The sequence below is a fragment of the Panulirus ornatus genome, chromosome 26 (genome assembly GCF_036320965.1).
Source record: "Panulirus ornatus isolate Po-2019 chromosome 26, ASM3632096v1, whole genome shotgun sequence".
In the NCBI taxonomy this organism is placed as follows: domain Eukaryota; kingdom Metazoa; phylum Arthropoda; class Malacostraca; order Decapoda; family Palinuridae; genus Panulirus; species Panulirus ornatus.
In genome coordinates this window covers 15,183,914-15,256,002 of record NC_092249.1, presented here as the reverse complement: position 1 = coordinate 15,256,002, position 72,089 = coordinate 15,183,914, and positions in this window count along the sequence as shown.

Here is a 72,089-nt window from a genome sequence, read left to right as displayed (position 1 = left end):
TGTGCTCCCCACCAAGCTTCACCAGGCTAGAGAGATGTGCTCCCCACCAAGCTTCACCAGGCTAGAGGGATGTGCTCTCCACCAAGCTTCACCAGGCTAGAGGGATGTGCTCTCCACCAAGATTCATCAGGCTAGAGGGATGTGCTCCCACCAAGCTTCACCAGGCAAGAGGGATGTGCTCTCCACCAAGCTTCACCAGGCGAGAGGGATGTGCTCTCCACCAAGCTTCACCAGGCTAGAGGGATGTGCTCCCCACCATGTCTCACCCACCTTGAGGATGTGCTCTCCACCAAGCTTCACCAGGCTAGAGGGATGTGCTCTCCACCAAGTTTCACCAGGCTAGAGGGATGTGCTCCTCACCAAACTTCACCAGGCTAGAGGGATGTGCTCCCCACCAAGCTTCACCAGGCTAGAGGGATGTGCTCTCCACCAAGCTTCACCAGGCTAGAAGAATGTGCTCTCCACCAAGCTTCACCAGGCTAGAGGGATGTGCTCTCCACAAAGCTTCACCCACCTTGAGGGATGTGTTTCCACCAAGCTTCACCAGGCTAGAGGGATGTGCTCTCCATCAAGCTTCACCAAGCTAGAGGGATGTGCTCTCCACCAAGCTTCACCAGGCTAGAGGGATGTGCTCTCCACCAAACTTCACCAGGCTAGAGGGATGTGCTCTCCACCAAGCTTCACCAGGCTAGAGGTATGTGCTCCCCACCAAGTTTCACCAGGCTAGAGGGATGTGCTCTCCACCAAGCTTCACCAGGCTAGAGGGATGTGCTCCCCACCAAGCTTCACCAGGCTAGAGGGATGTGCTCATCACCAAGCTTCACCAGGCTAGAATGATGTGCTCATCACCAAGCTTCACCAGGCTAGAGGGATGTGCTCCCCACCAAGCTTCACCAGGCTAGAGGGATGTGCTCTCCACCAAGCTTCACCAGGCTAGAGGGATGTGCTCTCCACCAAGCTTCACCAGGCTAGAGGGATATGCTCCCCACCAAGCTTCACCAGCTAGAGGGATGTGCTCCCCACCAAGCTTCACCAGGCTAGAGGAATGTGCTCTTCACCAAGCTTCACCAGGCTAGAGGTATGTGCTCTCCACCAAGCTTCACCAGGCTAGGGGGATGTGCTCCCCACCAAGCCTCACTCCTATGGGAGGATGTGCTCCCCACCAAGCCTCACTCCTATGGGAGGATGTGCTCCCCACCAAGCTTCACCCCTGATGGAGGGATATGCACCCCACCAGGTCTCAGTCTGATGGAGGGAAGTGCTCCCCACCAAGTTTCACCCCAAGGGAAGGTTGTCCTCCCCACTACAAGGATGTGCTCACCACCAATCCTCAACCCACTAGACCCAAGAGGGATGTGCTCCCCAACAAGCTTCACTATACTAGTGATGTGCTCCTCACAAAACTTCACTTCGCTAGAGGGATGTGCTTCCAACCAAGCTTTACCCTCTAAAGGGATGTGCTCCCCCAAAAGCTCCACCATACTAGAGGGATGCACTCCCCAAAGCTTCACCCCACTAAAGGGACATGCTTCCCACTAAACTTCTCCCCACCATATGGATATGCTCCACGCTAATCCTCAACCCACTACAGTGATGTTCTCACAGCAGAGGTTTACACCTCTAGAATGATGTGCCCCCCCACCAAGATTTTACTCACTACGAGGATGTGTTCTCTACCAGGGTTCACACCACAACACCACATCTTGCTGACTGACCGAGCCAAGTGCCCATATCATTCTAAATGCTGACCCTGTCCATTGGCCACATAACCTTACATGCTAACCGCTCCAGGTGGCCACATCATTCTACATGCTGATCGCATCGTGTCCACATCACCCTACATGCTGACTACTCCAGAGGCCACATCACTCAACATGCTGACCGTGTCAGGCGGTGACATCACTATATGCTGACCGCGCCAGGTGGCCACATCATTCTAGATGCTGATTGCGCCAGGTGGCTACATCACTCTACATGCTAACCCGAATCAGGTTGCCACATCACTCTACATGTTGACACCTTCAGGTGGCCACATCACTACATTCTGACCGCGCCAGGTAGCCAACCACTCTACATGCTGACCTTGTCAGATGACCACATCACTCTATATGTTGACCGTGTCAGGTGGCCACATCACTCTTCACGATGACCGTGCCAGTTGGTTACATCACTCTGCATGCTGATGCGCCATGTAGTCACATCACAACATGCTGACCGCATCAGGTGGCCACATCACTCTACATGCTGATCGCACCAGATGGCCACATCACTCTACATGCTGACCTTGTCAAGTGGCTGCATCACTCGACATGCTCTACCGTGTCAGGTGGCCACATCATTCTGCATGCTGACCTTATCAGGTGGCCACATCACTACATGCTCTACCGTGTCAGGTGGCCACATCACTCTACATGCTGACCACGCCAGGTGGCCACATAACTCTACATGCTGACTTTGTCAGGTGGCCACATCACTCTACATGCTGACCACGCCAGGTGGCCACATCACTCTACATGCTGACCACGCCAGGTGGCCACATAACTCTACATGCTGACTTTGTCAGGTGGCCACATCACTCTACATGCTGAGCGTGTCAAGTAGCCACATCACTACATGCTGGCCGCTCCATGTGGCCACATCACTCTATATGCTGACCGTGTCAGGTGGCCACATCACTCTATATGCTGACCGTGTCAGGTGGCCACACCACTCTACATGTTGACCGTATCAGGTGACCACATCACTCCAGATGCTGACCGCTTCAGGTGGCCACGTCACTATATTCTGACCGCTCCAGGTGGCCTCATCACTCTACATGCTGACCACACTAGGTGGATTATCACTCTGTAATGGAGCCACCACTTGTAAGGTGGCCACCACTTGTAGGTGGCCACCAACTGTAATACTCAGTTGGTAAGAAGGAGATCGGGTCTTTCTTTGTTCCGTGTACTCAATGAAGATCAGGTGACCTTTATAGTTCTATTAGAAAAATAGGTAAGTACATCTGTATTACTCTGGACCTTATGGTCTTATGACACACAACGAGAGACATTGTGGTGGACGAGGCTGGCCAGTGTGTCCCATCACGTAACACTGGCAGGGGTTGTATTGGACTCCATCAACAACCATTCAACAACGTGTTCAAACAACAGGTCAGCTCTTACCTATTCAAACAACAGATCAGCTCTTATGTGTTCAAACAACAGATCAGCTCTTACGTGTTCAAACAACAGGTCAGCTCTTACCTATTCAAACAACAGATCAGCTCTTATGTGTTCAAACAACAGATCAGCTCTTACGTGTTCAAACAACAGATCACCTCTTACGTGTTCAAACAACAGATCAGCTCTTATGTGTTCAAACAACAGATCAGCTCTTACGTGTTCAAACAACAGATCACCTCTTATGTGTTCAAACAACAGATCACCTCTTATGTGTTCAAACAACAGATCAGCTCTTATGTGTTCAAACAACAGATCAGCTCTTATGTGTTCAAACAACAGATCAGCTCTTACGTGTTCAAACAACAGATCAGCTCTTATGTGTTCAAACAACAGATCAGCTCTTATGCGTTCAAACAACAGATCAGCTCTTGCGTGTTCAAACAACCGATCAGCTCTTACGTGTTCAAACAACAGATCAGCTCTTATGTGTTCAAACAACAGATCAGCTCTTACCTGTTCAAACAACAGATCAGCTCTTTATGTGTTCAAACAACAGATCAGCTCTTATGTGTTCAAACAACAGATCAGCTCTTATGTGTTCAAACAACAGATCAGCTCTTATGTGTTCAAACAACAGATCAGCTCTTATGTGTTCAAACAACAGATCAGCTCTTATGTGTTCAAACAACAGATCAGCTCTTATGTGTTCAAACAACAGATCAATTCTTATGTGTTCAAACAACAGATCAGCTCTTATGTGTTCAAACAACAGATCAGCTCTTATGTGTTCAAACAACAGATCAGCTCTTACGTGTTCAAACAACAGATCAGCTCTTATGTGTTCAAACAACAGATCAGATCTTATGTGTTCAAACAACAGATCAGCTCTTACGTGTTCAAACAACAGATCAGCTCTTACGTGTTCAAACAACAGATCAGCTCTTACCTGTTCAAACAACAGATCAGCTCTTATGTGTTCAAACAACAGATCAGCTCTTATGTGTTCAAACAACAGATCAGCTCTTATGTGTTCAAACAACAGATCAGCTCTTATGTGTTCAAACAACAGATCAGCTCTTACGTGTTCAAACAACAGATCAGCTCTTACGTGTTCAAACAACAGATCAGCTCTTATGTGTTCAAACAACAGATCAGCTCTTATGTGTTCAAACAACAGATCAGCTCTTATGTGTTCAAACAACAGATCAGCTCTTACGTGTTCAAACAACAGATCAGCTCTTATGTGTTCAAACAACAGATCAGCTCTTATGTGTTCAAACAACAGATCAGCTCTTATGTGTTCAAACAACAGATCAGCTCTTATGTGTTCAAACAACAGATCAGCTCTTACGTGTTCAAACAACAGATCAGCTCTTATGTGTTCAAACAACAGATCAGCTCTTATGTGTTCAAACAAACAGATCAGCTCTTATGTTCAAACATCATGATTCAGCTAATGTGCTTCAGTAAAAGATGAAGCTCGTATGTGTAAACACAGATGATGATCAACTATGTATTTGTAATTCACAAGGTAAAATGATGATAAATAGTGGATATGTAAGTCACAGTAAAGTGATGAAAACTATGTATATGTAATTCACAGTAAAATGATGGATAACTATGTATATGTAATTCACAGTAAAATGATGATAAACTATGTATATGTAATTCACAGTAAAATGATGATAACTATGTATATGTAGATTCACAGTAAAATGATGATAACTATGTATTGTAATTCACAGTAAAATGATGATAACTATTATAATGTAATTCACAGTAAAATGATGATAACTATGTATATGTAATTCACAGTAAAATGATGATAACTATGTATATGTAATTCACAGTAAAATGATGATAACTATGTATATGTAATTCACAGTAAAATGATGATAACTATGTATATGTAATTCACAGTAAAATGATGATAACTATGTATATGTAATTCACAGTAAAATGATGATAACTATGTATATGTAATTCACAGTAAAATGATGATAACTATGTATATGTAATTCACAGTAAAATGATGATAACTATGTATATGTAATTCACAGTAAAATGATGATAACTATGTATATGTAATTCACAGTAAAATGATGATAACTATGTATATGTAATTCACAGTAAAATGATGATAACTATGTATATGTAATTCACAGTAAAATGATGATAACTATGTATATGTAATTCACAGTAAAATGATGATAACTATGTATATGTAATTCACAGTAAAATGATGATAACTATGTATATGTAATTCACAGTAAAATGATGATAACTATGTATATGTAATTCACAGTAAAATGATGATAACTATGTATATGTAATTCACAGTAAAATGATGATAACTATGTATATGTAATTCACAGTAAAATGATGATAACTATGTATATGTAATTCACAGTAAAATGATGATAACTATGTATATGTAATTCACAGTAAAATGATGATAACTATGTATATGTAATTCACAGTAAAATGATGATAACTATGTATATGTAATTCACAGTAAAATGATGATAACTATGTATATGTAATTCACAGTAAAATGATGATAACTATGTATATGTAATTCACAGTAAAATGATGATAACTATGTATATGTAATTCACAGTAAAATGATGATAACTATGTATATGTAATTCACAGTAAAATGATGATAACTATGTATATGTAATTCACAGTAAAATGATGATAACTATGTATATGTAATTCACAGTAAAATGATGATAACTATGTATATGTAATTCACAGTAAAATGATGATAACTATGTATATGTAATTCACAGTAAAATGATGATAACTATGTATATGTAATTCACAGTAAAATGATGATAACTATGTATATGTAATTCACAGTAAAATGATGATAACTATGTATATGTAATTCACAGTAAAATGATGATAACTATGTATATGTAATTCACAGTAAAATGATGATAACTATGTATATGTAATTCACAGTAAAATGATGATAACTATGTATATGTAATTCACAGTAAAATGATGATAACTATGTATATGTAATTCACAGTAAAATGATGATAACTATGTATATGTAATTCACAGTAAAATGATGATAACTATGTATATGTAATTCACAGTAAAATGATAACTATGTATATGTAATTCACAGTAAAATGATGATAACTATGTATATGTAATTCACAGTAAAATGATGATAACAAAGATGATAACAATAATTAATGTCATGTTTGCGTGAGATTAACCTAGCGCTGACGGTGTCAGATGTCATGTGTACTCCAGGCAGCAGCAGCAGCAGCTGTGTGGGTGTCAGCCAACATACCCACCTTACAGGTTCATCTCACCAGTACTGGACGTCATCCCTGTAACACTTCTACAACTGACGTTACGCAAGTTACAGTTGGTGCGCACGATGTAGACACCAGCTGGTGACGGCCCACTGTCTGTGTGTGTGTATGTGTGTGTGTGTACTGCCTGACCAGATGAGTTACAGCGTTACATGTGACAACTCAAGTAATTGATACACAGAGAGATTAATGAAAGGGAGGAAGAAGAAACAAGGGAAAGTACCTACGAATTTTGGAGGAAGTGAAAAAACCTGTCTTTTAGAATGTGCCAGGTCATATTTATTGGGAAAGACGTGAGGGGATAGTGAGTTCCAAAGCTTCAACGTGTAAGAAAAGAAACAGTTATCAAAACAGCCTACCCTTGAGTTGCCAAAGGTCACACAATAATCATGTAACGCAGCAGCTTGCCCAGTATTGCGTGGCCGAACTAGTGGTGGGGCACACAAGCAGCCAGCTCGCAGCAACAAAAACCAAAGTGATATTCACAGAAGAGGAAAAGTGAACCAAAAATACGGCCTACGACCAGATGGTCAGATTTGTAGTTAGTCTGAGAAAGTTTACAAAGGGGATCGCTTTCGACGCGACTCTGTCAACTAAGGATGCAGAGCTAGAGCCACATTATGTTAGTACAACACTTACGCTGTGCATATGTATAATATATCTCCAGTATACATAGATATATGTATAAACATACTGATAAAAGTCAACGAAATGTAGCTTCATTCAGACTACAAGACTGATACAAGACTCAGTATATCGTCAGTATATCGTCAAAGCGTCCCATTGGCTGAAAATTATTTGACACTGTTACAAAAGAGACCAGTATAACTCCTGTTATCACAACACAACCATCAGACCAACAACCATTACAACAACCGCCAGACCAACAACCACCAGACCAACAACCACCAGACCAACAACCATCAGACCAACAAGCATATCAACAACTACAAGACCAACAACCATACCAACAACCATTAGAACAACCACCAGACCAACAACCATTGCAACAACAACCAGACCAACAACCATTACAACAACCACCAGATCAACAACAACCAGACCAACAACCATCACAACAAACACCAGATCAACAACCACCAGAACAACAACCATACCAACAAGCATTACAAAACCACCAGACCAACAACCATTACAACAACCACCAGACCAACAACCACCAAACCAACAACCATTACAACAACCACCAGGACAACAGCCATTAGAACAACCACCAGAACAACAACCATTACAACAACAACCAGACCAACAACCATTACAAAAACCACCAGACCAACAACCATTACAACAACAACCAGACCAACAACCATTACAACAACGACCAGACCAACATCCATTACAACAACCACAAGACCAACAAACATTACAACAACCACCAGACCAACAACCATTACAAATACCACCAGGCCAACAACCATTACAACAACAACCAGACCAACAACCATTACAACAAACACCAGGACAACAGCCATTACAACAACCAACAGACCAACAACCATTACAACAACTACCAAACCAACAACCATTACAACAACCACCAGACCAACAACCATACCAACAAGCATTACACCAACAACCATTACAACAACCAACAGACCAACAACCATTACAACAACCACCAGACCAACAACCATTACAACAACTACCAAACCAATAACCATACTAACAATCACCAGATCAGCAACCATACCAACAACCATTACAACAACAACCAGACCAACAACCATCACAACGACCATTACAACAACCACCAGACGAACAAACATTACAAAAACCACCAGACCAACAACCATTACAACAACCACCAGACCAACAACCATTACAAAAACCACCAGACCAACAACCATACCAACGACCATTACAACAACCACCAGACCAACAACCATTACAACAACCACCAGACCAACAACCATTACAACAACCACCAAACCAACAACCATTACGACAACCACCAGACCAACAACCATTACAACGACCATTACAACAACCACCAGACGAACAACCATTACAACAACCACCAGACCAACAACCATTACAACAACCACCAGACCAACAACCATTACAACAACCACCAGACGAACAACCATTACAACAACCACCAGACCAACAACCATTACAAAAACCACCAGACCAACAACCATTACAACAACCACCAGACCAACAACCATTACAACAACCACCAGACCAACAGCTATTACAACAACCATTACAACAACAACCAAACCAACAACCATTACAACAACCACCAGACCAACAACTATTACAAAAACCACCAGACCAACAACCAGACCTACAACCATACTAACAACCATTACAACAACCACCAGACCAACAACCATTACAACAACCACCAAACCAACAACTATTACAACAACCACCAAACCAACAACCATCACAACAACAACCAGACCAACAACCATTACAACAAACACCAGACCAACAACCATTACAACAACCACCAGACCAACAGCTATTACAACAACCATTACAACAACAACCAAACCAACAACCATTACAACAAACACCAGACCAACAACCATTACAACAACCACCAGACCAACAACTATTACAACAACCACCAGACCAACAACCACCAGACCAACAACCACCAGACCAACAACCATTACAACAACCACCAAACCAACAACCATTACAACAACCACCAAACCAACAACCATTACAACAACCACCAGACCAACAACCATTACAACAACCAGCAAAACAACAACTATTACAACAACAACCATTACAACAACAACCAGACCAACAGCCATTACAACAACCACCAGACCAACAACCATTACAACAACCACCAAACCAACAACTATTACAACAACAACCAGACCAACAACCATTACAACAACCACCAGACCAACAACCATTACAACAACCACCAAACCAACAACTATTACAACAACCAGACCAACAACCATTACAACAACCACCAGGACAACAACCATTACAACAACCACCAGACCAACAACCATTACAACAACCACCAGACCAACAACCATTACAACAACCACCAAACCAACAACCATTACAACAACAACCAGACCAATAATCATTACAACTGCCACCAGGACAACAGCCATTACAACAACCACCAGACTAACAACCATTACAACTACCATCAGGACAACAGCAATACCAAACCACTTAGTGAAGCACTTCAATCTTGGTGAAATCCCTTGAATCTTTGTAAAATCTTTTTGATTAGTACAATTTCATGAAACTCAGTGAAAATCCAAGAATATGGCTCCATCTTCTCGAGTTGCCTGCCCTTGATGCCATCGGGAGTTCACCAGGGACTTTCTCCTCAGAGATGAAGGTGAGTACACTTCTTGTTTGTTTTGCGACGTATTTGATAGGCTTTCGGTAGGTTAGGTTAGGAAAAACTGTGAAGCCTTTGAGAAAGTGGAAGTTAGGATGAAAAAGTGGGAAGAGGAAGCTGGGTTCTTGGCGGCGAAAGCCCTTGCGATACAGGTAACAGACACAGGTATATCATCCAAGGTAGCAACCATAGAGACGAAGCTGGTAGATACTTCCATCTTCCAACCTGCGAGGAAAACTTGTCCACGCATTACCCAACAACCGAACGAAGTCTCGACTTACACTAGGTACTGGATGATGAAGAACAGGATGATCAAGGTCGACCTCTCTATAGTCATGACCAGGAGTTGTGTGCGAAGTGTAGAAATTGGAAGAACTTGTGTTAAGCAGGAGCTAAGATAGAACACGTCCTAGTTAAGTTTGATGACATAGTCTCAAACAATGACGAAGACGTGATTTTTGTCATTCAGGTGAGAACCAACGATGCAGTTAATGGGAGATCGGCAGAAACACTAGCCAAGTCTAGGGAAATTATTAACAAGTTCAAGAAAAGTCGTAGGAAGTTTATGATACCAGGATTGCTGCCGTGGTATGACGTCGATTCCTCAGTAGAATGCTGGCGACAAAGAGAAGTTCTGTGTCGGGAGGAAGATAGTGTGTTGAGTATAGACTTGTGGAATCATTTTAGTCATGATAGCTGTGTGTACGTACGCTAGGCATGGTCTTCACTTAAATGGAATAGGGCAAGTCTGCCTTGGCAGAGTACTGGCTGGCTGAGAATTTTAGGACTTGTTCGATGCAGATAAACATACTCGAGGGATCGAATCACGTTCTAGCTAACGAAGGAACTAGGAGAGGAGGTGGAGGGTGGGGTAGGTCGGTGCGGGGTGTGGGGGGAGGGGGGGTAATCTGAGTGTGGAGGTGGAGGGTGAGGGTGGAGGGTGTGGGTGTGGGGGGATCAGAGTGTGGAGGTGGAGGGTGAGGGTGGAGGGTGTGGGTGTGGGTGGATCTGAGTGTGGAGGTGGAGGGTGAGGGTGGGGGTGGGGGTGTGGGTGGGATCTGAGTGTGGAGGTGGAGGGTGAGGGTGGAGTGTGTGGGTGTGGGAGGATCTGAGTGTGGAGGTGGAGGGAGGATGGACGCCATCTTGGCGGTAGGGCTCCTCGGCGAGAAGCGGTGACCTCACCAGCAGAGAAACTAGCAAAGAAAGGTCAAGTGGGGTCAAGTAGGGTCAAGTGGGGTCAAGTAGGGTCAAGTGGGGTCAAGTAGGGTCAAGTGGGGTCAAGTGGGGTCAAGTAGGTTCAAGTGGGGTCAAGTAGGGTCAAGTGGGGTCAAGTGGGGTCAAGTAGGGTCAAGTGGGGTCAAGTGGGGTCAAGTAGGGTCAAGTGGGGTCAAGTAGGGTCAAGTGGGGTCAAGTGGGGTCAAGTAGGTTCAAGTGGGGTCAAGTAGGGTCAAGTGGGGTCAAGTGGGGTCAAGTAGGGTCAAGTGGGGTCAAGTGGGGTCAAGTAGGGTCAAGTAGGGTCAAGTAGGTTCAAGTGGGGTCAAGTAGGGTCAAGTAGGGTCAAGTGGGGTCAAGTGGGGTCAAGTGGGGTCAAGTAGGGTCAAGTGGGGTCAAGTGGGGTCAAGTAGGGTCAAGTAGGGTCAAGTGGGGTCAAGTAGGGTCAAGTGGGGTCAAGTAGGGTCAAGTAGGGTCAAGTAGGTTCAAGTGGGGTCAAGTAGGGTCAAGTAGGGTCAAGTAGGGTCAAGTGGGGTCAAGTAGGGTCAAGTAGGGTCAAGTGGGGTCAAGTAGGGTCAAGTGGGGTCAAGTAGGGTCAAGTGGGGTCAAGTGGGGTCAAGTAGGGTCAAGTGGGGTCAAGTGGGGTCAAGTAGGCTCAAGTGGGGTCAAGTGGGGTCAAGTGGGGTCAAGTGGGGTCAAGTAGGGTCAAGTAGGGTCAAGTGGGGTCAAGTGGGGTCAAGTAGGTTCAAGTGGGGTCAAGTGGGGTCAAGTGGGGTCAAGTAGGGTCAAGTAGGGTCAAGTGGGGTCAAGTAGGGTCAAGTGGGGTCAAGTAAGGTCAAGTAAGGTCAAGTAGGGTCAAGTAGGGTCAAGTGGGGTCAAGTGGGGTCAAGTAGGTTCAAGTGGGGTCAAGTGGGGTCAAGTGGGGTCAAGTAAGGTCAAGTAGGGTCAAGTGGGGTCAAGTGGGGTCAAGTAGGGTCAAGTAGGGTCAAGTGGGGTCAAGTAGGGTCAAGTGGGGTCAAGTAGGGTCAAGTAAGGTCAAGTAGGGTCAAGTAGGTTCAAGTGGGGTCAAGTAGGGTCAAGTAGGGTCAAGTGGGGTCAAGTGGGGTCAAGTAGGTTCAAGTGGGGTCAAGTAGGGTCAAGTGGGGTCAAGTAGGTTCAAGTGGGGTCAAGTAGGGTCAAGTGGGGTCAAGTAGGTTCAAGTGGGGTCAAGTAGGGTCAAGTGGGGTCAAGTAGGGTCAAGTGGGGTCAAGTAGGGGTCAAGTAGGGTCAAGTAGGTCAAGTAGGGGTCAAGTAGGGTCAAGTGGGTCAAGTAGTCAAGTGGGTCAAGTAGGGTCAAGTGGGGTCAAGTAGGTCAAGTGGGGTCAAGTGGGTCAAGTAGGGGTCAAGTAGGGTCAAGTGGGTCAAGTGGGTCAAGTGGTGTCAAGTAGGTTCAAGTGGGGTCAAGTGGGTCAAGTGGGGTCAAGTAGGTTCAAGTGGGGGTCAAGTAGGGTCAAGTAGGGGTCAAGTAGGGTCAAGTGGGGTCAAGTAGGGTCAAGTGGGGTCAAGTAGGGTCAAGTGGGGTCAAGTGGGTTCAAGTGGGGTCAAGTGGGGTCAAGTGGGTCAAGTAGGGTCAAGTAGGGGTCAAGTAGGGTCAAGTAGGGTCAAGTGGGGTCAAGTAGGGTCAAAGTTGGGTCAAGTGGGGTCAAGTAGGGTCAAGTGGGTCAAGTGGGGTCAAGTAGGTTCAAGTGGGGTCAAGTAGGGTCAAGTAGGTTCAAATGGGGTCAAGTAGGGTCAAGTAGGGTCAAGTGGGGTCAAGTGGGGTCAAGTAGGTTCAAGTGGGGTCAAGTAGGGTCAAGTGGGGTCAAGTAGGTTCAAGTGGGATCAAGTAGGGTCAAGTGGGGTCAAGTAGGTTCAAGTGGGGTCAAGTAGGGTCAAGTGGGGTCAAGTAGGGTCAAGTGGGGTCAAGTGGGGTCAAGTGGGGTCAAGTAGGGTCAAGTGGGGTCAAGTAGGGTCAAGTGGGGTCAAGTAGGGTCAAGTGGGGTCAAGTAGGATCAAGTAGGGTCAAGTGGGGTCAAGTAGGGTCAAGTAGGGTCAAGTAGGGTCAAGTGGGGTCAAGTAGGGTCAAGTGGGGTCAAGTAGGGTCAAGTGGGGTCAAGTGGGGTCAAGTGGGGTCAAGTAGGGTCAAGTGGGGTCAAGTAGGGTCAAGTGGGGTCAAGTAGGGTCAAGTGGGGTCAAGTAGGGTCAAGTAGGGTCAAGTAGGGTCAAGTGGGGAGAAGTCTGGCAGTAGCAGGTTAGCACAGCTACAGGTCAGTGTCCAGTGTGGCGCGGGCCAGGCAGACTTAGGCGGCAAACCCAGAACAGATGGAGAACCGTCTCTCTCCCGGTGGTGCACACGACGCGCACTGTAACACTCATAATAAACACACACACACACACACACACACACACACACACACACACACACACACACACACACACACACACACAGACAGAGTAAAAAAAATACAAAGTCAGTTCAGAAATCAACTCTGAAGAAGATAAATGTAATATCCACAAATAGCTGGAGCATCATTACGAAACGTGATGAAGTTATCGTATGCGGTTACTGAAAGACCAAATATTATTACAATGTGAGATACGTAGGTAAAGTCCTGAGAATAGATTCATAATGGTCGAGTTAACAATACCTGAATATAAACTGTTTACGAAAGTTGATCTACGTTCACAATCTAAGTGTTATTAAGATATGCAAAGTAGACACACACACACACACACACACACACACACACACACACACACACACACACACACACACACACACACACACACACACACACTGACCACTCTCTTTATATTGACATTACCCACAAGTTGAAAAGTAAACTACGTCTTGGCGTTATTTACAGATTTCCTAAGTAAACAGAAGACGACGATAATACATTATACAATGAAATCAAAATACAATAAACAGTTGAGATGTTATAACAGTAGGAGACTTCAACAGTCCAAACACAAACTGGAACACGTTAACAAGTGACCGAGATGGAACGAGACTAACGGAACTGCTTGAAGACACTTTTCTAGAACAGTTAATTAAGAAACCAAGACGAGGTAAACACATTCTTGATCTTGTCCTCACCTGTGACTGTACAAACCAAGTCTTGTGAAGTAGGCGAGAGTTTGTCATACAGCGATCACAGTTGGATCAGATGAGATATCAATTTAGATGATGAAATACATGACAACCAACTCTTGATCCCAGATAACACGCCAGCAAATGTGGAAAACATTAGACACGAAATTCACAGAAGCAATAAAAGAAAACTTGTTGACGTTAACACAGTAGAGGAAATGTGGAATAATTCTACAAACACACAACTCAAGGTTTAAAATAAAGATGTTCCACAAACTACCAAGAGAAATTGTAATATTTCAAAACCATCATGGATGAACAGGAGAACAGAAGGATGAACAGGAGAACAGAAGGATGAACAGGAGAACAGAAGGATGAACAGGAGAACTGAAGGATGAACAGGAGAACTGAAGGATGATCAGGAGAACTGAAGGATGAACAGGAGAACTGAAGGATGAACAGGAGAACAGAAGGATGAACAGGAGAACTGAAGGATGAACAGGAGAACAGAAGGATGAACAGGAGAACTGAAGGATGAACAGGAGAACTGAAGGATGAATTCGCTAAAAGAAGAAAACATATAACAAATTCAAATCAATGGAAACCGATGAAGATCACCTGAAATTATTCAAGATCCAAAGTTAATGTAAGAAGGTCATAAGACAGAGTAAACGTGACGAAAAAAAGAATAATTTCCTTGAAAGATAAGAATAATCCTAAGGAATTCTTCAAATATATAAGACAAAGGAAGACAGTAAAAGAAGGAATTGGACCATTACGAAACGACCATGACACACTAACTACTGACGACAAGGAAATGGCCACCATACTGAATTATTCTTGCAACTCCGTATTGACAATTGAAGAAACATCTCGAATACCACAACCAATGAAAATGTTACAAGGATCTGATGAAGAACAGTTGAAGGTTAGAGAAATAAAGAGTTCTGAAGTACTTCAATACCTGGACCAATTAAATCATAACAAATCCAACGGCCCAGATCACTTAGCTCCAAGATTTTTAAAAGAGGTCAGGAGACAGATGATATATGCCATAACAAAATATTGGATAAATCTGTATCAGATGGTCAGGTGCTAACTGACTGGACACTAGCAATGTTACTCCTGTATATGAAAAAGGAGACATAAAGTGTACCTTGAACTACCTCCCAATTAGCCTTACGTCATTGTTAAGTAAGATGATGGAAAAATAATACGAGATAAAATTGTCACGTTTCTAGAACGCGACAACCAACACGGTTTCCGCTATAGAAGATCCTGCCTGACGAATTTGATGGAATCTTTTAATGTTATTTATGAGAATTTGGACGAGAAATTACCGTCTGATGTTGTATATTTAGATTTCCGAAATGCTTTCGATAAAGTTTCTCACAAGAGACTTTTACATAAACTCAAAGCACACGGAATCAGTGAAGAACTGTGTACATGGATCAGAGACTGGCTTACCGGAAGAAAGCAACGTGTAGTATTAAACGGCGAAGCCTCACATTGGCTAGACGTAACGAGTGGTGTGCCACAGGGGTCGCTCCTAGGCCCAGGTCTTTTCATGATATACATTGATGACCTACAACTCGGTCTCATATCTAACATCTCTAAATCTGTTGACAATACTAAACTAGGAGGTAGAGCTGTAAACAGGCGGGACTGAGAAATGATGGAAAGATCTTAACTTACTAACAGAATGGTCAGACAGATGGTAACTGAAGTTTAATGTTGAGAAGTGTAAAGTACAAACTATTAGGAAACTCTATAACTAAAGTTAATGAAGAAAAGGAACTTGAAGTTGTCATTAGCAACAATTTGAAACACACTAAACAGTGTCAAGCAGGAAGTAAAAAACATAACCAAATGTTAGGTTTCATAGTCAGGAACACAAGACACCAGAAACAATTCTCACACTACAACCATTACAACTACCACCTACAACCATTACAACGACCACCTACAACCATTACAACTACCACCTACAACCATTACAACTACCACCTACAACCATTACAACTACCACCTACAACCATTACAACTACCACCTACAACCATTACAACTACCACCTACAACCATTACAACTACCACCTACAACCATTACAACTACCACCTACAACCATTACAACGACCACCTACAACCATTACAACTACCACCTACAACCATTACAACTACCACCTACAACCATTACAACTACCACCTACAACCATTACAACGACCACCTACAACCATTACAACTACCACCTACAACCATTACAACTACCACCTACAACCATTACAACTACCACCTACAACCATTACAACGACCACCTACAACCATTACAACGACCACCTACAACCATTACAACTACCACCTACAACCATTACAACGACCACCTACAACCATTACAACTACCACTGCTACAACTCCTAAAATGATCATCATTATATCTACCTACATCACCAACATCTCAACCACTTCAGTCACAACCACAGCATCCACCACCACTACCCCAGCTACCACCACTACCACCATACCCCCGCCATCCCAGTTACCACCACCACAACCCAACTATCACCACCATCCCAGTTACCACCACCACAACCCAACTATCACCACCATCTAGCTATAATCGCCAACTCTACTCCAGCTACCACCACTACCACTACAACAATCATCACCGCCCCAGTTATCACCACTACTGCCATTACCAACACGACCAACAACATCACTCCAGCTACCACCACCATTACCACCACCAACAATAACACCACCCCAGGTACCACCACTACCACCATTACCATCACTGCCGCCACCACCACCATCACCACCACAGCTACCACAACTGCCAACATCATCACCATCACTAATATCACCACCAACACCACCAGCTATCACCATAACCACCACTACCACCATCATCACCATCACCAGCCCAGCAATCACCATTAATCCCGTCACCATCACCACCCCAGTTACCACCGCTAACACCACCATTACATTAGCTACCACCACAACCACCATCACCATTACCACCCCAGTTACCACCATTACCATCACCATTACATTAGCTACCACCACGACCATCATCACCATTACCACCCCAGCTACTACAACTACCACCATTACCACCACCACCACCCCAGTTACCACCACTACCACCATTACCACCACCACCCTAGCTACCACCACTACTACCACCACTACCCTAACTACCACCATCACTACCACCACCATCATGACCACCACAGTTACCACCACCACCACCATTACCACCACCACCTTAGCTACCACCACCACTACCACCACCATCATGACCACCACAGTTACCACCACTACCACCATTACCACCACCACCATTACCACCACCATCATCACCACCCTGGGTACCACCACTACACCACAATCACCACCCCAGCCATCACCACCAACACCACCATCACCACCCCAGCTACCACAACTACCACTACAAACAACAACACCCCAGCTACCACAATTACCACCACAAACAGCAACACCCCAGTTACCACCACTACCACCATTACCACCATCACCTTAGCTACCACCACCACTACCACCACCACTATCGTAGCTACCACCACTATCTCCACCAGCATCACCACCGTCGCAGCTACCACCACTACCACCACCACCACTAGCACCATCACCACCGTGGCAGCTACCACCACTACCACCACCACCATTAGCACCATCACCACCGTGGCAGCTACCACCACTACCACCATTACCACCACCACCACCGTGGCAGCTACCACCACTACCACCATTACCACCATCACCACCGTGGCAGCTACCACCACTACCACCACCACCAGCATCACCACCGTGGCAGCTACCACCACTACCACCACCACCACCATCACCACCGTGGCAGCTACCACCACTACCACCACCACCACTAGCACCATCACCACCGTGGCAGCTACCACCACTACCACCACCACTAGCACCATCACCACCGTGGCAGCTACCACCACTACCACCACCACTAGCACCATCACCACCGTGGCAGCTACCACCACTACCACCACCACCACCATCACCACCGTGGCAGCTACCACCACTACCACCACCACCACCATCACCACCGTGGCAGCTACCACCACTACCACCATTACCACCATCACCTTAGCTACCACCACCACTACCACCACCACTATCGTAGCTACCACCACTATCTCCACCAGCATCACCACCGTGGCAGCTACCACCACTACCACCACCACCACTAGCACCATCACCACCGTGGCAGCTACCACCACTACCACCACCACTAGCACCATCACCACCGTGGCAGCTACCACCACTACCACCACCACCACCACCACCATCACCACCGTGGCAGCTACCACCACTACCACCACCACCACTAGCACCATCACCACCGTGGCAGCTACCACCACTACCACCATAACCCTGGTAGCTGCTGCTGGAGGCGGGCAGGGGAGGGATTGCTTAACTAATATTTGTGCTTTTCATTAAGCTGGTGGCAAAGCAAGCCGCCATTATTTCTGGTGTTTGCCACCTTAATTATTCAGACCGGCCTTTACCTGCTCCAGAAAGTTCAAGATAGAATTCCTCGTGTGGCTGGTTAAGGCCATGTCAAGTGGCCGGGCAGGGAGTAATGTTTCCCCTGCCGCTTAAGGGGCAGTCTGCTGTGGCTGTGGTAGTGCTGGAGGGATAGATGAGAACTGCTGCTGCTGTGGCAGTGATAGTGCTGGAGGGATAGATGAGAACTGCTGCTGCTGTGGCAGTGGTAGTGCTGGAGGGATAGGTGAGAACTGCTGTGGCAGTGGTAGTGCTGGAGGGATAGATGAGAACTGCTGTTGCTGTGGCAGTGATAGTGCTGGAGGGATAGGTGAGAACTGCTGCTGCTGTGGCAGTGGTAGTGCTGGAGGGATAGGTGAGAACTGCTGCTGCTGTGGCAGTGATCGTGCTGGAGGGATAGGTGAGAACTGCTGCTGCTGTGGCAGTGATAGTGCTGGAGGGATAGATGAAAACTGCTGCTGCTGTGGCAGTGGTAGTGCTGGAGGGATAGATGAGAACTGCTGCTGCTGTGGCAGTGGTAGTGCTGGAGGGATAGATGAGAACTGCTGTGGCAGTGGTAGTGCTGGAGGGATAGGTGAGAACTGCTGTTGCTATGGTAGTGCTGGAGGGATAGGTGAGAACTGCTGCTGCTGTGGCAGTGATAGTGCTGGAGGGATAGGTGAGAACTGCTGCTGCTGTGGCAGTGGTAGTGCTGGAGGGATAGATGAGAACTGCTGCTGCTGTGGCAGTGATAATGCTGGAGGGATAGATGAAAACTGCTGTTGCTGTGGCAGTGGTAGTGCTGGAGGGATAGGTGAGAACTGCTGCTGCTGTGGCAGTGGTAGTGCTGGAGGGATAGATGAGAACTGCTGCTGCTGTGGCAGTGATAATGCTGGAGGGATAGGTGAGAACTGCTGTTGCTGTGGCAGTGGTAGTGCTGGAGGGATAGATGAAAACTGCTGTTGCTGTGGCAGTGGTAGTGCTGGAGGGATAGATGAAAACTGCTGCTGCTGTGGCAGTGGTAGTGCTGGAGGGATAGGTGAGAACTGCTGCTGCTGTGGCAGTGGTAGTGCTGGAGGGATAGGTGAGAACTGCTGTTGCTGTGGCAGTGGTAGTGCTGGAGGGATAGATGAGAACTGCTGCTGCTGTGGCAGTGGTAGTGCTGGAGGGATAGATGAGAACTGCTGCTGCTGTGGCAGTGATAATGCTGGAGGGATAGATGAAAACTGCTGCTGCTGTGGCAGTGGTAGTGCTGGAGGGATAGGTGAGAACTGCTGTTGCTGTGGCAGTGATAATGCTGGAGGGATAGATGAAAACTGCTGCTGCTGTGGCAGTGGTAGTGCTGGAGGGATAGGTGAGAACTGCTGCTGCTGTGGCAGTGGTAGTGCTGGAGGGATAGATGAGAACTGCTGTTGCTGTGGCAGTGGTAGTGCTGGAGGGATAGATGAGAACTGCTGCTGCTGTGGCAGTGGTAGTGCTGGAGGGATAGATGAGAACTGCTGCTGCTGTGGCAGTGATAATGCTGGAGGGATAGATGAAAACTGCTGCTGCTGTGGCAGTGGTAGTGCTGGAGGGATAGGTGAGAACTGCTGTTGCTGTGGCAGTGGTAGTGCTAGAGGGATAGGTGAGAACTGCTGTTGCTGTGGCAGTGGTAGTGCTGGAGGGATAGGTGAGAACTGCTGTTGCTGTGGCAGTGATAGTGCTCGAGGGATAGGTGAGAACTGCTGCTGCTGTGGCAGTGGTAGTGCTGGAGGGATAGATGAGAACTGCTGCTGCTGTGGCAGTGGTAATGCTGGAGGGATAGATGAGAACTGCTGTTGCTGTGGCAGTGGTAGTGCTGGAGGGATAGGAGAGAACTGCTGCTGCTGTGGCAGTGGTAGTGCTGGAGGGATAGATGAGAACTGCTGCTGCTGTGGCAGTGATAATGCTGGAGGGATAGATGAAAACTGCTGTTGCTGTGGCAGTGGTAGTGCTGGAGGGATAGGTGAGAACTGCTGTTGCTGTGGCAGTGGTAGTGCTGGAGGGATAGGTGAGAACTGCTGTTGCTGTGGCAGTGGTAGTGCTGGAGGGATAGGTGAGAACTGCTGTTGCTTCTTCTTTGGCACTATTAATGTCTGGAGGAGTTGGTTGGTGAGGAATGCTGCTACCACTGCTGCTGTGGCAGTGGTAATACTGACGGGGTCGGTAAGAACTGCTACTACCACTGCTGCTGTGGCAGTGGTAGTGCTGGGATGGTAGGTGATACCTGCTACTACTGCAGCAGTGGTGCATCAGTCCTCCAGTAGTATCACCATCATCATGCATCAGTCCTCCAGTAGTATCACCATCATCGTGCATCAGTCCTCCAGTAGTATCACCATCATCGTGCATCAGTCCTCCAGTAGTATCACCATCATCGTGCATCAGTCCTCCAGTAGTATCACCATCATCGTGCATCAGTCCTCCAGTAGTATCACCATCATCGTGCATCAGTCCTCCAGTAGTATCACCATCATCGTGCATCAGTCCTCCAGTAGTATCACCATCATCGTGCATCAGTCCTCCAGTAGTATCACCATCATCGTGCATCAGTCCTCCAGTAGTATCACCATCATCGTGCATCAGTCCTCCAGTAGTATCACCATCATCGTTCATCAGTCCTCCAGTAGTATCACCATCATCGTGCATCAGTCCTCCAGTAGTATCACTATTATCGTGCATCAGTCCTCCAGTAGTATCACCATCATCATGCATCAGTCCTCCAGTAGTATCACCATCATCCTGCATCAGTCCTCCAGTAGTATCACCATCATCCTGCATCAGTCCTCCAGTAATATTACCATCATCGTGCATCAGTCCTCCAGTAATATCACCATCATCGTGCATCAGTCCTCCAGTAGTATCACCATCATCGTGCATCAGTCCTCCAGTAGTATCACCATCATCGTGCATCAGTCCTCCAGTAATATCACCATCATCGTGCATCAGTCCTCCAGTAGTATCACCATCATCGTGCATCAGTCCTTCAGTAGTATCACCATCATCCTGCATCAGTCCTCCAGTAATATCACCATCATCGTACATCAGTCCTCCAGTAGTATCACCATCATCGTGCATCAGTCCTCCAGTAGTATCACCATCATCGTGCATCAGTCCTCCAGTAGTATCACCATCATCCTGCATCAGTCCTCCAGTAGTATCACCATCATCGTGCATCAGTCCTCCAGTAGTATCACCATCATCGTGCATCAGTCCTCCAGCAGTATCACCATCATCGTGCATCAGTCCTCCAGTAGTATCACCATCATCGTGCATCAGTCCTCCAGCAGTATCACCATCATCGTGCATCAGTCCTCCAGTAGTATCACCATCATCGTGCCTCAGTCCTCCAGTATTATCACCATCATCCTGCATCAGTCCTCCAGTAGCATCACCATCATCGTGCATCAGTCCTAAAGTAGTGTCACCATCATCATGCATCAGGCCTCCAGTAGTATCACCATCATCCTGCATCAGTCCTCCAGTAGTATCACCATCATCCTGCATCAGTCCTCTAGTAGTAACACCATCATCATGCATCATCCTAAAGTAGTGTTACCATCATCATGCATCAGTCCTCCAGTAGTATCACCATCATCATGCATCAGTCCTCCAGTAGTATCACCATCATCCTGCATCAGTCCTCTAGTAGTAACACCATCATCATGCATCATCCTAAAGTAGTGTTACCATCATCATGCATCAGATCTCCAGTAGTATCACCATAATCATGCATCAGTCCAACAGTTTTATCACCATCATCATACATCAGTCCTCAAGTAGAATCACCATAATCATGCATCAGTCCTCCAGTAGTATCACAATCGTCGTGCATCAATCCTCCAGTAGCATCACCATCATCCTGCATCAGTCCTCCAGTAGTATCACCATCATCGTGCATCAGTCCTCCAGTAGTATCACCATCATCATGCATCAGTCCTCCAGTAGTATCACCATCATCGTGCATCAGTCCTCCAGTAGTATCACCATCATCGTGCATCAGTCCTCCAGTAGTATCACCATCATCGTGCATCAGTCCTCCAGTAGTATCACCATCATCGTGCATCAGTCCTCCAGTAGTATCACCATCATCGTGCATCAGTCCTCCAGTAGTATCACCATCATCGTGCATCAGTCCTCCAGTAGTATCACCATCATCGTGCATCAGTCCTCCAGTAGTATCACCATCATCGTGCATCAGTCCTCCAGTAGTATCACCATCATCATGCATCAGTCCTCCAGTAGTATCACCATCATCATGCATCAGTCCTTCAGTAGTATCACCATCATCGTGCATCAGTCCTCCAGTAGTATCACCATCATCGTGCATCAGTCCTCCAGTAGTATCACCATCATCGTGCATCAGTCCTCCAGTAGTATCACCATCATCGTGCATCAGTCCTCCAGTAGTATCACCATCATCGTGCATCAGTCCTCCAGTAGTATCACCATCATCGTGCATCAGTCCTCCAGTAGTATCACCATCATCGTGCATCAGTCCTCCAGTAGTATCACCATCATCGTGCATCAGTCCTCCAGTAGTATCACCATCATCGTGCATCAGTCCTCCAGTAGTATCACCATCATCGTGCATCAGTCCTCCAGTAGTATCACCATCATCGTGCATCAGTCCTCCAGTAGTATCACCATCATCGTGCATCAGTCCTCCAGTAGTATCACCATCATCGTGCATCAGTCCTCCAGTAGTATCACCATCATCGTGCATCAGTCCTCCAGTAGTATCACCATCATCGTGCATCAGTCCTCCAGTAGTATCACCATCATCGTGCATCAGTCCTCCAGTAGTATCACCATCATCGTGCATCAGTCCTCCAGTAGTATCACCATCATCGTGCATCAGTCCTCCAGTAGTATCACCATCATCGTGCATCAGTCCTCCAGTAGTATCACCATCATCGTGCATCAGTCCTCCAGTAGTATCACCATCATCGTGCATCAGTCCTCCAGTAGTATCACCATCATCGTGCATCAGTCCTCCAGTAGTATCACCATCATCGTGCATCAGTCCTCCAGTAGTATCACCATCATCGTGCATCAGTCCTCCAGTAGTATCACCATCATCGTGCATCAGTCCTCCAGTAGTATCACCATCATCGTGCATCAGTCCTCCAGTAGTATCACCATCATCGTGCATCAGTCCTCCAGTAGTATCACCATCATCGTGCATCAGTCCTCCAGTAGTATCACCATCATCGTGCATCAGTCCTCCAGTAGTATCACCATCATCGTGCATCAGTCCTCCAGTAGTATCACCATCATCGTGCATCAGTCCTCCAGTAGTATCACCATCATCGTGCATCAGTCCTCCAGTAGTATCACCATCATCGTGCATCAGTCCTCCAGTAGTATCACCATCATCGTGCATCAGTCCTCCAGTAGTATCACCATCATCGTGCATCAGTCCTCCAGTAGTATCACCATCATCGTGCATCAGTCCTCCAGTAGTATCACCATCATCGTGCATCAGTCCTCCAGTAGTATCACCATCATCGTGCATCAGTCCTCCAGTAGTATCACCATCATCGTGCATCAGTCCTCCAGTAGTATCACCATCATCGTGCATCAGTCCTCCAGTAGTATCACCATCATCGTGCATCAGTCCTCCAGTAGTATCACCATCATCGTGCATCAGTCCTCCAGTAGTATCACCATCATCGTGCATCAGTCCTCCAGTAGTATCACCATCATCGTGCATCAGTCCTCCAGTAGTATCACCATCATCGTGCATCAGTCCTCCAGTAGTATCACCATCATCGTGCATCAGTCCTCCAGTAGTATCACCATCATCGTGCATCAGTCCTCCAGTAGTATCACCATCATCGTGCATCAGTCCTCCAGTAGTATCACCATCATCGTGCATCAGTCCTCCAGTAGTATCACCATCATCGTGCATCAGTCCTCCAGTAGTATCACCATCATCGTGCATCAGTCCTCCAGTAGTATCACCATCATCGTGCATCAGTCCTCCAGTAGTATCACCATCATCGTGCATCAGTCCTCCAGTAGTATCACCATCATCGTGCATCAGTCCTCCAGTAGTATCACCATCATCGTGCATCAGTCCTCCAGTAGTATCACCATCATCGTGCATCAGTCCTCCAGTAGTATCACCATCATCGTGCATCAGTCCTCCAGTAGTATCACCATCATCGTGCATCAGTCCTCCAGTAGTATCACCATCATCGTGCATCAGTCCTCCAGTAGTATCACCATCATCGTGCATCAGTCCTCCAGTAGTATCACCATCATCGTGCATCAGTCCTCCAGTAGTATCACCATCATCGTGCATCAGTCCTCCAGTAGTATCACCATCATCGTGCATCAGTCCTCCAGTAGTATCACCATCATCGTGCATCAGTCCTCCAGTAGTATCACCATCATCGTGCATCAGTCCTCCAGTAGTATCACCATCATCGTGCATCAGTCCTCCAGTAGTATCACCATCATCGTGCATCAGTCCTCCAGTAGTATCACCATCATCGTGCATCAGTCCTCCAGTAGTATCACCATCATCGTGCATCAGTCCTCCAGTAGTATCACCATCATCGTGCATCAGTCCTCCAGTAGTATCACCATCATCGTGCATCAGTCCTCCAGTAGTATCACCATCATCGTGCATCAGTCCTCCAGTAGTATCACCATCATCGTGCATCAGTCCTCCAGTAGTATCACCATCATCGTGCATCAGTCCTCCAGTAGTATCACCATCATCGTGCATCAGTCCTCCAGTAGTATCACCATCATCGTGCATCAGTCCTCCAGTAGTATCACCATCATCGTGCATCAGTCCTCCAGTAGTATCACCATCATCGTGCATCAGTCCTCCAGTAGTATCACCATCATCGTGCATCAGTCCTCCAGTAGTATCACCATCATCGTGCATCAGTCCTCCAGTAGTATCACCATCATCGTGCATCAGTCCTCCAGTAGTATCACCATCATCGTGCATCAGTCCTCCAGTAGTATCACCATCATCGTGCATCAGTCCTCCAGTAGTATCACCATCATCGTGCATCAGTCCTCCAGTAGTATCACCATCATCGTGCATCAGTCCTCCAGTAGTATCACCATCATCGTGCATCAGTCCTCCAGTAGTATCACCATCATCGTGCATCAGTCCTCCAGTAGTATCACCATCATCGTGCATCAGTCCTCCAGTAGTATCACCATCATCGTGCATCAGTCCTCCAGTAGTATCACCATCATCGTGCATCAGTCCTCCAGTAGTATCACCATCATCGTGCATCAGTCCTCCAGTAGTATCACCATCATCGTGCATCAGTCCTCCAGTAGTATCACCATCATCGTGCATCAGTCCTCCAGTAGTATCACCATCATCGTGCATCAGTCCTCCAGTAGTATCACCATCATCGTGCATCAGTCCTCCAGTAGTATCACCATCATCGTGCATCAGTCCTCCAGTAGTATCACCATCATCGTGCATCAGTCCTCCAGTAGTATCACCATCATCGTGCATCAGTCCTCCAGTAGTATCACCATCATCGTGCATCAGTCCTCCAGTAGTATCACCATCATCGTGCATCAGTCCTCCAGTAGTATCACCATCATCGTGCATCAGTGCTCCAGTAGTATCACCATCATCGTGCATCAGTCCTACAGTAGTATCACCATCATCGTGTATCAGTGCTCCAGTATTATCACCATCATCGTGCATCAGTGCTCCAGTAGTATCACCATCATCGTGCATCAGTCCTCCAGTAGTATCACCATCATCGTGCATCAGTCCTCCAGTAGTATCACCATCATCGTGCAGGTGTGTGGTGGAGCGGGTCAACAGGAGCTGGGGAGGCGAGTGTTGGGTCGGGTCAACAGGAGTAGGGTAGTGTGTGGTAAAGTGGTTCAGCAGAAGTGGTGCAGGTGTATGGTGCTTGGGTCAACACGAGCATGGGTGTTGTGTGGTGGGGGATAGCAACGAGCAGGGCGGGTGTGGTGGAGGAGGTCAAGAGGAGGAGGACAGTGTGTGGTGGAGGAGGTCAAGAGGAGGAGGACAGTGTGTGGTGGAGGAGGTCAAGAGGAGGAGGAGAGTGTGTGGTGGAGCAGGTCAAGAGGGGGAGGACAGTGTGTGGTGGAGGAGGTCAAGAGGAGGAGGACAGTGTGTGGTGGAGGAGGTCAAGAGGAGGAGGAGAGTGTGTGGTGGAGGAGGTCAAGAGGAGGAGGACAGTGTGTGGTGGAGGAGGTCAAGAGGAGGAGGAGAGTGTGTGGTGGAGCAGGTCAAGAGGGGGAGGACAGTGTGTGGTGGAGGAGGTCAAGAGGAGGAGGACAGTGTGTGGTGGAGGAGGTCAAGAGGAGGAGGAGAGTGTGTGGTGGAGGAGGTCAAGAGGAGGAGGACAGTGTGTGGTGGAGGAGGTCAAGAGGAGGAGGACAGTGTGTGGTGGAGGAGGTCAAGAGGAGGAGGACAGTGTGTGGTGGAGCAGGTCAAGAGGGGGAGGAGAGTGTGTGGTGGAGGAGGTCAAGAGGAGGAGGAGAGTGTGTGGTGGAGCGGGTCAACAGGAGCTGGGGAGGCGTGTGTTGGTTTGTGTCATCAGGAACGAGACATGACTGTGGCGGAAGTAGTCAACAGGTGCGGCGCAGGCGTGTTGTGGGTCAGGTCTGCAGGAGGTTGAGAGGCGCGTGGTGGAGTGGGTCAACAGGAACGGTGCAGGGTCGTGTGGGGGCTGGGTCAACAGGAGCATGGCAGGTGTGTGGTGGAGCGGGTCAACAGGAGCGGTGGAAGCTTGTGGTGGGTTGGGTCAAAAGTACCAGGGCAGGCGTATGGTGGGTTTGGTCAACAGGAGCGGGGCTGGCGTGTGGTGGGTTTGGTCAACAGGAGCGACGGCAGGTTGGTTGGAGCGGGGCGGGGTGAGGCGAGGCTGGGCGGGGTGAGGCGGGGCTGGGCGGGGTGAGGCGGGGCTGGGGGTGAGGCGGGGCTGGGCGGGGTGAGGCGGGGCGGGGCGGGGCGGGGCGTGTGTGCCCGCCCGGTAGTGACGTGTCCCCACGTCCCACGGGTGCCCACTATTCAAATGACCCTCTCACATTCCCACGTCATGAATATTTATCTACTTTTAACTTGGTAATCCTTGGGAGACTTGAAGGAAAAGACAGCGAGTGATGCGCAATGTTGTCTCCAGTGGTGGATTGTGGCCAATCTGAGACTTAGGTACAACCATGTGCTCTTACTGGGCCACCTGTGGCCAGCCTGAGACTTAGGTACAACCGTGTGCTCTTACTGGGCCACCTGTGGCCAATCTGAGACTTAGGTACAACCATGTGCTTTTACTGGGCCACCTGTGGCCAGCCTGAGACTTAGGTACAACTATGTGCTCTTACTGGGCCACCTGTGGCCAGCATGAGACTTAGGTACAACTATGTGCTCTTACTGGGCCACCTGTGGCCAGCATGAGACTTAGGTACAACTATGTGCTCTTACTGGGCCACCTGTGGCCAGTCTGAGACTTAGGTACAACCATGTGCTCTTACTGGGCCACCTGTGGCCAGTCTGAGACTTAGGTTAACATTTGGTATTATCGTACAACTGGACAACTTGTGGCCAACCAGTCTGATGTACAGTCATGTGGTGTTGTCTTGCTCAACATGCCATCAATACGTCTGGCCAATGTGGCCACATAAATGAGGATGTCTCCTCTTGATGTTGTACTGGACTTCATCTAGCTATGGTCTTGATGTTGTACTGGACTTCATCTGGCTATGGTCTTGATGTTGTACTGGACTTCATCTAGTTAATGGTCTTGATGTTGTACTGGACTTCATCTAGTTAATGGTCTTGATGTTGTACTGGACTTCATCTAGTTAATGGTCTTGATGTTGTACTGGACTTCATCTAGTTAATGGTCTTGATGTTGTACTGGACTTCATCTGGCTATGGTCTTGATGTTGTACTGGACTTCATCTAGTTAATGGTCTTGATGTTGTACTGGACTTCATCTGGCTATGGTCTTGATGTTGTACTGGACTTCATCTAGTTAATGGTCTTGATGTTGTACTGGACTTCATCTAGATGGGCTATGGTCTTGATGTTGTACTGGACTTCATCTAGTTAATGGTCTTGATGTTGTACTGGACTTCATCTGGCTATGGTCTTGATGTTGTACTGGACTTCATCTAGTTAATGGTCTTGATGTTGTACTGGACTTCATCTGGCTATGGTCTTGATGTTGTACTGGACTTCATCTAGTTAATGGTCTTGATGTTGTACTGGACTTCATCTGGCTATGGTCTTGATGTTGTACTGGACTTCATCTAGTTAATGGTCTTGATGTTGTACTGGACTTCATCTGGCTATGGTCTTGATGTTGTACTGGACTTCATCTAGTTAATGGTCTTGATGTTGTACTGGACTTCATCTGGCTATGGTCTTGATGTTGTACTGGACTTCATCTAGTTAATGGTCTTATGTTGTACTGGACTTCATCTAGTTAATGGTCTTGATGTTGTACTGGACTTCATCTGGCTATGGTCTTGATGTTGTACTGGACTTCATCTAGTTAATGGTCTTGATGTTGTACTGGACTTCATCTAGTTAATGGTCTTGATGTTGTACTGGACTTCATCTGGCTATGGTCTTGATGTTGTACTGGACTTCATCTAGTTAATGGTCTTGATGTTGTACTGGACTTCATCTGGCTATGGTCTTGATGTTGTACTGGACTTCATCTAGTTAATGGTCTTGATGTTGTACTGGACTTCATCTGGCTATGGTCTTGATGTTGTACTGGACTTCATCTAGTTAATGGTCTTGATGTTGTACTGGATTTCATCTAGTTAATGGTCTTGATGTTGTACTGGATTTCATCTGGCTATGGTCTTGATGTTGTACTGGACTTCATATAGTTAATGGTCTTGATGTTGTACTGGACTTCATCTAGTTAATGGTCTTGATGTTGTACTGGACTTCATCTAGTTATGGTCTTGATGTTGTACTGGACTTCATCTAGCTATGGTCTTGATGTTGTACTGGACTTCATCTAGTTAATGGTCTTGATGTTGTACTGGACTTCATCTAGTTATGGTCTTGATGTTGTACTGGACTTCATCTAGCTATGGTCTTGATGTTGTACTGGACTTCATCTAGTTAATGGTCTTGATGTTGTACTGGACTTCATCTGGCTATGGTCTTGATGTTGTACTGGACTTCATCTAGCTATGGTCTTGATGTTGTACTGGACTTCATCTAGTTAATGGTCTTGATGTTGTACTGGACTTCATCTGGCTATGGTCTTGATGTTGTACTGGACTTCATCTAGTTAATGGTCTTGATGTTGTACTGGACTTCATCTGGCTATGGTCTTGATGTTGTACTGGACTTCATCTAGTTAATGGTCTTGATGTTGTACTGGACTTCATCTGGCTATGGTCTTGATGTTGTACTGGACTTCATCTAGTTAATGGTCTTGATGTTGTACTGGACTTCATCTAGTTAATGGTCTTGATGTTGTACTGGACTTCATATAGTTAATGGTCTTGATGTTGTACTGGACTTCATCTAGTTATGGTCTTGATGTAGTACTGGACTTCATCTAGCTATGGTCTTGATGTTGTACTGGACTTCATCTAGTTAATGGTCTTGATGTTGTACTGGACTTCATCTAGTTATGGTCTTGATGTTGTACTGGACTTCATCTAGCAATGGTCTTGATGTTGTACTGGACTTCATCTAGTTAATGGTCTTGATGTTGTACTGGACTTCATCTAGCTATGGTCTTGATGTTGTACTGGACTTCATCTGGCTATGGTCTTGATGTTGTACTGGACTTCATCTAGTTAATGGTCTTGATGTTGTACTGGACTTCATCTAGTTAATGGTCTTGATGTTGTACTGGACTTCATCTAGTTAATGGTCTTGATGTTGTACTGGACTTCATCTAGTTAATGGTCTTGATGTTGTACTGGACTTCATCTGGCTATGGTCTTGATGTTGTACTGGACTTCATCTAGTTAATGGTCTTGATGTTGTACTGGACTTCATCTGGCTATGGTCTTGATGTTGTACTGGACTTCATCTAGTTAATGGTCTTGATGTTGTATTGGACTTCATCTGGCTATGGTCTTGATGTTGTACTGGACTTCATCTAGTTAATGGTCTTGATGTTGTACTGGACTTCATCTGGCTATGGTCTTGATGTTGTACTGGACTTCATCTAGTTAATGGTCTTGATGTTGTACTGGACTTCATCTGGCTATGGTCTTGATGTTGTACTGGACTTCATCTAGTTAATGGTCTTGATGTTGTACTGGACTTCATCTGGCTATGGTCTTGATGTTGTACTGGACTTCATCTAGTTAATGGTCTTGATGTTGTACTGGACTTCATCTGGCTATGGTCTTGATGTTGTACTGGACTTCATCTAGTTAATGGTCTTGATGTTGTACTTGACTTCATCTGGCTATGGTCTTGATGTTGTACTGGACTTCATCTAGTTAATGGTCTTATGTTGTACTGGACTTCATCTAGTTAATGGTCTTGATGTTGTACTGGACTTCATCTGGCTATGGTCTTGATGTTGTACTGGACTTCATCTAGTTAATGGTCTTGATGTTGTACTGGACTTCATCTAGTTAATGGTCTTGATGTTGTACTGGACTTCATCTGGCTATGGTCTTGATGTTGTACTGGACTTCATCTAGTTAATGGTCTTGATGTTGTACTGGACTTCATCTGGCTATGGTCTTGATGTTGTACTGGACTTCATCTAGTTAATGGTCTTGATGTTGTACTGGACTTCATCTGGCTATGGTCTTGATGTTGTACTGGACTTCATCTAGATAATGGTCTTGATGTTGTACTGGATTTCATCTAGTTAATGGTCTTGATGTTGTACTGGACTTCATCTGGCTATGGTCTTGATGTTGTACTGGACTTCATCTAGTTAATGGTCTTGATGTTGTACTGGACTTCATCTAGTTAATGGTCTTGATGTTGTACTGGACTTCATCTAGTTATGGTCTTGATGTTGTACTGGACTTCATCTAGCTATGGTCTTGATGTTGTACTGGACTTCATCTAGTTAATGGTCTTGATGTTGTACTGGACTTCATCTGGCTATGGTCTTGATGTTGTACTGGACTTCATCTAGCTATGGTCTTGATGTTGTACTGGACTTCATATAGTTAATGGTCTTGATGTTGTACTGGACTTCATCTGGCTATGGTCTTGATGTTGTACTGGACTTCATCTGGCTATGGTCTTGATGTTGTACTGGACTTCATCTAGTTAATGGTCTTGATGTTGTACTGGACTTCATCTGGCTATGGTCTTGATGTTGTACTGGACTTCATCTAGTTAATGGTCTTGATGTTGTACTGGACTTCATCTGGCTATGGTCTTGATGTTGTACTGGACTTCATCTAGTTAATGGTCTTGATGTTGTACTGGACTTCATCTAGTTAATGGTCTTGATGTTGTACTGGACTTCATCTGGCTATGGTCTTGATGTTGTACTGGACTTCATCTAGTTAATGGTCTTGATGTTGTACTGGACTTCATATAGTTAATGGTCTTGATGTTGTACTGGACTTCATCTAGTTATGGTCTTGATGTTGTACTGGACTTCATCTGGCTATGGTCTTGATGTTGTACTGGACTTCATCTAGTTAATGGTCTTGATGTTGTACTGGACTTCATCTGGCTATGGTCTTGATGTTGTACTGGACTTCATCTAGTTAATGGTCTTGATGTTGTACTGGACTTCATCTAGTTATGGTCTTGTCATAGTCTTACATTGCTCTCAATAATAAACAATTTTTACGTGAAAAGTTTTTAGTCACTAGTGAAGACAGACCATGGATCAGTGTTCCGTTAAAACATATCTGTTACATTGACGCAAGATTTATGTTGCTGAAGGCCGGCCTGCCTCAATGTTAAGCTAATAATATTATCTTGAATTATTCCGAAAATTATTCTGTTTAATACAACGTAACACATACCCCAAAGAATGAAAATGACTTACGACAGTGGAATTTTTCTTTAAATCTTTATGTATCATTCATCCCTGCACATACTGAATCTTTATGTATCATTCATCCCTGCACATACAGAATCTTTATGTATCATTCATCCCTGCACATACTGAATCTTTATGTATCATACATCCCTACACATATTATATGATTATGTATCATTCATCCCTGCACATGATATATCTTTATGTATCATATATTCCTGCTCATATTGTATGATTATGTATCATTCATCCCTGCACATACATTATCTTTATGCATCATACATCTCTGCTCATATTATATAATCAGTGTGTCATTCATCCCTGCACATAATATATCTTTATGTATCATTCATCTCTGCGCACATTATATGTTTATGTATCATTCATCCCTGCACATACAATATCTTTATGTATCATCCATGCGTGCTTATATAATATGATTATGTATCATTCATCCCTGCTCATATTATATGATTATATATCATTCATCCCAGCTCATATCATAGGATTTTGTATCATTCTTCCCTGCACATATATATAATACATCCCTGCTCATTTCATAAGATTATATATCATTCTTCCCTTCACATAATATGTCTTTGTGTATGATTCATCCCTGTTCATGATATTTGATTTTGTATTATTCATACCTGCACATAATACATCTTTATGTATCATTCATCTCTGCTCATGTTATATGATTATGTATCATTCATCCCTGGGGATAGGGGAGAAAGAATACTTCCCACGTTTTCCCCGCGTGTCGTAGAAGGCGACTAAAGGGGACGCGAGCGGGGGGGGGTGTGGAAACCCTCACCCTTCTTGTATTTAACTTTCTAAAAGGGGAAACAGAAGAAGGAGTCATGCGGGGGGTGCTCATACACCTCAAAGGATCAGATTGGGATGTCTAAATGTGTGTGGATGTAACCAAGATGAGAAAAATGAAGAGATAGGTGGTATGTTTGAGGAAAGGAACCTGGATGTTTTGGCTTTGAGTAAAACGAAGCTCAAGGGTAAAGGGGAAGAGTGGTTTGGGAATGTCTTGGGAGTAAAGTCAGGGGTTAGTAAGAGGACAAGAGTAAAGGAAGGAGTAGCACTCCTCCTGAAGCAGGAGTTGTGGGAGTATGTGATAGAGTGTAAGAAAGTGAACTCTAGATGGATATGGGTAAAACTGAAAGTGGATAGAGAGAGATGGGTGATTACTGGTACCTAAGCACCTGGGAATGAAAAGAAAGATCAGGAGAGGCAAATGTTTTGGGAGCAGCTGAGTGAGTGTGTTAGCAGTTTTGATGCACGAGACCGGGTTATAGTGATGGGTGATTTGAATGCAAAGGTGAGTAATGTGGCAGTTGAGGGTATAATTGGTGAACATGGGGTGTTCAGTGTTGTAAATGGAAATGGTGAAGAGCTTGTAGATTTTTGTGCTGAAAAAGAACTGGTGACTGGGATGATCTGGTTTAAAAGAAAGATGTACATAGGTATACATATGTAAGTAGGAGAGATGGCCAGAGAGCGTTATAGGATTACGTGTTAATTGATAGGCGCGCGAAAGAGAGACTTTTGGATGTTAATGTGCTGAGAGGGGCAAGTAGAGGGATGTCTGATCATTATCTCGTGAAGGCGAAGGTGAAGATTCGTAGAAGTTTTCGGAAAAGAAGAGAGAATATTGAGGAGAAGAGAGTGGTGAGAGTAAGTTAGCTTGGGGAGGAGACTTGTGTGAGGAAGTACCAGGAGAGACTGAGTACAGAATGGCAAAAGGTGAGAGCAAATGACGTAAGGGGAGTGGGGGAGGAATGGAATATATTTAGGGAAGCAGTGATTCCTTGTGCAAAAAATGCATGTGGCATGAGAAAGGAGGGAGGTGGGCAGATTAGAAAGGGTAGTGAATAGTGGGATAAAGAAGTAAGATTGTTAGTGAAAGAGAAGAGAGAGTGAATATTTTGAAGGTTTCTTGAATGTGTTTGATGATAGAGTGGCAGATATAGGGTGTTTTGGTCGGGGTGGTGCGCTAAGTTAGAGAGAGACATGGAGAATGTTTTGGTAAACAGAGAAGAGGTAGTGAAAGCTTTGCAGAAGATGAAAGCCGGCAAGGTGGCCGGTTTGGATAGTATTGCAGTGGAATTTATAAAAAAAAAAAAAAAATGGGCTGACTGTGTTATTGACTGGTTGGTAAAGATACTCACTGTATGTATGGATCAAGGTGAAGTGCCTGAGGATTGGCGGAATGCATGCATAGTGCCACTGTACAAAGGCAATGGGGATAAAGGTGAGTGCTCAAATTACAGAGGAATAAGTTTGTTGAGTATTCCTGGTAAATTATATGGGAGGGTATTGATTGAGAGGGTGAAGGCATGTACAGAGCACCAGACTGGGGAAGAGCAGTGTGGTTTCAGAAGTAGTAGAGGATATGTGGATCAGGTGTTTGCTTTGAAAAATATATGTGAGAAATGATTAGAAAAATTAATGGATTCGTATGTAGCATTTATGGATCTGGAGAAGCCATATGATAGGGTGTGAAGAGATGCTTTGTGGAAGGTTTTAAGAGTATATGGTGTGGGAGGTAAGTTGCTAGAAGCATGTGTACGAGTAAGAAGAGAGGAGACTGATTGGTTCCCAGTGAATGTCGGTTTGCGGCAGGGGTGCATGATGTCTCCATGGTTGTCTATCTTGTTTATGGATGGGTTGGTTAGGGAGGTAAATGCAGGAGTTTTAGAGAGAGGGGCAAGTATGCAGTCTGTTGTGGATGAGAGAGCTTAGGAAGTGAGTTAGTTGCTGTTTGCTGATGATATAGTGCTGGTGGTTGATTTTGGTGAGAAACCGCAAAAGTTGGTGACTGAGTTTGGTAAAGTGTGTGAAAGAAGAAAGTTGGGAGTGAATGTGAATAAGTGCAAGGTTGTTAGGTTCAGTAGGGTTGAGGGACAAGTTAATTGGGAGGTAAGTTTCAATGGAGAAAAACTGGAGGAAGTGAAGTGTTTTAGATATCTGGGAGTGGATTAGCAGCGGATGGAACCATGGAAGTGGAAATGAGTCACAGGGTTGGGGAGGGAGCGAAGGTTCTGGGAGCGTTGAAGAATGAGTGGAAGCAAAAATGGGCATGTTTGAAGGAATGGCGAGACATGGGCTATAGACAGGGTTGTGCGGAGAAGGGTGGATGTGTTGGAAATTAAATGTTTAAGGACAATATGTGGTGTGAGATGGTTTGATCAAGTAAGTAATGAAAGGGTAAGAGAGATGTGTGGAAATAAAAAGAGTGTGGTTGAGAGAGCGGAAGAGGGTGTTTTGAAATGGTTTAGTCACATGGAGAGAATGAGTGAGGAATGATTGACAAAGAGGATATATGTGTCAGAGGTGGAGGGTAGAAGGAGAAGTGGGAGACCAAATTGGAGGTGGAAAGATGGTTGAAAAAGATTATGAGCGATCGGGGCCTGAACATACAGGAGGGTGAAAGGCGTGCAAGGAATAGAGTGAATTGGAACGACGTGGTGTACCGGGGTCGACGTGCTGTCAGTGTATTGAACCAGGGCATGTGAAGCGTCTGGGGTAAACCATGGAAAGTTTTGTGGGGCTTGGATGTGGAAAGGGAGCTGTGGTTTCGGTGCATTATTACATGACTGCTAGAGACTGAGTGTGAATGAATGTGGCCTTTGTTGTCTTTTCCTAGCGCTACCTCACTGGAGGAGGGGGGCGATATATCTTGTGTGTCAGGGTGGCGATGGAAATGGATGAAGGACGCAAGTATGGATATGTACGTATGTATATATGTATATGTCTGTGTATATATATGTATGTATACGCTGATATGAATATGTATGTATATGTGCGTGCGTGAGCGTTTATGTATATACATGTGTATGTGGGGGGTTAGGCCATTCTTTGTCTGTTTCCTTGCGCTACCTTGGTAACGCAGGAGACGGTGGTTAAATATGTTAGATAAGTATCATTCATCCCTGCTCTCATTACATGATTATGTATCATTCATCCCTGCATATACTAAGTATATCTTTATGCATCATTCATCCCTGCGCATATCGTATGATTATGTATCATTCATCCCTGCAATATCTTTATGTCTCAAACAGCCCTGCTCATTTTATATGATTAAGTGTCATCATATGATTATGTATCATTCGTTTCTGCACATGATATATCTTTATGTATCATACGTCCCTGCTCATATTATATGATTATGTATCATTCATCCCTGGATATAATATATCTCTATGTAACATACATCCCTGCTCATATTATATGATTATGTATCATTCGTTTCTGCACATGATATATCTTTATGTAACATACATCCCTGCTCATATTATATGATTATGTATCATTCATCCCTGCACATAATATATCTTTATGTATCATAAATCCCTGCTCATATTATTGTGTATCATTCTTCCGTGCACATGATATATCTTTATGTATCATACATTCCTGCTCATACCATATGATTATGTATCATTCATCCTTGCACATAATCTCTCTCTCTCTCTCTCTCTCTCTCTCTCTCTCTCTCTCTCTCTCTCTCTCTCTCTCTCTCTCTCTCTCTCTCTCTCTCTCTAGTTCTGACTGCTTCATATTTGGCATTTCCTGATTGCTTCATGTTTGGCCAGTACTGACTGCTTCATGTTTGTCTAGTCTGACTGCTTTATGTCTGGCCTGGTCTAATTGCTTCATATTTGGCCAGTTCTGACTGATTCATAATTCGTCAGTTTGGTTCATGTGTAGCCAGTACTGACTGCTTCATGTTTAGCTAGTCTTGACTGCTTCATGTTTAGCTAGTCTTGACTGCTTCATGTTTAGCTAGTCTTGACTGCTTCATGTTTAGCTAGTCTTGACTGCTTCATGTTTAGCTAGTCTTGACTGCTTCATGTTTAGCTAGTCTTGACTGCTTCATGTTTAGCTAGTCTTGACTGCTTCATGTTTAGCTAGTCTTGACTGCTTCATGTTTAGCTAGTCTTGACTGCTTCATGTTTTGCTAGTCTTGACTGCTTCATGTTTAGCTAGTCTTGACTGCTTCATGTTTTGCTAGTCTTGACTGCTTCATGTTTAGCTAGTCTTGACTGCTTCATGTTTTGCTAGTCTTGACTGCTTCATGTTTAGCTAGTCTTGACTGCTTCATGTTTTGCTAGTCTTGACTGCTTCATGTTTAGCTAGTCTTGACTGCTTCATGTTTAGCTAGTCTTGACTGCTTAATGTTTTGCTAGTCTTGACTGCTTAATGTATAGCTAGTCTTGACTGCTTCATGTTTAGCTAGTCTTGACTGCTTCATGTTTAGCTAGTCTTGACTGCTTCATGTTTAGCTAGTCTTGACTGCTTCATGTTTAGCTAGTCTTGACTGCTTCATGTTTAGCTAGTCTTGACTGCTTCATGTTTAGCTAGTCTTGACTGCTTCATGTTTAGCTAGTCTTGACTGCTTCATGTTTAGCTAGTCTTGACTGCTTCATGTTTAGCTAGTCTTGACTGCTTCATGTTTAGCTAGTCTTGACTGCTTCATGTTTAGCTAGTCTTGACTGCTTCATGTTTTGCTAGTCTTGACTGCTTCATGTTTAGCTAGTCTTGACTGCTTCATGTTTAGCTAGTCTTGACTGCTTCATGTTTAGCTAGTCTTGACTGCTTCATGTTTAGCTAGTCTTGACTGCTTCATGTTTTGTGTTTTGCTAGTCTTGACTGCTTCATGTTTAGCTAGTCTTGACTGCTTCATGTTTAGCTAGTCTTGATTGCTTCATGTTTAGCTAGTCTTGACTGCTTCATGTTTAGCTAGTCTTGACTGCTTCATGTTTTGCTAGTCTTGACTGCTTCATGTTTAGCTAGTCTTGACTGCTTCATGTTTAGCTAGTCTTGACTGCTTCATGTTTAGCTAGTCTTGACTGCTTCATGTTTAGCTAGTCTTGATTGCTTCATGTTTTGCTAGTCTTGACTGCTTTATGTTTTGCTAGTCTTGACTGCTTCATGTTTAGCTAGTCTTGACTGCTTCATGTTTTTGCTAGTCTTGACTGCTTCATGTTTAGCTAGTCTTGACTGCTTCATGTTTAGCTAGTCTTGACTGCTTCATGTTTAGCTAGTCTTGACTGCTTCATGTTTTGCTAGTCTTGACTGCTTCATGTTTCGCAAGTCCTGACATTTATTTTTCACCAGTACTGACTGCTTCATGTTTGGCCAGGTCTGACTGCTTCACTTTTGGCCAGTCCTGTCTTCTTCATGTTTGGCCAGTTTTGATTCCTTCATGTTTTTTCTATTCCTGAGTGCTACATGTTTGACCAGTATTGGTTCCTTCGTGTTTTGATAGATCTGATTGGTTCATCTTTTCCCAGTTGACTGCTTCATATTTGGCCAGTCCTGACTGGTTCATGTTTGACCAGACCTGGCTGGTTCATGTTTGACCAGACCTGGCTGGTTCATGTTTGACCAGACCTGGCTGGTTCATGTTTGACCAGACCTGGCTGGTTCATGTTTGGCCAGTCCTGATTGCTTCATGTTTCGCCAAATCTGACTACTTCTTGTTTGGCTAGTTCTGACTGATTCATTTTTGGCCAGGAATGACTGCTTCATGTTTAGTTAGTTCTGACTGATACATGTTTGGCCTGTACTGGTTGCTTCATGTTTGGACATGTCTGAGTGCTTCATTTTTGGCTAGTCGTGACTGGTACTTGTTTTACCAGTTCTGACTGCTTCATGTTTGGCTAGATCTGATTGCATTATATTTGGCTAGTAGTGACTGATTCATATATGGCCAATGTGGTTCATGTTTGGCTAGTACTGAATACTTCATGTTTGGCCAATTCTGACGACCTCATGTTTGGCTAGTTCTGACTGATTCATATTTGGCCAGGTCTGACTGCTTCAGTTTTGGCCAGTCTGACTTCTTCATGTTTGGCCAGTCCTGGCTGCTTCGTGTTTGGCTAGGTCTGACTGCTTCAGTTTTGGCCAGTCTGACTTCTTCATGTTTGGCCAGTCCTGGCTGCTTCGTGTTTGGCCAGGTCTGACTGCTTCAGTTTTGGCCAGTCTGACTTCTTCATGTTTGGCCAGTCCTGGCTGCTTCGTGTTTGGCTAGGTTTGACTGCTACCTGTTTGACCAGTCTTGACTTTTCATATTTGGATAGATCTGACTAGTTAATGTTTGGCCAGTACTGACAGCTTCATGTTTGGCCAGTACTGACAGCTTCATGTTTGGCCAGTACTGACTGCTTCATGTTTGGCCAGTACTGACTGCTTCATGTTTGGCCAGTACTGACAGCTTCATGTTTGGCCAGTACTGACTGCTTCATGTTTGGCCAGTACTGACAGCTTCATGTTTGGCCAGTACTGACTGCTTCATGTTTGGCCAGTACTGACTGCTTCATGTTTGGCCAGTACTGACAGCTTCATGTTTGGCCAGTACTGACTGCTTCATGTTTGGCCAGTACTGACAGCTTCATGTTTGGCCAGTACTGACTGCTTCATGTTTGGCCAGTACTGACTGCTTCATGTTTGGCCAGTACTGACAGCTTCATGTTTGGCCAGTACTGACTGCTTCATGTTTGGCCAGTACTGACTGCTTCATGTTTGGCCAGTACTGACAGCTTCATGTTTGGCCAGTACTGACAGCTTCATGTTTGGCCAGTACTGACTGCTTCATGTTTGGCCAGTACTGACAGCTTCATGTTTGGCCAGTACTGACTGCTTCATGTTTGGCCAGTACTGACTGCTTCATGTTTGGCCAGTACTGACAGCTTCATGTTTGGCCAGTACTGACTGCTTCATGTTTGGCCAGTACTGACTGCTTCATGTTTGGCCAGTACTGACTGCTTCATGTTTGGTCAGTACTGACTGCTTCATGTTTGGCCAGTACTGACTGCTTCATATTTGGCCAGTCCTGACTGCTTCATGTTTGGCCAATACTGACGTCATGTTTGGCCGATCCTCACTTCTGCATGTTTGGCCTGTTCTGACTGCTACATGTTTGAACAGTGCTGACTGTTTCATGTTTGGTTAGTGCTGACTGATTCATATTTGGTCACTTTGGTTTATGTTTGGCTAGTACTGGAATGATTCACGTTTAGTCATACTTGACTGTTCCATGTTTGGCTCGTTCTTATCGATTCATTTTTACCCAGTTCTGAGTGCTTCATGTTTGCCTAGTTCTGAGTGATTCATGTTTGGACAATACTGACTGCTTCATGTTTGCCCAGTACTGAGTACCTCATGTTTGGCCAGTTCTGAGTGCTTCATTTTTGGCCAGTCCTGACTTCTTCATGTTTGGCCAGTCCTCAATGCTTCATGTTTGGGTAGATCTGACTAGTTCATGATTGACCAGTACTGACTGCTTTCTTTCCCCAGAACGTAAGACAATTTAAGAGTCATCTAAACGTCTGTTGACTCCATCAGTGTGATATGTAGATACGCTGATGTCTATGGAATCATTTTTGGCAAGTCCTGACTTCTTCATGATTGGCCAGTCCTGATTGCTTCATGTTTGACCAGTAATGATTGGTTCATGTTGTGCCAGTCCTGACTGTTTCATGTTTGGCCATTCCTAACTACTTCATGTTTGGCTAGGTGTGACTGCTTCATGTTTGGCCAGTCCTGACTGCTTCTTGTTTAGCTAGGCCTGACTGTTTCATGTTTGGCAAGTTCTGATTCGCTCATTGTTTGGCCAATTCTGTCTCATTCATGTTTAACCAATACTGATTGGTTCATTCTTAGCCACTTCATAATGGTTCATGTTTGATCAGGTTTGACTGGTTTATGTTTTGCCAGGTCTGATTGCTTCATGTTTGGCTAGTCTGACTGCTTCTTGTTTGGCCAGTACTGACTGCTATATGTTTGGCCAGTTCTGGCTGTTTCATGCTTGGCCTCTTCTGACCGCTTTATGTTTGTCTAGTTCTGACTGATTCATATTTGGCCAGTCTTGACTCCCTCATGTTTGGCTAGTCCTCACTGCTTCATGTTTCGCTAGGTCTGACTGCTTTATATTTGTCCTGTCCTGACTGTTTCATGATAGGACAGTCCTTACTGCTTCATGCTTGGCCCATTCTGTCTGCTTCATGTTTAGCTAGCTTTGACTGCTTCATGTTTGGCTAGTACTGGCTACTTCATGTTTGGCTAGTACTGGCTACTTCATGTTGGGCTAGTACTGGCTACTTCATGTTGGGCTAGTACTGACTGCTACATGTTTGACCAGTCTGACTTCTTCATGTTTGGCTAGTTCTGACTGATTCATATTTGGTTAGTTTGGTTCATGTTTGGCCAATACTAACTGCTTCAACTTTGGCCGGTCTTAACTGCTTCATGTTTGGTTAGTTTTGAGTTGTTCATGTTTATTGATATGTGTTTGGGTGGCTGTTGAGGCTCGGGCTGGCTTATGATCACGAGGTTGTCCTGTGCAGAGGCGTATCAACACTTACAATGGAAGCACCAGGGCCACATGGCTGTGCCGTGAAGTTTGTTTATATTTCTGATGATAACGATGTAAACGTAAATCAATCGTTCAAGAGAAAGTTTAGATATATTTTGACAAGGAAAAGGAAATTACGTTCGAGCATTGTAATGCATCACATGCGTTCTACTGGGTAGAGTGAGAATACGACGCATCTTTGTATTCATTTGTTGGAAGATGTTTACCATCCACTCTCGAGCAACCCTGCACCTTCAACGGTGCCAGTGTTCCGAGTTACCGAGTGCCTAATTACTCTTTGTTTTACATTTTTTCTGGATTCAAGCTCTGCTCTGCATTATATGTCTCACGTATAGATGATACAGTACATGTACATCACACAAATGTATAAGTTTCTGTATTCATGAAAGTATTAGACGGATGAAGGAAACAGGAGGTGGACAGCATACCTTGCTCTCAAGTGCATAACGTTCACAGTGTATCATTATTTATAGCGTAGACGGTGCTTTTCGTTACCCAGCCACTGTCTGTGTCAGTCCCTCATACCCAGCCAATAGCGGGGACGAGCGTCCAAAATCAGACCCCTTTGATGGATAACCTTTGCATCCAACTTTCCGTCACCCACGTCAGGTTTGGTGGCTGTAGGTGAACATAAGAACAAGTGAAAACACTGCAAGAGGCGTCCTGGCCCATGCTAGGCAGGTCCTGGGTCTGTCCACCCCACAACCAAACGCCTAAACCCATAAACACATCCAACACTGATACACTCTACATGTTAACACCACACTAATACACTCTACATGTTACCACCACACTAATACACTCTACATGTTACCACCACACTAATACACTCTACATGTTACCACCACACTAATACACTCTACATGTTACCACCACACTAATACACTCTACATGTTACCACCACACTAATACACTCTACATGTTACCACCACACTATACACTCTACATGTTACCACCACACTAATACACTCTACATGTTACCCACCACACTAATACACTCTACATGTTACCACCACACTAATACACTCTACATTACCACCACACTAATACACTCTACATGTTACCACCCACACTAATACACTCTACATGTTACCACCACACTAATACACTCTACATGTTACCACCACACTAATACACTCTACATGTTACCACCACACTAATACACTCTACATGTTACCACCACACTAATACACTCTACATGTTACCACCACACTAATACACTCTACATGTTACCACCACACTAATACACTCTACATGTTACCACCACACTAATACACTCTACATGTTACCACCACACTAATACACTCTACATGTTACCACCACACTAATACACTCTACATATCACCACCACACTAATACACTCTACATGTTACCACCACACTAATACACTCTACATGTTACCACCACACTAATACACTCTACATATTACCACCACACTAATACACTCTACATGTTACCACCACACTAATACACTCTACATGTTACCACCACACTAATACACTCTACATGTTACCACCACACTAATACACTCTACATGTTACCACCACACTAATACACTCTACATGTTACCACCACACTAATACACTCTACATGTTACCACCACACTAATACACTCTACATGTTACCACCACACTAATACACTCTACATGTTACCACCACACTAATACACTCTACATGTTACCACCACACTAATACACTCTACATATCACCACCACACTAATACACTCTACATGTTACCACCACACTAATACACTCTACATGTTACCACCACACTAATACACTCTACATGTTACCACCACACTAATACACTCTACATGTTACCACCACACTAATACACTCTACATGTTACCACCACACTAATACACTCTACATGTTACCACCACACTAATACACTCTACATGTTACCACCACACTAATACACTCTACATGTTACCACCACACTAATACACTCTACATGTTACCACCACACTAATACACTCTACATGTTACCACCACACTAATACACTCTACATGTTACCACCACACTAATACACTCTACATGTTACCACCACACTAATACACTCTACATGTTACCACCACACTAATACACTCTACATGTTACCACCACACTAATACACTCTACATGTTACCACCACACTAATACACTCTACATGTTACCACCACACTAATACACTCTACATGTTACCACCACACTAATACACTCTACATGTTACCACCACACTAATACACTCTACATGTTACCACCACACTAATACACTCTACATGTTACCACCACACTAATACACTCTACATGTTACCACCACACTAATACACTCTACATGTTACCACCACACTAATACACTCTACATGTTACCACCACACTAATACACTCTACATGTTACCACCACACTAATACACTCTACATGTTACCACCACACTAATACACTCTACATGTTACCACCACACTAATACACTCTACATGTTACCACCACACTAATACACTCTACATGTTACCACCACACTAATACACTCTACATGTTACCACCACACTAATACACTCTACATGTTACCACCACACTAATACACTCTACATGTTACCACCACACTAATACACTCTACATGTTACCACCACACTAATACACTCTACATGTTACCACCACACTAATACACTCTACATGTTACCACCACACTAATACACTCTACATGTTACCACCACACTAATACACTCTACATGTTACCACCACACTAATACACTCTACATGTTACCACCACACTAATACACTCTACATGTTACCACCACACTAATACACTCTACATGTTACCACCACACTAATACACTCTACATGTTACCACCACACTAATACACTCTACATGTTACCACCACACTAATACACTCTACATGTTACCACCACACTAATACACTCTACATGTTACCACCACACTAATACACTCTACATGTTACCACCACACTAATACACTCTACATGTTACCACCACACTAATACACTCTACATGTTACCACCACACTAATACACTCTACATGTTACCACCACACTAATACACTCTACATGTTACCACCACACTAATACACTCTACATGTTACCACCACACTAATACACTCTACATGTTACCACCACACTAATACACTCTACATGTTACCACCACACTAATACACTCTACATGTTACCACCACACTAATACACTCTACATGTTACCACCACACTAATACACTCTACATGTTACCACCACACTAATACACTCTACATGTTACCACCACACTAATACACTCTACATGTTACCACCACACTAATACACTCTACATGTTACCACCACACTAATACACTCTACATGTTACCACCACACTAATACACTCTACATGTTACCACCACACTAATACACTCTACATGTTACCACCACACTAATACACTCTACATGTTACCACCACACTAATACACTCTACATGTTACCACCACACTAATACACTCTACATGTTACCACCACACTAATACACTCTACATGTTACCACCACACTAATACACTCTACATGTTACCACCACACTAATACACTCTACATGTTACCACCACACTAATACACTCTACATGTTACCACCACACTAATACACTCTACATGTTACCACCACACTAATACACTCTACATGTTACCACCACACTAATACACTCTACATGTTACCACCACACTAATACACTCTACATGTTACCACCACACTAATACACTCTACATGTTACCACCACACTAATACACTCTACATGTTACCACCACACTAATACACTCTACATGTTACCACCACACTAATACACTCTACATGTTACCACCACACTAATACACTCTACATGTTACCACCACACTAATACACTCTACATGTTACCACCACACTAATACACTCTACATGTTACCACCACACTAATACACTCTACATGTTACCACCACACTAATACACTCTACATGTTACCACCACACTAATACACTCTACATGTTACCACCACACTAATACACTCTACATGTTACCACCACACTAATACACTCTACATGTTACCACCACACTAATACACTCTACATGTTACCACCACACTAATACACTCTACATGTTACCACCACACTAATACACTCTACATGTTACCACCACACTAATACACTCTACATGTTACCACCACACTAATACACTCTACATGTTACCACCACACTAATACACTCTACATGTTACCACCACACTAATACACTCTACATGTTACCACCACACTAATACACTCTACATGTTACCACCACACTAATACACTCTACATGTTACCACCACACTAATACACTCTACATGTTACCACCACACTAATACACTCTACATGTTACCACCACACTAATACACTCTACATGTTACCACCACACTAATACACTCTACATGTTACCACCACACTAATACACTCTACATGTTACCACCACACTAATACACTCTACATGTTACCACCACACTAATACACTCTACATGTTACCACCACACTAATACACTCTACATGTTACCACCACACTAATACACTCTACATGTTACCACCACACTAATACACTCTACATGTTACCACCACACTAATACACTCTACATGTTACCACCACACTAATACACTCTACATGTTCACCACCACACTAATACACTCTACATGTTACCACCACACTAATACACTCTACATGTTACCACCACACTAATACACTCTACATGTTACCACCACACTAATACACTCTACATGTTACCACCACACTAATACACTCTACATATCACCAGCACACTAATACACTCTACATATCACCACCACACTAATACACTCTACATGTTACCACCACACTAATACACTCTACATGTTACCACCACACTAATACACTCTACATGTTACCACCACACTAATACACTCTACATGTTACCACCACAATATACACTCTACATATCACCACCACACTAATACACTCTACATATCACCACCACACTAATACACTCTACATGTTACCACCACACTAATACACTCTACATGTTACCACCACACTAATAACTCTACATGTTACCACCACACTAATACACTCTACATGTTACCACCACACTAATACACTCTACATATCACCAGCACACTAATACACTCTACATGTTACCACCACACTAACACACTCTACATGTTACCACCACAATATACACTCTACATATCACCACCACACTAATACACTCTACATATCACCACCACACTAATACACTCTACATATCACCACCACACTAATACACTCTACATGTTACCACCACACTAATACACTCTACATGTTACCACCACACTAATACACTCTACATGTTACCACCACACTAATACACTCTACATATCACCACCACACTAATACACTCTACATGTTACCACCACACTAATACACTCTACATGTTACCACCACACTAATACACTCTACATGTTACCACCACACTGATACACTCTACATGTTACCACCACAATATACACTCTACATATCACCACCACACTAATACACTCTACATATCACCACCACACTAATACACTCTACATGTTACCACCACACTAATACACTCTACATGTTACCACCACAATATACACTCTACATATCACCACCACACTAATACACTCTACATATCACCACCACACTAATACACTCTACATGTTACCACCACACTAATACACTCTACATGTTACCACCACACTAATACACTCTACATGTTACCGCCACACTAATACATTCTTCTAAAAGCTTCACCACAAATTTTCCCTCTATGGTGGAAAACATAGCCAACTGAAAGCTCTGACCCTGACCGTCGAGCAAACAATATAAATCAGAACATATCATATACATCAGAACAGGTCATATACATCAGAACAGGTCATATACATCAGAACAGGTCATATACATCGGAACAGGTCATATACATACACAATCAATTTTAGTAGTTTTGATGCACAAGACCGGGTTATAGTGATGGGTGATTTGAATGCAAAAGTGAGTAATGTGGCAGTTGAAGGAATAATTGGTGTACATGGGGTGTTCAATGTTGTAAATGGAAATGGTGAAGAGCTTGTATATTTATGTGCTGAAAAAGGACTGGTGATCGGGAATACCTGGTTCAAAAGGCGAGATATACATAAGTATACGTATGTAAGTAGGAGAGATAGCCAGAGAGCGTTATTGGGTCACGTGTTAATTGATAGGCGCGCGAAAGAGAGACTTTTGGATGTTAATGTGCTGAGAGGTACAACTGGAGGGATATCTGATTATCATCTTGTGAAGGCGACGATGAAGATTTGTAGAGGTTTTCAGAAAAGTGAGAGAATGTTGGGGTGAAGAGAGTGGTGAGAGTAAGTGAGCTTGGGAAGGAGACTTGTGTGAGGAAATATCAGGAGAGACTGAGTACAGAATGGAAAAAGATGAGAACAAAAGACGCAAGGGGAGTGGAGGAGGAACGGGATGTATTTAGGGAAGCAGTGATGGCTTGCGCAAAAGATGTTTGTGGCATGAGAGGCGTGGGAGGTGGGTTGATTAGAAAGGGTAGTGAGTGGTGGGATGAAGAAGTAAGATTACTAGTGAAAGAGAAGAGAGGCATTTGGACGATTTTTGCAGGAAAATGATGCAAATGACTGGGAGATGTATAAAAGAAAGAGGCATGGAGGTCAAGATAAAGGTACAAGAGGCGAAAAATAAGGCAAATGAGAGTTGGGTGAGAGAGTATCATTAAATTTTAGGGAGAATAGAATGATGTCTTGGAAGGAGGTAAATAAAGTGCGAAAGACAAGAGAACAAATGGGAACATCAGTGAAGGGGGCTAATGGGGAGGTGATAACAAGTAGTGGTGATGCGAGAAGGAGATGGAGTGAGTATTTTAAAGGTTTGTTGAATGTTTTAGATGACAGAGTGGCAGATATAGGGTGTTTTGGTCGAGGTGGTGTGCAAAGTGAGAGGGTTAGGGAGAATGATCTGGTAAAGAGAGAAGAGGTAGTAAAAGCTTTGCGGAAGATGAAAGCCGGCAAGGCAGCGGGTCTGGATGGTACTGCAGTGGAATTTATTTAAAGAAAAAAGGGGTGACTGTATTGTTGACTGGCTGGTAAGGTTATTTAATGTATGTATGACTCATGGTGAGGTGCCTGAGGATTGGCGGAATGCGTGCATAGTGCAATTGTACAAAATCAAAGGGGATAAGAGTGAGTGCTCAAATTACAGAGGTATAACTTTGTTGAGTATTCCTGGGAAATTATATGGGAGGGTATTGATTGAGAGGGTGAAGGCATGTACAGAGCATCAGATTGGGGAAGACCAATGTGGTTTCAGAAGTGGTAGAGGATGTGTGTATCAGGAGTTTGCTTTGAAGAATGTATGTACGAAATACTTAGAAGAACAAATGGAATTGTATGTAGCATTTATGGATCTGGAGAAGGAATATGATAGAGTTGATAGAAATGCCATGTGGAAGGTATTAAGAATATATGGTGTGGGAGGCAAGTTGTTAGAAGCAGTGAAAAGTTTTTATCGAGGATGTAAGGCATGTGTACGTGTAGGAAGAGAGGAAAGTGATTGGTTCTCAATGAACGTTGGTTTCCGGCAGCGGTGCGTAGACATCAGTCTACATGTTTGTTTAATTTGTTTATGGATGGGGTTCTTAGGGCGGTGAATGAAAGAGTTTTGTTTAGAGGGGCAAGTATGCAGTCTGCTGTGGATGAGAGAGCTTGGGACGTGAGTCAGTTGTTGTTCGCTGATGTTACAGCGCTGGTGGCTGATTCGGGTGAGAGACTGCAGAGGCTGGTGAATGAGTTTGGTAAAGTGTGTGAAAGAAGAAAGCTGAAAGTTAATGAGAATAAGATCAAGGTTATTTTGTACAGTAGGGTTGAGGGACAAGTCAATTGGGAGGTAAGTTTGAATGGAGAAAAACTGGAGGAAGTGAAGGGTTTTAGATATCTGGGAGTGGATTTTGCAGCAGATAGAACCATGGAAGCGGAAGTGAATCACAGGGTGGGGGAGGGGGCAAAAGTTTTGGGAGCGTTGAAAAATGTGTGGAAGTCGAGAACGTTATCTTGGAAAGCAGAAATGGGCATGTTTGAAGGAATAGTGGTTCTAACTATGTTATATGGTTGCGAGGCGTGGGCTATAGATAGAGTTGTGCGGAGGAGAGTGGATGTGCTGCAAATGAGATGTTTGAAGACAATATGTGGTGTGAGTTGGTTTGATCGAGTAAGTAATGAAAGGGTAAGAGAAATGTGTGGAAATAAAAAGAGTGTAGTTGAGAGAGCAGAAGAGGGTGTTTTGAAATGGTTTGGTCACATGGAGAGAATGAATGAGGAAAGATTGACCAAGAGGATATATGTGTTAGAGGTGGAGGGAACGAGAAGTGGGAGACCAAATTGGAGGTGGAAAGATAGAGTGAAAAAGATTTTGAGTGATCGGGGCCTGAACATGCAGGAGGGTGAAAGGCGTGCAAGGAATAGAGTAAATTGGAACGATATGGTATACCAGGGTCGACGTGCTGTCAATGGATTGAACCAGGGCATGTGAAGCGTCTGGGGTAAACCATGGAAAGTTGTGTGGGGCCTGGATGTGGAAAGGTCACTATAGTTTCGGTACATTATACATGACAGCTAGAGACTGAGTGTGAACGAATGTGGCCTTTGTTGTCTTTTCCTAGCGATAGCTCGCACACATGCGGGGGGAGGAGGGTTTTCATTTCATGTGTGGCGGGGCGGCGACGGAAATGAATAAAGGGCAGACAGTATGAATTATATACATGTGTATATATGTATAAGTCTGTGTGTGTATGTATATGTATACGTTGAGATGTATAGGTATGTATATGTGCGTGTGTGGACATGGCTGTATATACATGTGTATGTGGTTGGGTTGGGCCATTCTTTCGTCTGTGTCCTTGCGCTACCTCGCTAACGCGGGAGACAGCGACAAAGTATTATATATATATATATATATATATATATATATATATATATATATATATATATATATATATATATATATATATATATATATATATATATATATACGAATGAAGAGCATATGAACGCGCACTTTCATAGAACATACAAACCTCCAACAACCAGGATCGAACCCGGGACCCCTGTGCCACAGGTTGGAATGCTACGGCTAGACTATGGGTAGCATTCACGCCTCTTGTACAGGGGTCCCTGGTTCGATCCTGGCTGTTGGAGATTTGTATGTTCTATGAAGGTGCGTGTTTCTATGCACTATGTTCGTATTCATATACCTCCGCGTTGTACAGTTAGGTTCAGTAAAATGATATCAGCTGGCTATGTGCGCCTGTTCGGAAATGACCGGTGAAGACCCCGTTGCTCACCAACGTGAGACGAAGGGTATTCGAGTACATATTATTCGACTAGTTATTTCCTATTAGCCAGGCCCATGGCCTAGCGGTTAGCATTCCCGCCTCTTGCACAGGGGTCCGGGGTTCGATCCTGGCTATTGGAGGTTTGTATGATATATATATATATATATATATATATATATATATATATATTGATTGGTTCTCAGTGAATGTAGGTTTGCGGCAGGGGTGTGTGATATCTCCATGGTTGTTTAATTTGTTTATGGATGGGGTTGTTAGGGAGGTGAACGCAAGAGTTTTGGAAAGAGGGGCAAGTATAAAGTCTGTTGTGGATGAGAGAACTTAGGAAGTGAGTAAGTTGTTGTTCGCTGATGATACAGCGCTGGTGGCTGATTCATGTGAGAAACTGCAGAAGCTGGTGACTGAGTTTGGTAAAGTGTGTGAAAGAAGAAAGTTAAGAGTAAATGTGAATAAGAGCAAGGTTATTAGGTACAGTAGGGTTGAGGGTCAAGTCAATTGGGAGGTAAGTTTGAATGGAGAAAAGCTGGAGAAAGTAAAGTGTTTTAGATATCTGGGAGTGGATCTGGCAGCGGATGGAACCATGGAAGCGGAAGTGAATCATGGGGTGGGGGAAGGGGCGAAAATCCTGGGAGCCTTGAAGGATGTGTGGAAGTCGAGAACATTATCTCGGAAAGCAAAAATGGGTATGTTTGAAGGAATAGTGGTTCCAACAATGTTGTATGGTTGCGAGGCGTAGGCTATGGATAGAGTTGTGCGCAGGATGGTGGATGTGCTGGAAATGAGATTATGAGGACAATGTGTGGTGTAAGGTGGTTTGATCGAGTAAGTAATGTAAGGGTAAGAGAGATGTGTGGAAATAAAAAGAGCGTGGTTGAGAGAGCAGAAGAGGGTGTCTTGAAATGGTTTGGGCACATGGAGAGAATGAGTGAGGAAAGATTGACCAAGAGGATATATGTGTCGGAGGTGGAGGGAACGAGGAGAAGTGGGAGACCAAATTGGAGGTGGAAAGATAGAGTGAAAAAGATTTTGAGTGATCGGGGCCTGAACATGCAGGAGGGTGAAAGGAGGGCAAGGAATAGAGTGAATTGGATGGATGTGGTATACCGGGGTTGACGTGCTGTCAGTGGATTGAATCACGGCATGTGAAGCGTCTGGGGTAAACCATGGAAAAGTTCTGTGGGGCCTGGATGTGGAAAGGGTGCTGTGGTTTCGGCCATTATTGCATGACAGCTAGAGACTGAGTGCGAACGAATGTGGCCTTTGTTGTCTTTTCCTAGTGCTACCTCGCACACATGAGGGGGTGAGGGGGATGGTATTCCATGTGTGGCGAGGTGGCGAAGGGAATGAATAAAGGCAGACAGTGTGAATTGTGTGTATGGGTATATATGTATTTGTCTGTGTGTGAACATATATGTGTACATTGAGATGTATAGGTATGTATATTTGCGTGTGTGGACGTGTATGTATATACATTGTATATACATTATATATATATATATATATATATATATATATATATATATATATATATATATATATATATATATATATATATATATATATATTTCTAAATTGTTTCTTACATTTCTCATATGTATATATATGTATGCGTGTGTGTGTGTATATGTGCGTATGTGTGTGTGTGTGTGTGTGTGTGTGTGTGTGTGTGTATGTATATATATATGTATATTATCCCTGGGGATAGGGGTGAAAGAATACTTCCCACGTATTCCTCGCGTGTCGTAGAAAGCGACTAGAGGGGACGGGAGCGGGGGGCCAGAAATACTCCCCTCCTTGTATTAACTTTCTAAAATGGGAAACAGAAGAAGGAGTCACGCGGGGAGTGCTCATCCTCCTCGAAGGCTCAGAGTGGGGTGCCTAAATGTGTGTGGATGTAACCAAGATGTGAAAAAAGGAGAGATAGGTAGTATGTTTGAGGAAAGGAACCTGGATGTTTTGGCTCTGAGTGAAACGAAGCTCAAGGGTAAAGGGGAAGAGTGGTTTGGGAATGTCTGGGGAGTAAAGTCAGGGGTTAGTGAGAGGACAAGAGCAAGGGAAGGAGTAGCAATACTCCTGAAACAGGAGTTGTGGGAGTATGTGATAGAGTGTAAGAAAGTAAATTCTCGATTAATATGGGTAAAACTGAAAGCTGATGGAGAGAGGTGGGTGATTATTGGTGCATATGCACCTGGGCATGCGAAGAAAGATCAAGAGAGGCAAGTGTTTTGGGAGCAGCTGAATGAGTGTGTTAGTGGTTTTGATGCACGAGACCGGGTCATAGTGATGGGTGATTTGAATGCAAAGGTGAGTAATGTGGCAGTTGAGGGAATAATTGGTATACATGGGGTGTTCAGTGTTGTAAATGGAAATGGTGAAGAGCTTGTAGATTTATGTGCTGAAAAAGGACTGATGATTGGGAATACCTGGTTTAAAAAGCGAGATATACATAAGTATACTTATGTAAGTAGGAGAGATGGCCAGAGAGCGTTATTGGATTACGTGTTAATTGACAGGCGTGCGAAAGAGAGACTTTTGGATGTTAATGTGCTGAGAGGTGCAACTGGAGGGATGTCTGATCATTATCTTGTGGAGGCTAAGGTGAAGATTTGTATGGGTTTTCAGAAAAGAAGAGTGAATGTTGGGGTGAAGAGGGTGGTGAGAGTAAGTGAGCTTGAGAAGGAGACCTGTGTGAGGAAGTACCAGGAGAGACTGAGTACAGAATGGAAAAAGGTGAGAACAATGGAAGTAAGGGGAGTGGGGGAGGAATGGGATGTATTTAGGGAATCAGTGATGGATTGCGCAAAAGATGCTTGTGGCATGAGAAGAGTGGGAGGTGGGTTGATTAGAAAGGGTAGTGAGTGGTGGGATGAAGAAGTAAGAGTATTAGTGAAAGAGAAGAGAGAGGCATTTGGACGATTTTTGCAGGGAAAAAATGCAATTGAGTGGGAGATGTATAAAAGAAAGAGACAGGAGGTCAAGAGAAAGGTGCAAGAGGTGAAAAAAAGGGCAAATGAGAGTTGGGGTGAGAGAGTATCATTAAATTTTAGGGAGAATAAAAAGATGTTCTGGAAGGAGGTAAATAAAGTGCGTAAGACAAGGGAGCAAATGGGAACTTCGGTGAAGGGCGCAAGTGGGGAGGTGATAACAAGTAGTGGTGATGTGAGAAGGAGATGGAGTGAGTATTTTGAAGGTTTGTTGAATGTGTTTGATGATAGAGTGGCAGATATAGGGTGTTTTGGTCGAGGTGGTGTGCAAAGTGAGAGGGTTAGGGAAAATGATTTGGTAAACAGAGAAGAGGTAGTGAAAGCTTTGCGGAAGATGAAAGCCGGCAAGGCAGCGGGTTTGGATGGTATTGCAGTGGAATTTATTAAAAAAGGGGGTGACTGTATTGTTGACTGGTTGGTAAGGTTATTTAATGTATGTATGACTCATGGTGAGGTGCCTGAGGATTGGCGGAATGCTTGCATAGTGCCAGTGTACAAAGGCAAAGGGGATAAGAGTGAGTGCTCAAATTACAGAGGTATAAGTTTGTTGAGTATTCCTGGTAAATTATATGGGAGGGTATTGATTGAGAGTGTGAAGGCATGTACAGAGCATCAGATTGGGGAAGAGCAGTGTGGTTTCAGAAGTGGTAGAGGATGTGTGGATCAGGTGTTTGCTTTGAAGAATGTATGTGAGAAATACTTAGAAAAGCAAATGGATTTGTATGTAGCATTTATGGATCTGGAGAAGGCATATGATAGAGTTGATAGAGATGCTCTGTGGAAGGTATTAAGAATATATGGTGTGGGAGGAAAGTTCTTAGAAGCAGTGAAAAGTTTTTATCGAGGATGTAAGGCATGTGTACGTGTAGGAAGAGAGGAAAGTGATTGGTTCTCAGTGAATGTAGGTTTGCGGCAGGGGTGTGTGATGTCTCCATGGTTGTTTAATTTGTTTATGGATGGGGTTGTTAGGGAGGTAAATGCAAGAGTTTTGGAAAGAGGGGCAAGTATGAAGTCTGTTGGGGATGAGAGAGCTTGGGAAGTGAGTCAGTTGTTGTTCGCTGATGATACAGCGCTGGTGGCTGATTCATGTGAGAAACTGCAGAAGCTGGTGACTGAGTTTGGAAAAGTGTGTGGAAGAAGAAAGTTAAGAGTAAATGTGAATAAGAGCAAGGTTATTAGGTACAGTAGGGTTGAGGGTCAAGTCAATTGGGAGGTGAGTTTGAATGGAGAAAAACTGGAGGAAGTGAAGTGTTTTAGATATCTGCGAGTGGATCTGGCAGCGGATGGAACCATGGAAGCGGAAGTGGATCATAGGGTGGGGGAGGGGGCGAAAATCCTGGGGGCCTTGAAGAATGTGTGGAAGTCGAGAACATTATCTCGGAAAGCAAAAATGGGTATGTTTGAAGGAATAGTGGTTCCAACAATGTTGTATGGTTGCGAGGCGTGGCTATGGATAGAGTTGTGCGCAGGAGGATGGATGTGCTGGAAATGAGATGTTTGAGGACAATGTGTGGTGTGAGGTGGTTTGATCGAGTGAGTAACGTAAGGGTAAGAGAGATGTGCGGAAATAAAAAGAGCGTGGTTGAGAGAGCAGAAGAGGGTGTTTTGAAGTGGTTTGGGCACATGGAGAGGATGAGTGAGGAAAGATTGACCAAGAGGATATATGTGTCGGAGGTGGAGGGAACAAGGAGAAGAGGGAGACCAAATTGGAGGTGGAAAGATGGAGTGAAAAAGATTTTGTGTGATCGGGGCCTGAACATGCAGGAGGGTGAAAGGAGGGCAAGGAATAGAGTGAATTGGAGCGATGTGGTATACCGGGGTTGACGTGCTGTCAGTGGATTGAAGCAGGGCATGTGAAGCGTCTGGGGTAAACCATGGAAAGCTGTGTAGGTATGTATATTTGCGTGTGTGGACGTATGTATATACATGTGTATGGGGGGGGGGGGGGGTGGGGCCATTTCTTTCGTCTGTTTCCTTACGCTACCTCGCAAACGCGGGAGACAGCGACAAAGTATAATAAAAATATAAATATATATATATATATATATATATATATATATATATATATATATATATATATATATATATATATATATATATATATATATATATATATATATATATATATATATATATATAACTTTCTAAAAGGGGGAAACAGAAGAAGGAGTCACGCGGGGAGTGCTCATCCTCCTCGAAGGCTCAGATTGGGGTGTCTAAATGTGTGTGGATGTAACCAAGATGAGAAAAAAGGAGAGATAGGTTTTATGTTTGAGGAAAGGAACCTGGATGGTTTGGCTCTGAGTGAAACGAAGCTCAAGGGTAAAGGGGAAGAGTGGTTTGGGAATGTCTTTGGAGTAAAGTCAGGGGTTGATGAGACGACAAGAGCAATGGAAAGGAGTAGCACTACTCCTGAAGCAGGAGTGGTGGGAGTATGTGATAGAGTGTAAGAAAGTGAACTCTAGATTGATATGGTGAAAACTGAAACTGGATGAAGAGAGATGCGTGATTATTGGGATTGTGCACCTGGGCATGAGAAGAAACATCATGAGGGGCAAGTGTTTTGGGAGCAGCTGAGTGAGTGTGTTATTAGTTTTGATGCACGAGACCGGGTTATAGTGATGGGTCATTTAAATGCAAAGGTGAGTAATGTTGCAGTTGAGGGAATAATTGGTGTACATGGGGTGTTCGGTGTTGTAAATTGAAATAGTGAAAAGCTTGTAGATTTCTGCGCTGAAAAAGTGCCAGTGATTAGGAATACCTGGTTTAAAAAGAGAGATATACATAAGTATACGTATGTAAGTAGGAGAGATGGCCAGAGAGCGTTATTGGATTACGTGATAATTGACAGGCGCGCGAAAGAGAGACTTTTGGATGTTAATGTACTGAGAGGTGCAACTGAAGGGATGTCTGATTATTATCTTGTGGACGCAAAGGTGAAGATTTGTAGAGGTTTTCAGATAAGAAGAGAGAATGTAGGATGAAGAGAGTGGTGAGAGTAAGTGAGCTTGGGAAAGAGACGTGTGAGGAAGTACCAGGAGACACAAAATACAGAATTGAAAAAGGTGAGAACAAAGGACGTAAGGGGAGTGGGGGAAGAATGGAATGCATTTAGGGAAGCAGTGATAGCTTCCTCAAAAGATGCTTGTGTCATGAGAAGCGTGGAAGGTGGGCACATTAGAAAGGATAGTGAGTGATGGGATGAAGAAGTAAGATTTTAGTGAAAGAGAAGAGACAGGGATTTGAACGATTTTCGCAGGGAAATAACGCCAGTGACTGGGAAATGTATAAAAGAAAGAGGCAGGAGGTCAAGAGAAAGGAGCAAGAGGTGAAAAAGAGGGCAAATAAGAGTTGGGGTGAGAGAGTATCATTAAATTTTAGGGAGAATAAAAAGATGTTTTGGAAGGAGGTGAATAAAGTGCGTAAGAGAAGGGAACAAATGGGAACATCAGTGAAGGGGGCTAATGGGGAGGTGATAACAAGTAGGGGTGATGTGAGAAGGAGATGGAGTATTTTGAAGGTTTGTTGAATGTGTTAGATGATAGAGTGGCAGATATAGGGTGTTTTGGTCGAGGTGGTGTGCGAAATGAGAGGGTTAGGAAGAATGATATATCAAACAGAGAAGAGGTAATAAAGGCTTTGCAGAAGGTGAAAGCTGGCAAAGCACTGGGTTTGGATGGTATTGCAGTGGAATCTATTAGATAAGGGGGTGACTGTATTGTTGACTGGTTGGTAAGGATATTCAATGTGGAAACATGGAGTGAAAAAGATTTTGAGTGATCGGGGCCTGAACATGCAGGAAAATGAAAGGCGTGCAAGGAATAGAGTGAACTGGAACGATGTGGTATACCGGGGTGGAGGTGCTCTCAATGGATTGAACCAGGGCATATGAAGCGTCTGGGGTAAACCATGGAAAGTTTTGTGGGGCTTGGATGCGGAAAGGGAGCTGTGGTTTCGGTGCATTATACATGACAGCTAGAGACTAAGTGTGAATGAATGAGGCCTTTGTTGTCTTTTCCGAGCGCTACCTCGCGCACATGCGGAGGAAGGAAGTTTTCATTTCATGTGTGGCGGTGTGGCGACGGGAATGAATAAGGGCAGACAGTATAAATCATGTACATGTGTGCATATGTATATGTCTGTGAGTGTATATATGTATACGTTGAGATGTATAGGTATGTATATGTGCGTATGTGGACGTGTATGTACATATATGCGTATGTGGGTGGGTTAGGCCATTCTTTCGTCTGTTTCCTTGCGTTACCTCGCTAACGCGGGAGACACCGACAAAGTATAATGATAATCTTAACTCATGGTGAGGTGCCTGAGGATTGGCGGAATGCGTGCATAGTGCCATTATACAAAGGTAAAGGGGATAAAGGTGAGTGCTCAAATTGAAGAGGTATAAGTTTGTTGAGTATTCCTGGGAGTTTAGATGGGAGGGTATTGATTGAGAGGGTGAAGGCATGTACAGAGCATCAGATTGGGGAAGAGCTGTGTGGTTTCAGAAGTGGTAGAGGATGTATGGATCAAGTGTTTGCTTTAAAGGATGAATATGAGAAATACTTAGAAAAACAAATGGATTTGTATGTAGCATTTATGGATCTAGAGACGGCATATGATAAGAGTTGAAAGAGATACTCTGTGGAAGGCATTAGGAATATATGGTGTGGGAGGCAAGTTGTTAGAAGCAGTGAAAAGTTTTAATCGAGGATGTAAGGCATGTGTACGTGTAGGAAGAGAGGAAAGTGATTGGTTCTCAGTGAATGTCGGTTTGCGGCAGGGGTGTATGATGTCTCCATGGTTTTTTAATTTGTTTATGGATGGGGTTGTAAGGGAGGTGAATGCAAGAGTTTTGGAGAGAGGGGCAAGTATGCAGTCTGCTGTGGATGAGAAAGCTTGGGAAGTGAGTCAGTTGTTGTTCGCTGATGATACAGCGCTGGTGGTTGATTCGGGTGGGAAACTGCAGAAGCTGGAGACTGAGTTTGGTAAAGTGTGTGAAAGAAGAATGCTGAGAGTAAATGTAAATAAGAGCAAGGTTATTAGGTATAGTAAGGTTGAGGGACAAGCCAATTGGGAGGTAATTTTGAATGGAGAAAAACTGGAGGAAGTGAAGTGTTTTAGATATCTGGGAGTGGATCTGGCAGCGGATGGAACCATGGAAGCAGAAGTCAGTCACAGGGTGGGGGAGGGGCGAAAGTTCTAGGAGCGTTGAAAAATGTGTGGAAGGCGAGAACATTATCTCGAAAAGCAAAAATGGGTATGTTTGAAGGAATAGTGGTTCCAACAATGTTATATGGTTGCGAGGCGTGGCTTATTTATAGACCTGTGCGGAGAAGGGGGAATGTGCTGGAAATGAGATGTTTGAGGACAATATGTTGTGTGACGTGGTTTGATCGAGTAAGAAATGAAAGGGTAAGAGAGATGTGTGGTAATACAAAGAGTGTGGTTGGGAGAGAAGTAGAGGGTGTACTGAAATGGTTTGGTCACATGGAAAGAATAAGTGAGGACACATTGACAAAGAAGATATATGTGTCAGAGTTGGAATGAACAAGGAGAAGTGGGAGATCAAATTGGAGGTAGAAAGATGGAGTGAAAAAGATTTTGAGCGATCGGGTCCTGAACATGCAGGAGGGTGATGGCATGCAAGGAATAGAGTGAATTGGAACGATGTGGTATACCAGGGTCGACGTGCTGTCAATGGATTGAACCAGGGCATGTGAAGCGTCTGGGGTAAACCATAGAAAGTTTTGTGGGGCCTGGATGTGGAAAGGGAGCTGTGGTTACGGTGCATTATACATGACAGCTAGAGACTGAGTGTGAACGAATGTGGCCTTTGTTTCTTTTCCTAGCACTACTTCGAGCACATGCGGGGGGAAGGGGGTTATCTTTTCATGTGTGGCGGGATGACGACGGGAATGAATAAAGGTAGCAAGTATGAGATATATACATGTGCATATATTCCTATTAGTCCACGGGGAAAATGAAACACGAAAAGTTCCCAAGCGCACTTTCGTGTAATAATCACATCATCAGGGGAGACACAAGAGAGAAATATAACGGTCAGTTGATATACATCGAAGAGCTGAAGCTAGGACGCCATTTGGTAAACATGTGGTCCAAAATCACATGTTTACCAAATGGCGTCCTAGCTTCGTCTCGTCGATGTATATCAACTGACTGTTATATTTCTCTCTTGTGTCTCCCCTGATGATGTGATTATTACGCGAAAGTGCACCTGGGAACTTTTCGTGTTTCATTTTCCCCGTGTACTCATACGAATATCTTGATCACGCGCAAAATTTTGATCCTTTCCAATGTGTATATATGTATATGTCTGTGAATGTATGAATATGTATACGTTGAAAAGTATAGGTATGTATATGTGCGTGTGTGGACGTGGATGTATATACATGTGTATATGGGTGGGTTAGGCCATTCTTTCGTCTGTTTCCTTGCGCAACCTCGCTAACGCGGGAGGCAGCGACAAAATATAATACATAAATGAATAAATATATAGCCTTACCTAACCTAACCTAACCTTGCTCTTATTCACAGTTACTCTCAGCTTTCTTCTTTCACACACTTTAACAAACTCAGTCACCAGCTTCTGCAGTTCCTCACCCGAATCAACCACCAGCGCTGTATCATCAGCGAACAACAACTGACTCACTTCCCAAGCTCTCTCATTCAAAACAGACTTCATACTTGCCCCTCTCTCCAAAACTCGTGCATTCGCCTCCCTAACAACCCCATCCTTAAACAAATTAAACAACCATGGAGACATTACGCACCCCTGCCGCAAACCGACATTCACTGAGAACCAATCACTTTCCTCTCTTCCTACACGTACACATGCCTTACATCCTCGATAAAAACTTTTCACTGCTTCTAACAACTTGCCTCCCACACCGTATATTCCTACTACCTTCCACAGAGCATCTCTATCAACTCTTATCATATGCCTTCTCCAGATCCATAAATGTTTCATACAAATCCATTTGCTTTTCTAAGTATTTCTCACATACATTCTTCAAAGTAAACACCTAATCCACACATCCTCTACCACTTCTGTAACCACACTGCTCTTCCCCAATCTAATGGTCTGTACATGCCTTCACCTTCTCATTCAATATCCTCCTATATAATATCCCAGGAATGCTCAACAAACTTATACCTTTGTAATTTGAGCACTCACTTTTATCCCCTTTGCCTTTGTACATTGGCACTATGCATGCACTCCGCCAATCCTCAGGCACCTCGCCATCAGTCATACATACATTGAATATCCTTACCAACCAGTCAACAACACAGTCACCCCATTTTCAATACATTCCACTGCAATACCATCCAAACCTGCTGCCTTGCCGGCTTTCATCTTCTGCAAAGCTTTTACTACCTCTTCTCTATTTACCAAATCATTCTGTCTAACCCTCTCACCTCGCACACAACCTCGTCCAAAACACCCAATATCTGCCACTCTATCATCTAATACATTCAACCAAACCTTCTCACATCACCACTACTTGTTATCACCTATCCATTAGCCCCCTTCACCGATGTTCCCATTTTTTTTCTGTCTTACGCACTTTATTTCCCTCCTTCTTAAACATCTTTTTATTTTCCCTAAAATTTAATGATACTCTCTCACCCCAACTTTCATTTGTCCTCTTTTCACCTTGACCTCCTGCCTCTTTCTTTTATAAAACTCCCAGTAATTTGCACTATTTCCCTGCAAAACTCGTCCAAAAGCCTCTCTCTTCTCTTTCACAAATAATCTTATTCTTCATCCCACCACTCACTACCTTTTCTAATCTGCCCACCTCCCACGCTTCTCAGGCCACAAGCATCTTTTGCGCAATCCATCACTACTTCCCTAAATGCATCCCATTCTTCCCACACTCCCCTTACGTCCTTTGCTCTCACCTTTTACCATTCTACACTCAGTCTCTCCTAGTACTTCCTCACAAAAGTCTCCTTCCCAAGCTCACTTACTCTCACCACTCTCTTCACCCCAACAGTTTGTCCTCTTTTCTGAAAACCTTTACAAATCTTCACCTTCGCCACCACAAGATAATGATCAGATATCCCTCCAGTTGCACCTCTCAGCACATTAACATCCAAAAGCCTCTCTTTCGCGCGCCTATAAATTAACACGCAATCGAATAACGCTCTCTGGCCATCTCTCCTACTTACATACGTATACTTATGTATAGCTCTTTATAAACCAGGGAGGTGAATGCAAGAGTTTTGGAAAGAGGGGCAAGTATGAAGTCTGTTGGGGATGAGAGAGCTTGGGAAGTGAGTCAGTTGTTGTTCGCTGATGATACAGCGCTGGTGGCTGATTCATGTGAGAAACTGCAGAAGCAGGTGACTGAGTTTGGTAAAGTGTGTGAAAGAAGAAAGTTAAGAGTAAATGTGAATAAGAGCAAGGTTATTAGGTACAGTAGGGTTGAGGGTCAAGTCAATTGGGAGGTGAGTTTGAATGGAGAAAAACTGGAGGAAGTGAAGTGTTTTAGATATCTGCGAGTGGATCTGGCAGCGGATGGAACCATGGAAGCGGAAGTGGATCATAGGGTGGGGGAGGGGGCGAAAATTCTGGGGGCCTTGAAGAATGTGTGGAAGTCGAGAACATTATCTCGGAAAGCAAAAATGGGTATGTTTGAAGGAATAGTGGTTCCAACAATGTTGTATGGTTGCGAGGCGTGGACTATGGATAGAGTTGTGCGCAGGAGGATGGATGTGCTGGAAATGAGATGTTTGAGGACAATGTGTGGTGTGAGGTGGTTTGATCGAGTAAGTAACGTAAGGGTAAGAGAGATGTGTGGAAATAAAAAGAGCGTGGTTGAGAGAGCAGAAGAGGGTGTTTTGAAATGGTTTGGTCACATGGAGAGAATGAGTGAGGAAAGATTGACCAAGAGGATATACGTGTCGGAGGTGGAGGGAACGAGGAGAAGAGGGAGACCAAATTAGAGGTGGAAAGATGGACTGAAAAAGATTTTGTGTGATCGGGGCCTGAACATGCAGGAGGGTGAAAGGAGGGCAAGGAATAGAGTGAATTGGAGCGATGTGGTATACCGGGGTTGACGTGATGTCAGTGGATTGAATCAAGGCATGTGAAGCGTCTGTGGAAAGCTGTGTAGGTATGTATATTTGCGTGTGTGGACGTATGTATATACATGTGTATAGGGGTGGGTTGGGCCATTTCTTTCGTCTGTTTCCTTCCAAACGCGAGAGACAGCGGCAAAAAAAAAAAAAATATATATATATATATATATATATATATATATATATATATATATATATATATATATATATATATATATATATATATATATATGTATATTTATTTTGCTTTGTCGCTGTTTCCCGCGTTTGCGAGGTAGCGCAAGGAAACAACGAAAGAAATGGTCCAACCCACCCCCATACACATGTATATACATACACGTCCACACACGCAAATATACATACCTATACATCTCAATGTACACATATATATACACACACAGACACACACATATATACCCATGCACACAATTCACTCTGTCTGCTTTTATTCATTTCCATCGCCACCTCGCCACACATGGAATATCATCCCCCTCCCCCTTCGTGTGTGCGAGGTAGGGCTAGGAAAAGACAACAAAGGCCCCATTCGTTCACGCTCAGTCTCTAGCTGTCATGCAATAATGCCCGGAACCACAGCTCCCTTTCCACATCCAGGCCCCACACAACTTTCCATGGTTTACCCCAGACGCTTCACATGCCCTGATTCAATCCACTGACAGCACGTCAACCCCGGTATATCACATCGATCCAATTCACTCTATTCCTTGCCCGCCTTTCACCCTCCTGCATGTTCAGGCCCCGATCACTCAAAATCTTTTTCACTCCATCTTTCCACCTCCAGTTTGGTCTCCCACTTCTCCTCGTTCCCTCCACCTCCGACACATATATCCTCTTGGTCAATCTTTCCTCACTCATTCTCTCCATGCGCCCAAACCATTTCAAAACACCCTCTTCTGCTCTCTCAACCACGCTCTTTTTATTTCCACACATCTCTCTTACCCTTACGTTACTTACTCGATCAAACCACCTCACACCACACATTGTCCTCAAACATCTCATTTCCAGCACATCCATCCTCCTGCGCACAACTCTATCCATAGCCTACGCCTCGCAACCATACAACATTGTTGGAACCACTATTCCTTCAAACATACCCATTTTTGCTTTCCGACATAATGTTCTCGACTTCCACACATTCTTCAAGGCCCCCAGAATTTTCGCCCCCTCCCCCACCCTATGATCCACTTCCGCTTCCATGGTTCCATCCGCTGCTAGATCCACTCCCAGATATCTAAAACACTTCACTTCCTCCAGTTTTTCTCCATTCAAACTCACCTCCCAATTGACTTGACCCTCAACCCTACTGTACCTAATAACCTTGCTCTTATTCACATTTACTCTTAACTTTCTTCTTTCACACACTTTACCAAACTCAGTCACCAGCTTCTGCAGTTTCTCACATGAATCAGCCACCAGCGCTGTATCATCAGCGAACAACAACTGACTCACTTCCCAAGCTCTCTCATCCCCAACAGACTTCATACTTGCCCCTCTTTCCAAAACTCTTGCATTCACCTCCCTAACAACCCCATCCATAAACAAATTAAACAACCATGGAGACATCACACACCCCTGCCGCAAACCTACATTCACTGAGAACCAATCACTTTCCTCTCTTCCTACACGTACACATGCCTTACATCCTCGATAAAAACTTTTCACTCCTTCTAACAACTTGCCTCCCACACCATATATTCTTAATACCTTCCACAGAGCATCTCTGTCAACTCTATCATATGCCTTCTCCAGATCCATAAATGCTACATACAAATCCATTTGCTTTTCTAAGTATTTCTCACATACATTCTTCAAAGCAAACACCTGATCCACACATCCTCTACCAGTTCTGAAACCACACTGCTCTTCCCCAATCTGATGCTCTGTACATGCCTTCACCCTCTCAATCAATACCCTCCCATATAATTTACCAGGAATACTCAACAAACTTATACCTCTGTAATTTGAGCACTCACTCTTATCCCCTTTGCCTTTGTACAATGGCACTATGCACGCATTCCGCCAATCCTCAGGCACCCCACCGTGAGTCATACATACATTAAATAACCTTACCAACCAGTCAACAATACAGTCACCCCCTTTTTTAATAAATTCCACTGCAATGCCATCCAAACCTGCTGCCTTGCCGGCTTTCATCTTCCGCAAAGCTTTTACTGCCTCTTCTCTGTTTACCAAATCATTTTCCCTAACCCTCTCACTTTGCACACCACCTCGACCAAAACACCCTATATCTGCCAATCTATCATCAAACACATTCAACAAACCTTCAAAATACTCACTCCATCTCCTTCTCACATCACCACTACTTGTTATCACCTCCCCATTTGCGCTCTTCACTGAAGTTCCCATTTGCTCCCTTGTCTTACGCACTTTATTTACCTCCTTCCAGAACATCTTTTTATTCTCCCTAAAATTTAATGATATTCTCTCACCCCAACTCTCATTTGCCCTTTTTTTCACCTCTTGCACCTTTCTCTTGACCTCCTGTCTCTTTCTTTTATACGTCTCCCACTCAACTGCATTATTTCCCTGCAAAAATCGTCTAAATGCCTCTCTCTTCTCTTTCACTAATACTCTTACTTCTTCATCCCACCACTCACTACCCTTTCTAATCAACCCACCTCCCACTCTTCTCATGCCACAAGCATCTTTTGCGCAATCCATCACTGATTCCCTAAATACATCCCATTCCTCCCCCCCTCTCCCCTTATATATATATACGAATAAAGTGTATATGAACGCGCACCTTCATAGAGCATACAAAGCTCCATCAGCCAGGATCGAACCTGGGACCCCTTGTGCAAGAGGCAGGCATGCTAACCGCTAGGCTAAGGGACTGTATAATAGGAAACAACTATTCGAAATACTTAGTACTCGAATAGCCTCCGTCTCACTATGGTGAGCAACGGGGTCTATCGGTTGTTTCCGAACAGAACACATAGCCAGCTGAGAGCGTTTTACCGAACCTGACTGCACAACGCGGAGTTATATGAATACGAATAAAGTGTATATGAACGCGCACCTTTGTATGTTCTATGAAGGTATGTTCTATATATATATATATATATATATATATATATATATATATATATATATATATATATATATATATATATATATATATATATATATATATATATATATTATTTATCGTTTTTTTATTATACTTTGTCGCTGTCTCCCGCGTTTGCGAGGTAGCACAAGGAAACAGACGAAAGAAATGGCCCAACACCCCCCCCCCCCCATACACATGTATATACATACGTCCACACACGCAAATATACATACCTACACAGCTTTCCATGGTTTACCCCAGACGCTTCACATGCCTTGATTCAATCCACTGACAGCACGTCAACCCCGGTATACCACATCGCTCCAATTCACTCTATTCCTTGCCCTCCTTTCACCCTCCTGCATGTTCAGGCCCCGATCACACAAAATCTTTTTCAATCCATCTTTCCACCTCCAATTTGGTCTCCCTCTTCTCCTCGTTCCCTCCACCTCCGACACATATATCCTCTTGGTCAATCTTTCCTCACTCATTCTCTCCATGTGCCCAAACCACTTCAAAACACTCTCTTCTCCTCTCTCAAGCACGCTCTTTTTATTTCCACACATCTCTCTTACCCTTACGTTACTCACTCGATCAAACCACCTCACACACACATTGTCCTCAAACATCTCATTTCCAGCACATCCATCCTCCTGCGCACAACTCTATCCATAGGCCACGCCTCGCAACCATACAACATTGTTGGAACCACTATTCCTTCAAACATACCCATTTTTGCTTTCCGGGATGGATCTCAGTGATGGATTGCGCAAAAGATGCTTGTGGCATGAGAAGAGTGGGAGGTGGGTTGATTAGAAAGGGTAGTGAGTGGTGGGATGAAGAAGTAAGAGAATTAGTGAAAGAGAAGAGAGAGGCATTTGGACGATTTTTGCAGGGAAAGAATGCAATTGAGTGGGAGATGTATAAAAGAAAGAGACAGGAGGTCAAGAGAAAGGTGCAAGATGTGAAAAAAAGGGCAAATGAGAGTTGGGGTGAGAGAGTATCATTAAATTTTAGGGAGAATAAAAAGATGTTCTGGAAGGAGGTAAATAAAGTGCGTAAGACAAGGGAGCAAAAGGGAACTTCAGTGAAGGGCGCAAATGGGGAGGTGATAACAAGTAGTGGTGATGTGAGAAGGAGATGGAGTGAGTATTTTGAGGGTTTGTTGAATGTGTTTGATGATAGAGTGGCAGATATAGGGTGCTTTGGTCGAGGTGGTGTGCAGAGTGAGAGGGTTAGGGAAAATGATTTGGTAAACAGAGAAGAGGTAGTGAAAGCTTTGCGGAAGATGAAAGCCGGCAAGGCAGCAGGTTTGGATGGTATTGCAGTGGAATTCATTAAAAAAGGGGGTGACTGTATTGTTGACTGGTTGGTAAGGTTATTTAATGTATGTATGACTCATGGTGAGGTGCCTGAGGATTGGCGGAATGCGTGCATAGTGCCATTGTACAAAGGCAAAGGGGATAAGAGTGAGTGCTCAAATTACAGAGGTATAAGTTTGTTGAGTATTCCTAGTAAATTATATGGGAGGGTATTGATTGAGAGTGTGAAGGCATGTACAGAGCATCAGATTGGGGAAGAGCAGTGTGGTTTCAGAAGTGGTAGAGGATGTGTGGATCAGGTGTTTGCTTTCAAGAACGTATGTGAGAAATACTTAGAAAAGCAAATGATTTTGTATGTAGCATTTATGGATCTGGAGAAGGCATATGATAGAGTTGACAGAGATGCTCTGTGGAAGGTATTAAGAATATATGGTGTGGGAGGAAAGCTGTTAGAAGCAGTGAAAAGTTTTTATCGAGGATGTAAGGCATGTGTACGTGTAGGAAGAGAGGAAAGTGATTGGTTCTCAGTGAATGTAGGTTTGCGGCAGGGGTGTGTGATGTCTCCATGGTTGTTTAATTTGTTTATATATATATATATATATATATATATATATATATATATATATATATATATATATATATATATATATATATATATATATATATATATATATATATATATATATATATATATATATATATATATATATAAACATATATATATATATATATATATATATATATATATATATATATATATATATATATATATATATATATATATATATATATATATATATATATATATATATATATATATATATTTCAAAAGAATTTTGAAATTGAACAAATAAATACATATATATTTTATTCATTTATTTATTTATTTTGCTTTGTCGCTGTCTCACGCGTTTGCGAGGTAGCGCAAGGAAACAGGCGAAAGAAATGGCCCAACCTACCCCCATACACATGTATATACATACACGTCCACACACGCAAATATACATACCTATACATCTCAATGTACACATATATATTCACACACAGACATATACATATATACACATGTACATAATTCATACTGTCTACCTTTATTTATTCCCATCGCCACCTCGCCACACATGGAATAACATCCCCCTCCCCCCTCATGTGTGCGAGGTAGCGCTAGGAAAAGACAACAAAAGCACCATTCGTTCACACTCAGTCTCTAACTATCATGTAATAATGCCCGAAACCACAGCTACCTTTCCACATCCAGGCCCCACACAACTTTCCATGGTTTACCCCAGACGCTTCACAAGCCCTGATTCAATCCATTGACAGCACGTCAACCCCGGTATACCACATCGATCCAATTCACTCTATTCCTTGCACGCCTTTCACCCTCCTGCATGTTCAGGCCCTGATCATTCAAAATCTTTTCCACTCCATCTTTCCACCTCCAATTTGGTCTCCCACTTCTCCTCGTTCCCTCCACCTCCGACACATATATCCTCTTGGTCAATCTTTCCTCACTCATTTTCTCCATGTGCCCAAACTATTTCAAAACACACTCTTCTGCTCTCTCAACCACACTCTTTTTATTTCCACACATCTCTCTTACCCTTACATCACTTACTCGATCAAACCACATCACACCACATATTGTCCTCAAACATCTAATTTCCAGCTCATCCACCCTCCTGCGCACAACGCTATCCATAGCCCACGCCTCGCAACCATACAACATTGTTGGAACCACTATTCCTTCAAACATACCCATTTTTGCTTTCCGAGATAATGTTCTCGACTTCCAAACATTCTTCAAGGCTCCCAGAACTTTCAACCCCTCCCCCACCCTATCATTCACTTCCGCTTCCATGGTTCCATCCGCTGCCAGATCCACTCCCAGATATCTCAAACACTTTACTTCCTCCAGTTTTTCTTCATTCAAACTTGCCTTCCATCTGACTTGACTATCAACCCTACTGTACCTAATAACCTTATTCTTATTCACATTTACTCTTAACTTTCTTCTTTCACACACTTTACCAAACTCAGTCACCAGCTTCTGCAGTTTCTCACATGAATCAGCCACCAGCACTGTATCATCAGCGAACAACAACTGACTCACTTCCCAACCTCTCTCATCTACAACAGACTTCATACTTGCCCTCTTTCCAAAACTCTTGCATTCACCTCCCTAACAACCCCATCCATAAACAAATTAAACAACCATGGAGATATCACACACCCCTGCCGCAAACCTACATTCACTGAGAACCAATCACTTTCCTCTCTTCCTGCACGTACACATGCCTTACATCCTCGATAAAAACTTTTCACTGCTTCTAGCAACTTGCCTCCCACACCATATATTCTTAATACCTTCCACAGAGCATCTCTATCAACTCTATCATATGCCTTCTCCAGATCCATAAGTGCTACATACAAATTCATTTGCTTTTCTAAGTATTTCTCACATACATTCTACAAAACAAACACCTGATCCACACATCCTCTACCACTTCTGAAACCACACTGCTCTTCCCCAGTCTGATGCTCTGTACATGCCTTCACCCTCTCAATCAATACCCTCCTATATAATTTACTAGGAATACTCAACAAACTTATACCTCTGTAATTTGAGCACTCACTCTTATCCCCTTTGCCTTTGTATAATGGCACTATGCAAGCATTCCGCCAATCCTCAGGCAACTCACCATGAGTCATACATACATTGAATAACCTTACCAACCAGTCAACAATACAGTCACCCCCTTTTTTGATAAATTTCACTGCAATACCATCCAAACCTGCTGCCTTGCTAGCTTTTATCTTCCGCAAAGCTTTCACTACCTCTTCTCTGTTTACCAAATCATTTTCCCTAACCCTCTCACTTTGCACACCACCTCGACCAAAACACCCTATATCTGCCACTCTATCATCAAACACATTCAACAAACCTTCAAAATACTCACTCCATCTCCTGTTCACATCACCACTACTTGTTATCACCTCCCCATTAGCCCCCTTCACTGAAGTTCCCATTTGCTCCCTTGTCTTACGTACTTTATTTACCTCCTTCTAGAACATCTATTTATTCTCCCTAAAATCTAATGATATTCTCTCACCCCAACTCCCATTTGCCCTCTTTTCCACCTTTTGCACCTTTGTCTTGACCTCCTACATCTCCCACTCATTTGCATTATATCCCTGCAAAAATCGTCCAAATGCCTCTCTCTTCTCTTTCACTAATAATCTTACTTCTTCATCCTACCACTCACTACCCTTTCTAATCAACCCACCTCCCACGCTTCTCATGCCACAAGCATCTTTTCCGCAAGCCATCACTGCTTCCCTAAATACATCCCATACCTCACCAACTCCCCTTACCTCATGAGAGGCAAGTGTTTTGTGAGCAGCTGAATGAGTGTGTTAGTGGTTTTGATGCACGAGACCGGGTTATAGTGATGGGTGATTTGAATGCAAAGGTGAGTAATGTTGTAGTTGAGGGAATAATTGGTATACATGGGGTGTTCAGTGTTGTAAATGGAAATGGTTAAGAGCTTGTAGATTTAAGTGCTGAAAAAGGACTAGTGATTGGGAATACCTGGTTTAAAAAGCGAGATATACATAAGTATAGGTATGTAAGTAGGAGATATGGCCAGAGAGCATTATTGGATTACGTGTTGATTGACAGGCGCGCGAAAGAGAGACTTTTGGATGTTAATGTGCTGAGAGGTGCAACTGTAGGGATGTCTGATCATTATCTTGTGGAGGTGAAGGTGAAAATTTGTAGGGGTTTTCAGAAAAGAAGAGAGAATGTTGGGGTGAAGAGGGTGGTGAGAGTAAGTGAGCTTGGGAAGGAGACTTGTGTGAGGAAGTACCAGGAAAGACTGAGTACAGAATGGAAAAAGGTGAGAACAAAGGATATATATATATATATATATATATATATATATATATATATATATATATATATATATATATATATATATATATATATATATATATATATATATATATATATATATATATATATACATATATATATATATATATATATATATATATATATATATATATATATATATATATATATATATATATATATATATATATATATATATATATATATATATATATATATA